Source organism: Camelus dromedarius, chromosome 9 (assembly GCF_036321535.1).
Source record: "Camelus dromedarius isolate mCamDro1 chromosome 9, mCamDro1.pat, whole genome shotgun sequence".
Taxonomy (NCBI): domain Eukaryota; kingdom Metazoa; phylum Chordata; class Mammalia; order Artiodactyla; family Camelidae; genus Camelus; species Camelus dromedarius.
In genome coordinates, this window is record NC_087444.1 from 15,491,042 (window position 1) to 15,563,130 (window position 72,089).

The following is a 72,089-nucleotide window of genomic DNA, read 5'->3' on the forward strand; positions in this document are numbered from 1 at the left end:
TCATGCTTTAGATGGAGCGTAAGTTACAAGAAATAGAAAAGAGATGCACTGGGAGGGGAGCAGGGGTCAGATCTCACAGTCTGGAAGTCTTCTCTAGGGCTATTTGCACTTTGCTTTGTTTTTTGTTTTTTGGGTTTTTTTGAGGGGGAGTAATTAGGTTTGTTTAGTTATATATGTATTTATGTATGTATTTTAATGGAGGCACTGGGAATTGAACCCAGGACCTTGTGCATGGTAAGCACCTGCTCTACCACTGAGCTATACCCTTACCTCCAGACTTTACTTTGAAAGCAGGGAGGCTCAAGGGACTTTATGCAGAGGGATGACATGATTGAATTTTCCTGTTGAGGGTGTGGGGGCTCCTCTGGCTGCGGGTGGTGATGGCCTGGAGGGAGCAGTGCAGGTGGTGGGAGGTCAGCGGGGAAGCTGCTGCAGTGTCCAGGCAGAGATGATATGCGTGTGAACTGGCAAGAGATATTGCATGGATGGAGTCATAGGCTCAGTGATCTGTGTGGGCCTCGTAGAGTCTGAGCGGCCCGTGGGATGCCCGAGTGAGAAGCGCACTGGGATCGGGAGGTTCCTGCCTGGAGCTCAGGATGTAGGATTTCTGGGCTGGATCCTGAGGGAGATCTGGACTCTGTACAGGTGAGGCCTCTGACATGGATGAGGTGCACTAGGGACAGGGAGCAGGCAGAAGAGGAGAGAAAGAAGAAGGAACATTTAAGGGCCTAGAAGAGAGGGAGGAGCCACACAGGGGATGGAGAAGGCGTGGCCAGAGATACAGAAGGAAAATCAGGGGAGAGGGGTGCCTCTTGGATGGAGGCGGGCTCGGTAGTGGCACAGGCAGCTAAGGTCAGGCAGGGTGAGACTGACCGCGCACTTGGAGTCAGCGACGCGGGGGCTGCAGTTTCAGTGGAGTAGTGTTGGGCAAAGGCCAAGTCCATGGATAGAGCAGTGAGTGGGAAATGAGGGAGGGGAAGGACTCAGAGTCACCTTCTGAAGAAATCTGAATACAAAGGAAATAATGAAAATACGTGGTAGTGGGAGGAAATGTCATATTGAAGAAGTGTCCTGTTGGAAGTTTTGGGGTGTTTTTAGATGGAAGAAATTTATGGAGGAAAATGGGTCCAGAATGAGTAGTCGAGGATGCAAAAAAAATAAGGAAGAGAATTCCTAGAGGGAGGACATAAGAGGGAGATTCAGAGCACAGGCGGGGGGAGCGCGATCAGCTAAGACCTGGGACACTTCTTTGATGAGAGAGAGAGAGGCCAGGCTGGGCTGGGATTGGCTTAGGCTGAGAGTGAGGGCTGGATGAAGTCAGGGGACTCTGGAGCCTGGGACAGAAAGACATTCACCAATGCAAACCGAGATCTATCCAGAGCCTGCGGGGAAGGAAGGATGGGGCAGAACTTCTGGTCTTGGGGCTGAAAATTTAGCAAGAAAATACTTAAAGCAATAATCAAGGGCTCTGGGCCACCTCTTGGCAGGAGTGAAGACTGGAGGTGGCTGATAGGTTTAGAGAGAAGAGAGTAATCACGAGTGGAAGGTGCCAATAATGATGCAGAGACAAGGTGTGGAGGGATTCGGGGCGAGAGAGCTTGAAGCCTGGGTGAGAGTGGGACGTTTGAGTTTAAAATTCCCAAGCAGTAGGTCTCATCGAAGTCCAGGATGTGGCCCTGGGTGGGTTGCCCAAGTGGAGTCAAGGTATAGGATCCTGCAGGGGAAGAGGTCAGAGGTGGTGGATGGACAGTGCCCAGGAGCCTGGACATCACAGTGATGCCTGGACTTGAGGGGACGCCCGGGGGCCAGGTGCCAAGGCTTTCAATGACTGGGGAAGGGCCAGCCTATTGACAGACGACTCAAACGGAAGGGAAGCTGGTGCTGCAGCCAGGTCCAGGAGCCTCATTACAGGGATTAGCGCAGGAAAGCTGAGGGGAGTGGCTCTGAGGAGAGGGGTCTGGGGAACAGTAGCCTTCACCGCCTCCAAGGGCAGCAACTGAGTGCTGGCGGAGGAGATAGGCTTCCTTAAGGTAAGGCGTGCAGGAGCATCATTGGCAGGTGAGGAGGGTTCAGGTGCAGGGCTGCACCTAGGAGAGAAGAGAGCCGAGGGAGGGAAATAGGACACCAGAGCAGTGTGGGGTGAGAGGAGGTTGAGCAGGACCTGGTTGCAGGGGGGAGGCCCCTGGTGCTGCCTTCCCTCCCAGGGCTCTGCCCCTCCTTCATCCTCGCCTCCTCTTTCTCTTTGTGCTCCACTCCCACAGCCGAAATAAAGCACCTCTCTGTGGCATTCGAGCCGTGGCCTGATGATGGCTCCGTGGCTAAAACCGCAGGAGAAATGCAGAGCCTGTGGGATGGTGGGGGTCGGGGGTGGGGAGAGTGGAAGGGCCCAGGTACAGCCTGACAGGCGCCTGCCTACCGGATGGGAACTTTCGTCTGGATCCCCGTTCTCTGAGGCTCTGTTCTGCTGAGACCTTGCAATATTCTGGATGAAGTTTGAGCAAGAGAGCCCTCAAGAGGCCACTGGACCAAGCCCCAGCCTTAGGACAGCTGAGATGAGGGGCTGGTCCGAGCACAGGCAGCTACCAAGTGGCTGAGACAGAATTAAAATGAACTTAGAGTGTATTCACTTACTCCTTCCACCTGCAGGAGCTGCCATTTGTACAGATGTTTTAGTTCACCGAGAGCTAGGTTTACACACCCTCTCTTCTGCGGCTGAATTTGTAGTACGGATTTAACATGTGACCTGGGGAGATGTACGGCATGTCCTCTGGGCCTCACTTTCCCCCTCTGTACAAAGAAGGACTGAACCAGAGCAGTGGGTTTTCAACCGTGTCAGGTGAGCCCTGGGAATTCAGTGGAAGAGGCTAAGAAACCCCTGGGGGGCGGAGGGGATCATGGGGAGTCTGAGTAAGGATGGTTCCCGGCTCCGCCCTGGTTCCCACCTGAGCAGCTGCCCTTGGACCTGCCTGAATACTGAGGTTCTTTCTGCATGAGAATGTTTGGAATGAAGATTCAGCTACTAAAACAATGGTAGAATTTGTGGTCTTGCCTAGTCATGACCCTGCGTGAAGACCTGTCACTTTGTGCTGTATGGTGTGTCGCTGGTGATGTGTCCAGTCTGCAGGCCCCCGTCAATGTGAATGCCTAAGCACTTGGGGGTTGCGGGGCACACAGACAACTCCAGGACCTCCCTGCACTGTGCTCGGTGGAAAGCTGATGCTCTTTGCTGGTGGCTGAGATGCCCTCTCAGAAATCTGCTTTTACTGGGGTGGTTTGATGGGCTGAAAGCTTGGGTGCTCTATAGTAAACCTGCTGATAAATTACATCCTGTGTCTAGCGAGCAGGACAGACCGGTCCCGTAGCCAAGGGACAAAGCCTGGACCTGTTCTTTGTCACCTGGCACCAGCTGGAATCCCTCGTCGCCGGGCTAGCAGCTGTGAAGGATCATTTGGCCACCGGGAAACCTTCCCAGCTAGGACCTTTTAGAGAATCTGTGCCAGAGAGATGACATCTGTGAGTCACTGCTCAGGGGAAAACCCAGCTGCTCAGTTCAGTCCCGGCCCCAGCGGAAGGCCGGGTGGCAGGGCGAGAGTAGAGGATGGGCTGCTTTGCTTTTCTCAGTTTCCACAGCAGCTCGCCAGATCTGCATTTCCCCATTTCATAAGGGAAGTTGGCAGGTGGGACTGGAACCAAAAGAGGCCCCCACCTTGCGGCAGATGGTGAAGCCCACGGCTGTCAAGTGTGGAGGGTTTGGGCTGAAGTTATTCCTCTGACCCTCTAGGTTCTCGCCTTTGACTCATCCCCTTTGCTTCTGACCCATGGCGCTCTAGCCAGGCTTTGAGTCCTCACGTGGTATGTCTAGGCAGTGAGTATTAAGCAATGGGCAAATCTTAGAGTGAGTGTGATGAGTCATAGAAAAATCTCCCCAACTATTGGGAGGGTGGGGTTTGTTTCACAACTCAGTGCGATGGATCCTTGGTGCCATGGGCTGCCTTCTCTGAAGGGAAGATTAACCAAGTGTGGGCCTGACAGCCATAGGAGTTAGAGGGCTAACCCGGGAGCAGTGCTTGTGAGGACCGGGGTGATTGTTCAGCACCCTGGTGGGGAGGGGCTGGTAGTTGGGGACGTCACTCCCCATAACAGTGACGACCAACACTGAGGAGGGGCGCCAGGATCCCTTCACTTAACCTGAGGCAAATCCTCAGCTGCCAAAGAGGCCAAGTGACTTTGGGTTCCATTCTTGGACGGGTCTTGTTGGGCAGGGAGCTAGACTTGCTCTGTAGGGCACAGACCAGATGTGAAGGGTAGGGCTCAGGTCCAAGCAGTGGATTTTGGGGAGTCTTGGGAGCAGGTGGGAGTGTGTCTGGGGACAGCATAAAAAAGATCTTGCAAACCAGCCAAGAGGGGATGCTTGAACGGGTTGGGGTATTTAGGGGAGAATTCAGGAGAACAGTGTTTTGGAATCCCGGGTGATTCTGATGGCAGAACTGAGGCCAGTAGATTGAAATAACAGGAAGAAAAATTCCAGTTGGGCAGAAATACATCTATCTGATCATTTTAAGACAGTAAATCCCAGCGGTTAAGACTCTGGGCTCTACAGTAGACTTACAATGGGCACGGTCAGGAACCTGCTCACAGATGTGGTTATGAGACCTACTCAGTGTTGGCCTGCACCATGATTTTAAAAAAGTTGTATCAATAATCAGTACAAATTGGGAAATTATGTTCACAAATCCCTATTTATAACCTCTTGGAAAATCTAAAGGTCTGATCACCCAGGTTTATATTCTCTCATGAAGTAAGAAATGGAGCCTGGGTGGCAGTTGCCTCCTCTGAATAAGGAAGTTACACACCAGATCATCACAGATGCCACCTCCCTCTGTCTTTCTTAGACCGGCACAGTTTCACTGATCCCCAAAGGGGCTGTAGTTCACAACCCTGATCTAATTAAGAGCTCAGAGTTTACATTTTGGCTTTGCCACTTTTAAGCTATTGTGATCTTAGACAAAGGAGCCAACTTCTCTAAGCAAGACTTTTCATCTGATCTGGAAACCATAACAGTACTTACCTGGTAGAGTTAGAGAAGCGGCCAGCACAGAGTGTGGCACAGGATGAGAGTTCACCAACTTTTAGCTGCTGGGGAGCTATCCAGTAGCGGAAGGGGCGGTCTCATAAAGCTTTGGGGGCTCCGTCACCAACACTGGGCTTGAAGAAGCCAGGGACTGCTAAGGATGGAGAGCCACCAAGAGTCTCTGAAATGAACGGGCCATACACCAGCTCTCCTTGAAACTATCCCAATGACCAAGTCAAAGGTGCTGATTTAGGGCTTCCCTTGATGCTCTTTAAAATCAGATTGGATCTGGAAAAAAAAATTTGAGGAATAGAAAAGAATGTGTCCCTTAGCGTAACTTACGCCCACTTGGGAGGCTGTTGTACGCTAAGTAGCAGGAGGGGGGAGGGGCTCCAGCCCTAGCTGGCGAGGAGGTGGGAGCACCCCCCGCCACTTCCTTTTCTGCTGCAGGGTTACTTGGTGCTCACTGGCAGCACTTCCTCCCTTGGTAGCTGGCACGGGTTCATCAGTCAGCTCTGCAGGCAGCTGAACCCACCCCCATCCCTTGGCTCTCTGATTGAGCATTCAGTACGTTAGGACCTGCCTGGGCCCTGACTCTTCCCTGGGGTGGGGCCTGGGTGGTGTGGGTGCTCTTCAGGAGGTCTGAACCTAGCCTGATGAGAGATGCTTTGGTGGCTGGTTCCCACTGGGCTCTGAGAGCATTATGGAGTGACTGAGAGATTTGGTTCTATATCTGAAGCCTCCATGTATTTCCTGACTCTGGGAACTGAGTCTGCTTCATGTCCTTGGGATGATGAGCAAGGAGCAGATACTTCCTTCTCAGGGAGGTATCAGAGGAGAGGAAACAGGAGGCTGTGAGCACAGTAGTACAAGGAAAGAAGGTCCCTGGGCAGAAGCTTGGGGAGAGAGAGAGAATCACCAGTTCTAGAGGCCACAAGGAGGCAGCCTGTGGGGATCAGAGGATGGTGGCTAAGATGATAATGTGTGCCAAGGACTAGCAGGTGAAGTGGGGTGACTTGAATGAGCTGGGGAATTCATGCTCTCAACCTGCTTCCCTCACTGTGTCTCCACTCCTCCATTCTCCATTCTCTTTTCTTGTTGGCATTCACTGTGGTCTTGACACCTAAATTTTGTTACAGCCAGAGAGCAACTGTGAGTGACCTGCCTGCTCACCTCAGCCCTAGGTGGGGTTTCGTGAGCTTGCATCTCCCTTCTGGCTGGCCTGGAGAGAACGGAGCAGCAGGAGGCTGGTGCTGATGCTGGTCCGAGCCCAGCATCATTTGACCAAGCCCTGACTTGGCAGGCTGACTTATCCAGATGTCAAGTCTCAGGCTCTCTGGTGCCTGTGCTTGAGCTAATTGGTCTCCTTGGAGAAGATTTTTGGCCTCTGCCCTCTGGACACCTCTCCTGGGGAAGTGGCCTTTTCTTCAGTCTTGGCCTTTGCACCAGGCCTTTATGGCTGCTGAGTATCATTCCAAGCCATGTCTAATGGCCTCTGGCTTGGATCTGAGAAGCTGGAAAGTCATTCTGACAGTAAGTCTAAATTAAGTATTAAGTCTGGGAGAGTTTCACGCGCTTCATAGCATGACCTCGTTGGGATATTTACTTGCTGTTCTCCTGGTTCCCCCAAATTAATAATTGATTAAATCCTGTTTTGACATTCCGAACTGATTTGCTTACATTTTACCGACCTGCACCTGCTCTGGGAGAGACTGGGTGTGTGTCGGGGCAAACGACAGAAGCTTTAAAGGAGACACATGGCTTGTGAACTGACTTCATACCATGAAAATACAATTCAGCCCTAAAACTGTGGATCGTCCACTCTGTGACAAGCCCTAGATTAGACTGAAGTGACAAAATAAAATCATGGGAGCTACTGTCTACTCTCAGGAAGTTTGTGTTGGGGAAAAAATAGCAAATATAGAAACACCAGCTAAATAGCAGAATGCAACTCCACCCCCTGCCCCATATACTCACACTCAAATACACATCTGTACAGGTCAGGTCATACATATCATGATCAACCCAGGCTGTGGGTCTTGAGATTTTGGCCATCAAAACCTACAAGTAAAATCTCCCCCTTTTAAATCTGCTTTTCGTGATTGCATTGTGGTCAGAGCATGGGTTCTGGAGCTGGAGGGTCTGAGTGAGAATTTGGTTCCCTCCATTCTAGTTATTTGAGCTGACACATGTCATTTAACTTCTCTGTGCTTCAGTTTCCTCATCTGTAAAATGGGGATTACAGTATCTACTTTGCAGTGTTGCCGAGAGATTCGGAGAAGTTGAGACCGGTGCGTGTGTAGAACAGCACCCTACGCGCGGACAGTGCTCCGTAGATGTGACCGCTGTTCCCAGGATCTCACTGCTTGCAGAAGCTAATGGCTGACATTCAGGCCATCGGGGAACACAGAGGCTCAATTTTAAGATGGGGAAATGGCACAAATAAGAGAATCTTTCCTGGTTTCAGGTGAGGCAAGGGCCCTGGAAACTTGGTGCTTCCCACACAGCTGCTGAGTCCCAGCTCAATTTCATTCGTCAGACACGTAATGAGGATCTGCCACGTACAAGTCAGGTAAGGGTTGTGGGAAAACAGAGATGCTTGAAGCATGGAATTCATTGGCTACTTCAGAAGGTGAAGCCAATAAGCAGATAAAACCAGAGTAGAACATGATAGTTACTACAAAAGCTCAAGAAGCCTCATTACGTTAGGCAGGGAGGTCAGGAAAGACCTCACGTGTGTTGGAGGAGGTGCGGCAGGCAGGTATCAGGACCTGCATGAGTCAGAGCACAGAGGTAGGAAGGCTTGGCATGTATCTGAGAACAGCACAGTGGCTGGTTTGGTGGGAGCAAACCACGGTGAGATGGGTTGATTTGGGCTACCAATGGAGAGATGAAATGCAAAGATGGAGTGAGAATTGACTTCACCAACAGACGGTGGAGGGCCACCAAAGGTTTTTGAACAGGGTAGCAATAAGAGATATGTAGGTAGAATCTCTTTATATTTTAAAACTAATAGAATATGATGGGCAAGGAAGATGGAGGAATCTAAGAGTATAAAACATTTTTCTACCTGGGTGATGGAAGGTGGTATTTATTAGAAATAGGGAAGGCAGAAGGGGTTGGTTCAGTGAGAGATGGTGAATAATTTGCTTGCACGGTTGGGATTGGAAGTGCCAATGAGTCATCCTAGCGGTAATGCCTGGCAGATTGTTGGAAGTGGAGGTGCTTAAGAGGGAGGCTAAGGTTAGAGATATGGATTGGGGAGGTGAGACCAGAGAGTCACACCACAGGAATGAATTTGATGATCCAGGAAGGGATTGTAGGAGAAGAAACAAAGACTGAGGGCTGAACCTTGGAAACTGAACATTGAAGGGAAAGGCAGATGAAGAGGATGACACAAGAAGAATAATTACTTTCAAGGGAAGCAAGGTGGTTCAGTGTCGAGGAAGCCAAAAGATGGAGACACCAAGAGGGTAAGACCTCCCCCTCCCAAAAAGGGGTAAGCTACCTGGAGGCTGCAGTGACCCCTGAGAGCCATCTGCATAGAATTCTGAGACAGTGCTCTATCGATGGGGTCTACATAGTGGTTGGCTATGTAAAAAAAAAAAAAAAAGACTGAAGAATAAGGGAAAGTAAGGAGATTGAGAGCATGTGGAAGCATGAAGAAGAGGCTGTTCAAAGGATTGTGGGGAAAACTTGAGAGGCTTTGTGGAACTAAAAGAAGTGAGCTACCTAGCTCATTCAGTCCTGTCTACCTTCTCAATGTGTGAAATTAAGATGGGAAAAGAGGACCAGAGAAAGAGGCCAGGTGGTGGCCGGATGCCAGAACATTATGAAATTCATGTAATTGGCAGAAATGAAGAGTGTGAGAGGGCATATGTAAATTCATCACTGAGAAAACAAAGAAGATTCTTTACATAACAGAACAGCTTGATCATGACCCAAATATTGAATCAGTTAAAATATCAGTTAAAATATCTCATTATGAAACATGTATTCTTGAGGAAAACAACTTAGACAATGTCAAATAGATTTTCAGTGTTGGGCAGGCAAAGAGAAGCAGTGCACGTTTCCCTAGCCCAGCCGTTTACCAGCGCTGTGACTTTCTGTGAGTTACCCACCCCTCCCTGTCTCAGGGTCCCATCTCTATAACAGGGACAGTAACACTTTCCAAGGTTGTTGCCTAGATAAGGACTGAAGGAAATAGTCAGGAATCTGAACACGTGAGTTATGATCCTGGTGTCCTGCACATGGTAAGTAGGTGCCCATTAAATAGTGATTATCATTACTGTAACTTTTTCTTGGCAGTCTGTTAGTCAGTGTGGTCTCTGAGGGAGCAGTTTGGCAACTGCAGCTCTGGGATTTAGCTGGACAGATGTTCAAACGCTTGCCCTGGATAGATAAATGCAGCTGATGTAGAAGTGAAAGGCTGTGTGTGACTAAATAAGAGAAAAGGGAAGAGAAAGGAGAGGTTTGGGAAATAACAGAAGTACATTGTGTGAGTTTATGTGTGTGTGTAGGGAGAGAAGATGATTAAGACTAGGGAGAATTGTCGGCAGCATTTTATGACTGGTAGAAATGGGCCGTTTCAATCATTTCATGGTTGACTTGCCTGCAGGAAACCCACAAGTTGTGGCTTCATAGCTCACAGTTGTAAATATCAGAGCCCCTTGTTGGCTGTCCCAGCCAAACCTGCAAACCTATAGCTCAAAGCCACAGATACCTCTCATTTCAACTTTGTGGCAATGTCTTCCTAATTCGCGAGTATCTATCTCCCCATGCCCAATCCTGCTGCAACTACCACCTCAAGAAATGTGAGGAATACTGAGAGTACCAGACGAAGACCTGGTGCACAGCTCGAATTCATGGTCTACCTTCTCTGAATCTCAGTTTTCTCCCCTGTGTTGATGACCTGATATGTACTGTTTGGAACATCTGTGGACTTACTAAACCTCCTTCCCCAAGTGCTTAGCTTCAGTGAGTGTTCTTCAGGAAGAGCATCCTGGGACATGATGATCAAGTGTGCCTTTGTCTCATCCGGAACCTTCCCTCTCGTCCATCATGTTTATCTGGTCTGAGGAGGCCCTTACTCTGCCTGGCAAGGCAGCTTCTCTCTGACAATTCTTCTCTCTTCAGCCACAATGTGAGCTTTCCTAAGCCCTGCCCAAGGTGTATGAGGCTTGAGTCTGAGATGTGACCGGTGGGCAGGCAGCTGGAGTGGACACTGCTCCAGATGTATGTGTGGAGGCTCACTGCTCTGCGAGGTGATCAGTGGATTATCTGGGGCCAGTTTTTAATCCCCACCTGCATTCCCCCAACCAGCTTCCCCTTGCTATCTCTTTCAGAGTATGTGGGGGAAAATGCAGTCTCATTTAAAAATTATCTCAAACATCTGCCTGCTAGTAGTCTCTACTACGATGTGTCATGCATTACAAAGTCCTAAAATGATTTTGGGGCAATCTTTTGTTTATCTCCAGCATTACTCCTCTCCATTAGCAGAAATGATGTAGAGCTTCTTGTGTGTATCTACATGGACATGTCTCTGTCTCTGTCTCTCTTCTCTCCCTCTCTCTCTCTCCACACACACACACACACACACACACACGAATCTCAAAAAACTGAAGTGTTAATTAATGGGGATAGTGCATTTTTCAAGCTGTCACAATGTGGGATGAAGACAGACTGAAAATGATGTAAACCATCAACATTAATTCAATTCTCCAGGAGAGATGGAAAATTCTTGCAGGCAGGTGAGTTTAATTACCTTATTTTAGTCTGGGTTGCACATCAGGTTTCGTGGCTACCACAGGGCTGAGTAATCCCAGTTTGCTGAGGCTGTGCCCATCCATCAAATGGGATAATGTGCATGTACTCAGTAACCTATAAGGTGCTGAAGAAAGGCTATCCTTTTACCCTAGTTTCCCTTAATAATATATTTTGAACTTGTTATATTGTTACATGTGAGTTCATCTAATGCATTATGAGTTCTGGATGATCCCAATCTTTCTGGATCTGCCTGGAGTCCATCAACAATCCTGCAGTGAGGGATGGGCATGAGGAGTGGTGATCCCAGGACCAATGCATTAAAATATGCACAGGAATCGTGGTGGACAGTTCCCAGAAGGGTGTCAGGAGAATTCACGCTTCCTTGTGAGAGATATTCGTTTATCCATAAACCATTTGTCGAGGGCCACGTTGTCTGGTGGCCTCTATGGCTGAGCCATTCTGTAAAGCTGATGACAAAGATTTGCCTCTACCAGGCTCCGTACACCTCGAGGAAGGGCATCCCCTTGTAAGGACTGCCTCTGCTTCCCAGCTCATCAGTCGATTTGAAGCTCTCTCTGAGCTGTCTCATTCCACTTGCGATCACGTGTCACGCAGACTTCCTCCACCTCCTTTTCTTTATTTACTAGTCCTTGGTCTTCCCCGCTCTTTGAAAACTGAGAGAATGGTTAAGTTGCTATGGCAACCCCCTGCCCCCACCACATTTCTGTTTTCTCAACAATTTTTCTACATTTTAATAAAATCACTACTTGTGTGTGCAAAGCTTCATCCCCCTCCACAGCAGCTCTGCAGGAGGATTTCCTGTCTGACCAGAATATTAATGACCAAAACATGGCTTTCTAGTGAGGCAGCAAGGAGGCCCTCCAGAGTGAGCACTTTGGTAGATGCATGTGTTCAGGATCAGGATTTGACCTGCATATACAAAGAATCACAGTTGACAGGGCTGCAAACCCAGCCTTGTAAAATCTGTAGTGCTGGATATGCATAAAATACACATGTTGGATATAGCTGGAGGGGAGGAGGTGTGAAGTGAGGCATTCTTACCTTTGTTACACTGATAAAGGGAATTGAACTCCTGGGTTCTAACTGTACCAAGTTGAGATGTCATAGCCAGCCTATTTGGAACAGCAGGGATTTGCAATATTGAACGGCTGGAAGGTAGCATGAAATCCTGGGGGGTGGTAGTTAACACAGAAGCATCATCATTTGCTACTGTCTGAGACCTTGGTTTTCTCAGTGTCACACTATCTACCTTGCAGAGCTGTTGTGACGGGCAGAGGTACTGTACCCTGGGCATTTGTTGGTAATATGGCCTCATGACCCTGTGTCTGGGCTCTGGAATAGGCTTCAGATCCCAGCTCTGCCATTGTCTCATTTTATGACTTGAGACAAGTTACTTAAGCTCACCACGCATCAGTTTCTTCATCTCTAAAATGGGGATGATAATGATAGAACCTATCTTTTAGGGTTGTTTGGGGATTCAGTAAGTTTATATAGGTAAAGGCTTAGCACTGTGCCTGATAAAACTTGTCATTGATTGTTGGCATGTGATAAATGAGCACTACTATTTCCCCAGTTTGCCAACATCCCTGAAGACTAGTCCAATCCAGGGTGGGTTTACAGCTGTTGAGGGATAAGCTTGGTGGAGAGGTTTGATAGGAGCCATTTTGTAGTGAAATGAAACATTTCGACTACACTGAGAAGTAGAATCTGATTCCAAACAGAAACCTGTAGTAGATTTTCAATGCCTAGGGTTCAATAAGGATAATATTCATCCTTTGCCTTGTTGTTTTCAAAATTTATAAAAAAAAAATTATAAAGGAGCAAGATGGGTTATTTTAGCTTAAATCTAATTTGAACTTAAGATATTCATCCATTCTGATGGTTCATGGGTGGAAAGTCTCAGAGTGGGGATGTATAGTAGCACTCTGCTAACAGGGCTTCTTAAACTTTGATGTGCATTTGAGTCACTTGGGGATTTTATGAAAATTCAGATTCTAATTTAGTAGGTTTGGGGCGGAGTCTGAGATTCTGCATTTCTAACAAGTTCTTAGGTGATGCTGCTGCTGCTGGTCCCTGGGACTGGTAAGTAGCAAAATAATGAGGGTTTTGAGGCCAGCTCTTCCCAAAGACACCTTTAAACAAAGGCGTGGGTTTAGAAGAAAGGGTTCTTCCATTTCCTATTCAGACACAAAGCTGGAATGACCCAATATTAATAGAGCCAGTTCCTCAGGAGGGAATGAGACTAAGAATGACCAGCAGAGGCTTGAAGCTTCTCTTTTCCCTGAGGTCTTTTGACAAAGGAAGTCAAGTAAAGCTATATACGCTTCTTTGGCTTTTTCCCTGACTGCATTTTGTAAGGATTTTTCTCTTGTTTTACAAGTGTGTGATTACTAACTTTATTTTGCTCTCGAAATGTTTTCAGAACTCAGTAAAGCATATAATTTTTAGGATTTCTTTTTTAGCGTTGTCTGATTTATTCAGAGTATCTTGAAGAGATGATTGTTGGGCCAAATCCCAAGTGAAATTGAGCCAAATAAAGACAAATTTATTAAAATATTAATTTGAAATTTCAACTCGTGCTTAAAAGCATTGCTTTCCTGCTATGAATTTCTGGCAATGTCTTATTTCAGTCTAAGCCTTTTTTTTTTTTTTTTGGAAAAAAAACCCACCTCAAAACAAAACTCTTGACATGTTTTTAACAACTAACAATAGTGGTGATATACAACAGCTGCAAGCTCACTTCTGAATTACCAGTGGAGGAATTAAAGGTCCGTGTTATAAGATGAGAGGTTTTTAGCTACATTATGAGATGATTCAGCCAGTGACTCACAATTACAAGTTGTGTGATTTAAAAGATTGCAATAGTTGTGATATTCTCTTTGGAGAATGAGCAACCTTCAAAGGAATATGTGATGTTAGAGAAAGAAACGGAAATATATTTCCTTAAATTCTAGACTGACCATGATTCAAAACAGCGTGGTAGGCCATCTGTATATGCTCATTTCGTTAGAAAGGTCATCTCAGTTGGATTTAGGCTTCTAGCTATGCAACCTACCTGCTTTATTGCACTGGTGTTGTATCCTAGTGCAGAATAATGGTCATTTCTCCTAGGTTATTAAATAAGGTCTGCATCATTTCTCAAAAAGGTCCATAGAGCAAGATATACTGATGCCAGTTAAGGGGGATTTGCCCTTTTAGTGGCATTTTTAACCACTGAAGACGCCTATTCAATCAACTGGTTAACAACTCAGATGGGAGATGGGAAAATGTGGCAGAGATGGACAAGAATATATATTTCACAAGGCAACATTTTTCTGCAGTTATTGGATGTTAAAAGTCACTTTCAAGTGAAAACCACACAATGGGATTCCAGATTCAAGTCTCCTCCGTTGGCAGATAACCGTTGGGAAAAAAATGAAATGAGATTTAGCTGAGAATGGCTACCATGACCCCTTCTTAAAACCGAAGAGCTTTGTTCCTTTTCAGCTAGTGGGGACTTTTTACAGTAGCAGACTTATTTACAGTAGCAGTTTGTAACTGAATAAACCAAGTTATATTAATTGTATCTTCCTCTTTGACTCCCTAAATTCCTCTCCAATAGACCTGAAGGAGTTGCAATGAATAATATGGACTGAGAGCCATTTTGCAACCTTTAGACTCAGTATTTTACTTTCTAGTAAATCTATATTCTTTCTCTGTTATTGCAGGTAGGAAAATCCATATTTTTAATTTTGTTGAGGAGTTTTCCTAAAATTATCAGTAACTAAAATCTTTCTCCAAGTTAGTCAATGGTTCTTGGTGATTATAATGATCTAAAGTTTAGTGCCTCCTGTAGGCTAATTTCTGGTAGATTCCACAAGAGTAAGACTATAAGTGTATATTTCTGAACTGGGAGTCATTTTGACTGAAGATTTATAGAGATACCATGGGCACATGCTGTGCAATGTAAACAGAAGAGCTTTTGTCCCAGTGGAATACTTCAAAGGATTGGAGATTGAAGTAGCCCTTTGATGAAATCTAGACTGGAAATGTTTAAATCCTGAGGTTAAAGTTACACTTGAGATAAAATCTGATTTCCTGTTTCTAAGTCTGAAAGCTGACAATAAGGACCCTGAATTTTCCTGGAATAATACACAGTTCTTCTAAAACAGCAACTGAATGAGGTAAGTGTGGTTGACTTGAGAGTACAGATTAATTTCTTCAACACTACTCATGTGTTTCAAAATTAAGAGGGAAAATTTCCAAGAGTGAGACATATTTGGCATTTTATTGAATCCAAAATATTTTCAAGTACTGCAATAGTTTGAAATGTTTTTTAAAGGGTTTCCTCTGCTTAGACAGCTCTCTAGCGTCCTCGGAGTTCATTTGTTTTATGAATCTAGTGTTGAGAGCCTCTAAACAGTGGTACATCCACACGCAGCTGCTTCTGCAACTTGTGAAAGATCAGTAGGCTGGCACTGTCTGCAAACATCTGAACACCCTTCCCTCTCCTCTTTTGCCTCACCCGGTCCTTTCCACTTTCTCATCAAACATGAACCCCTGTCTTATTTCCTAAAGGCCCTTGGATGGAACTAATTGTTCTTTCCTACTTTCTCATTGTTCCCTGAGTCTGCCTGGTACAGAACTTGCCATGATCGTGGGCTTTCTCATTTTCCACTACTTGTATGAGGACTTTGAGTGCAGCAGTTACATCTTCTTGGTGTCTTATTTATCCAATAAAAGTGTACTGAGCCTCCACTATAAACCAAGCACTGTGATTGTAACGATGACTTGGGCGGCTCTCAAGATGCTCACAGTTTTGAAAAGGAGACAAAAGAGTAGACAGTTACATCTTGTTAACTTCTTTGACAGAGGGCCGTTGAGGTGACATCAGAGGGATACTTAACTGAGGTTTTCTTGGAGGAGATGTCACCAAAAGAAACTCTTGAAAGATAGCTGTCACCCAGCTGAGGAGAAGAGTGCGGATGTGTGGAGTGGGGGGAGGGGGAAGCAGTAAATGTGAAGGTACGTAGATGAGAGAGCACATGACATACAAGGAATTCGTAATAATTCAAGGTGACTGACGCAGAGCATTGGAGAGTGATAAGGGATGAGGTTAGAAAGGTCAACAGGAGATGGTTTATAAAAGGCCTTGGATGTCATGCTAAAAAGTTTGGGCTTTATTCTAACAGGATAAAGTAGGAGTCGTTGAAGTATTTTAGCCAGGAGAGTCACTAGCATATTTGCAGTTTACATAGATCATTGTAGCTCTACAGAAGATTTGCTCTACAGAAAACTTAGCTCTACGAAAATTTATGAGGTTACTGCAGCAAGATAAGCAAGAAATCACAAGACACAGAAACAATTCAGAGGTGGGGAGGGAGTTGCCTCAAGGATTTATTGGCCATGAAGAGTGAGTGAGAAGCAGAAGCCTGAGGTTAGAAGACGTCCAGATTTCTAACTGGTAGCTTTAAGGAGAAGTGGTTCCATTCTCCAAGATAAGAAATACAGTTTGGGTTGGATATGGTGCTGAGTGCAGGAAATGAGTCATTCTGGGTTGGACATCCTGAGTTTGAAGTAACTTGGATAGTCTCAAGATTACTTAAAATGATATTTCTAGCAAGGAGTTTGGTATACAAAAGATAAATTGGCCATGTGGTCAGGAAACCCCATAAAGCTGTCAAACAGAATCCTGGCTTGTTGCGGGGTTAAGAAGAACCTCATAGAACCCAACATCTGGGGGTAGAATTGGGCCTTCCACATACTAGAGATTTGTCTGTAGCTCTTTCCATCCTTCATGTAGCAGTGTGATTGTTCTGCTTCATTTCTGCTTCATCCTCTAAGCTTTTCTAGCAGGCTGAGTTACTGCTTCCCCGGAACGTGGATTATATGGATTCAGAGTTGTCAAGAGGCTGACCTTGGCTCAGCTCCATACGACTTAGATCTCTGCCTACTTGTCTCTACCTCTGTCTCCAAGTCTGGGTCATAAATTCCAGGGAGAGGGACTCTCGTTGGCTCAGTTTGGGTTAGGTGACCACTTGTGGACAGAGAATGGGCTCACAGGGGCCCTAGGGCTGTCCCTTCCAGGCTGTGGGCTGGCAGGTTCTCTAAGAGTGGAATGTGAACAGTGAGGAAATGATGGGCTGAGAAAACAACAGGCACCTGGAGTACAGTACGAATAGGATTCAGGATATATATCTGAGCTGGAGATGAAGATTTGGGGAAGCAGTTAAAACTAAGATATTGGTGGAGATTATCTGGAGAGAGTTTAGACTCTGAGAAAAGGTCAAGGCTGAGATCAGAACCTTGGGGAACAGTAGGATTTAAGAAACGACAAGAGGAAGGCAAGTCAGTGAAAGAGACAAAGAGAAGCTGGAAAGGGTGTCACAAAAAACAACAAGGAGGGAGGGGTCAACAGGGTCACATTCTACAGAGACTGGGTAAGAGGCGAACCGAAGGATGACAAGGAAGCCAGCAGTGAGGAACTACTCAGTGAGAGGTGGAGACAGAGCCAGATTACAGTAAGATGACTTTATAGTAGAATGTCAAATAAATGAGAGGCAAAGGAGTAGAGACAACTTGTTTTGTAATGTTTGGCTTTGAATAGAAGGGGACAAATAAAGCTGAAGATGGATTTATGGTCAAGGAAACATTTATATACTAATCAAAGATTCTGGGGTGAGGAGATACTGAGTACAGAGCTCGGACAGATGATGTTTGATGAAGGCAAGTTTGGGAGGGGTTTGAACAAGATGGACCAGAGCTTTGGGGATTGGGATAATTTTTCCGCTGAAGTGAGAGGGAGAAATGGCCTATAAGAAATACGCAATAACTATTTTTGAATAATAAATGAATAGACTCACGGAGTAGTGGTTGAGCCAGTTTGCAGAGCTTAGGTTTCCATTTCCCTGGGGTCTCACTTTAAGGCAAGGGGACTGGGTGGGGAGGGCGTGCGGAGGCAGGAACAGACTTGCCAACTTGAATCAGAGCAAGACAAACACAGCGGAAGGGCTTTTCTTCTGTTCTTCTTCAAGACAGCCTGATGACAACCTCCTCAGTTACCTCACTTCTTAGGAAAGCCAGAATTTGAGATACGAGGGCAGATGAGGGGTGTGGAATGTGGTTTTGCAAAATCAACCTTGGATCAGGAGTCAGAAAACCTTGGATTTCTGTCACTTTCTGAAATGTCCTGACCACATGCTCTTAGTCAAATTGTGTAACTATGTCTCCAGTTTCTTTATTGGTCCCAAGGACTTGATGTTACCTTCTCTGCCTGTTTTGCAGATTACAGATTTTGCAGATTGCTTTTAAACAATATATACATATATAAAATATTGTAAAGCACTGAACAGCTGTAAGGCCTCGTTCATTTATACTCCAGGAATTCTGAGAATGTGGGTTGCCTGTGCAGTGTCCCCTGTGGAGCTAATTCTAACCATAAAATACACATGGCAGGGCTGGAGAGGACCGCTTGCCAGGCTACATGTGTTGAGAGCTTGGCCTGACTGACTGGTAGTGCAGAGCAGTCCCGCTGGCACGGAAAGTGCCTGGAGGGAGTGCATATTAAAATCACAAACTCATTACTTTCTCAAGACTAGGACATATAAAGTTCAAACGGCTTAATAAATTGCCTCCAGAAATTGTCAGGCAAAAATGCACTCTGCCTCAAAAATTTGCATCCACATTATGAATGCCACTTCCCTCTCTCTCCTAATTATTTCCATCTCCATCACCACAAATCAAAAGACAACATGAGCATTTTCCTCTGCAGAGTTCCCCTGTTTCTCTGTAGGAAGGAAATGAAAGATTTAGGTATGTTTATCGTCTTTTTAGCCCAGCTTCCGGATTCCCATTCGGCCCTCTAACTTCCATCATGCAGTATCTGATTGCTGGTAGACGCAGGGCATGTGAAAATCACTGTTTTCCTGGCTGGAATAATGGGTATGAATTAAACTGGTGATACCTGGCATCTCCTTCTCACTGATGTTGTAAAGGATAATGAGATAGTGCCTATGGATCCATTTGTGTCTCTCATCTTCATCTAAAAGCATTTATTACGCCCAACTGGACCAGACATGGGTGACACATATACATTTCCTTGTCAATTATGTGTTTCCAAATCTGATTTCTGGGTTATTTGTTTTGTTCCTTCTCTGAGGCTTCATTTCCAAAACCATTACTTCACTGACCTCACACTGTAAAAGGCGGTATTGTCACCAGAGGTTTGAGTTCTTCGTTGGCTGCTTCTCCTCTGCCACGACTCAAGTTATCAGGTATTATTTAGCATGAACAAAGAAGGGTTGTTCTAAACACAAAATAATGTAACCCATTTGGGCAGTGATTAATGGCACTTATAAATAAATGATAATTGGACCTATGGGAGAGAAAGGCTCGATATTGATAAAGGTTGTAACACAGAAGAGAGTACAGGAAAATGACCTGAGGATTGAGTGAGCCCTAACCCACAGGAGATGTGCAGCAATAATTATGTACAGATTTGTTTCTGTTGAATCCAACAGAAACAAGTTCTCTTGGATGGAGGCGTGGTTCAAAGAGGGTGTCTGTAATCTGTTGGAAACCACCTGCATCTCTTAATTCACCCTGTAAAATATTTGCAAAACACTTTAAGATTTGGCTCCTTAAAATGAAATACTTATAAATGATGGCTCATGGAGTCTACAACCAAAGCTGCATGGCCAGAAAGCTTAGAAACAGCTATTTTTTATATCAACTGGAGACTCAGAAAAATATGTTTTGTTCTTTTCTCTAATAGCTAATTACTACTTGTATAAGGCAGCCTAAATCTGCACTTTTTTTTTTTAAAGACAAAGTAAAATTCCAGATGGAAACAAGAGGGCCTTTGTTTTGGTGATGTAACATTTGTTGACATTCCAAAAGCACAAACACATTGGAGTAACTAGCTGCTATTAGGAAAAAGATTTAGGATCAAAACTGCTAAGTACAAAATAAGAACAATGGGTATGTAAAGACTGATTAGCAGAAATTATAGTCTGTCATGGTGCAAGAACTAGTGGACTTTTATAGCTAATACATATGGCAAACAAAATGTTCTTATTTAACACTTGACTTTTCTGGATCTAAATAATGGGAACCCTAATCTGCAGGCTCAGGGATGTATAGACGCCACATTCTCTGAGAGCTGGGTCACTTTCCTATTTACCTTCATACCCTCTCACAGTGCTTTGAACAGGGCAGTGCACACAACTGATGCTTAATACATATTTTTGGATGAAATGATGTGCACTTGCTTTCTCACCATTTTCCTGTATAACTGACAGAACATATGAAGGCACAGATTTATCATACGTAATTTTTTTTTCTTCCTTGAGACTTTTCTGGGCCCTAAACAGCTCCTACAACTGGGAGCAATAAAAGAAACCTAGGCAATGCTGGCATCCAAAAGACTTGCTAAGTGCAAAGCATGGTCACGTGAGAGGGCACAAAGCAGCCTGCAGAGCTGTCCAAAGGTACCTCTGGCACTTGAGCTGTTGACAACAGCTCAGCTTTGATGTCTCTTCATTTGCAAGAAAAAACAAAAACAAGAAAAGAGGTAAAAAAGAAAGGAAGGAAGGAAGAAAAAGAATTTGGAACTAATTATTAATATGGGTAACAGGATTTTGGGGGGTATTTTATTGAATTCTGCACATAACATTTGCAATGAAAACACTTTAAATTCAATGACAAATTTATAAAAGGGATCAGATGAAAATATCACATATTCAACTCACAGGTATATACTGATATTTACTTAACAGAAGGCCCAAAATTATTTTCAAGAACATCACAGAACATGGCATAAGAGCTTTAATTTAACTTTACATTGATATGTGATAAATCAACATAATTCAATGTCAAAGGAAGACAAATATAGAAAAATATAAAATATGATTTGATTTTATACTTTATTTGGAATTCCATTATTTATTATGTCATTGTTTAAGAATAATTATGATTTCATTCCATACAAAATAATATTTGTTTGATGAGGAGAATGAAATTTAAGGTAACAAAATTTTAAATTCTGATATACTATAGCTTATGTTCCACTTAATTATTCACAGTAACACTGCATTGCTAGTCAGTAAAAGTACAGAATGTATCACAAACTGTTGATTTACAAGGGAAAGCAGTTACAGTGTCTCTCTGTTGTTTGAAAAAATAATTAAAATATACGACTATGTCATGGATTAACACATGAATGTTCTCCAGATTCAAACTGAGCAGTCATCAGATTTTAATTTTATTTGGGAAATTACTTAAGTAGATTTTTAAATATATGCATAAAGTTTACCATATATTTGAACTATGGCTAAATGTTAATAACTCTGTTATCTAATATTTGATAACCAATTTTTTTCTGAACAGTTACAGGAAGTAATGACTTTTCTTAAAATAAAGATAGATTTTCTACCCACTCCCCCTTCCCTGTCCCCCCTAGTCCCAGAATACATGGGATGAAAAACCACAGGCTGAAAAGCAATTAACATGGTGGGTCTCAAACGATATTTTCTCTGAATTAGAATGTCTGCAGTTTCTTGGGTTGATTATTGCTTCTTTCAACTGTTCAGAAACCAGGCATTATGACGGATTTTTAAAAAAGGAAATTAGAAAGGAGATCAGGAAGAAGATAATTTTTCAGTCTAGCGTTTTGACATCATACAGATTTAGTGTCGGTGGTCAGACTGTGGGGACTTAATATGTTTTAGATGGAAGATGTCTGGCTATCACCCTGTGGGAGGACTGTATTTTGGAAATACCTGAAAAGGTCTGACAATAACAGCAACAATGCCTTGTAGCTAACACCTGAATTTCTCCGATGTATCAATTAGAACTAAATTTTAGTCAAAATTTTGAAGGTAATGGAAGTGATATAGGAAAATGAAAAGTGGAAAGAACGTGGGCTTTAAGGTCATCTGCTGGTCAGATGATCTTGGAAAAGTCACAATCTTTCTAAACCCTGGTTATTTAATCTCCAAACTTCAGATAGTATTATTATTTCATATAGGTATTTTAAAGATTAAATACGGTATGTGAATGATCTTTGCAAAGTATGAGACAATAAACAAATGTTACACAACTCTATGAAAACACTGAAGTGTTGTAGTTGTATTTGTTATTCTGATATCTGCATAATTACCATCTCTCTGTATAAGATTTCCAAAATGGATTCAAAAACATTTGGTATATTACATAGAAATACTACATACACTGTTTGCTTTCCCTTGTATGTGAAGCAACTTTTTAACAGAAATTACATCATTTTATGGGGTAGTTCCAAAAATGGTCTATACAGTGTCCTTAATAGGATATTCCTATTTGGCTTATAATCATACAATTTTATGGCATTTAGGAAAAACACTTTGAACAGTTAGTTTTAAGTAAACTAAATACTTAACCTCTGCACCCTAAACCCAGTATTATGAGATCACACCATGGAAACAATTTACCAGAAGAGATACTACTATGGTTTGGTTCTGTATGGTCTGTTCACAAATTGTTGTAAGATATGCTATTAACACAATATGCTAGAATCACCATTAGTAAATTTCATCAACTTTTAAAAAACGGATAAAATTACTTCTTACAAAGATCACTAACACTAATACGGAAGAGACTCGATTACATCTAAAGTGAAAATTCAGATTCACATAACCCAAATCGTCAGATTAAATATTTTAATGAATTGCTCCACTAGTCAAAACACACATTTTCTATTATGACAGAGGCCCTTAAAAACTGCCCCCTTTTCTGAATGGAAGGATATAAGACTATACTTCTGGACAAATAATCTTAGTATGACAAAATATTTCTGTATTATTCAAATGGGCTGCTATCATTTTAACAATTTCCCTAGTGTCCATATTTTAGCATCCTTCTATCCTAATAAAACCAGCAACCAGAATATACTCTTCTTTTACAACAGGTATAATCATTTCTTACCTATGTTGTGCAAAACCTATAACCTTTCTTTTTCCAGCTGTCCACTAAAGCCAAACAGAAGCGTTTGGGTTATCCCTGAATTTTGTTTCTCACTCCTGAGCAAAATTAATTACAATATGGCTCCATCCAGCCTCTTTTGTAGTCACAAAAGTTTACAAAATTTAGTGAATATTATTTTAAATTATAGTCGTTGTTTCTGGGACCAAATATTAACTTTTAAATGGGACAAAAATGCACCTTACAATCACCTACAGTTCCTTTGTAAGCAATAATATATTTAATTCTGATTCACCAAGTGTTTATTCAACTACAAAAAATTTAAATCGAAAGTTCACCTGAACAGACATTTCATTTAGATAACAACATCAAAAGATGAAATGATAAATCATAAGAATTAAGCTGTGGTCAACATCAAAATATTTACGTGTTTTACGTCTTGCCGAGGTCAATTAGCAATATTGGAGACATGAATGTTTGGATTTGCAGTCTGTTCAGTCACATGAGTAGAGATATATGCATCTTAGTGACTGTAGGGGAGCAGGACATGGACATGTTTATTATAACAATCTGAAAATGATGCAGAATTTTCAAAGATGTAAAGAACCAGACAGATTACTAAATTTAAAGTCTTCACTGCACATATAAAGAAATGAGGCTCAGAGAGGTTAAAGGGACTTCCCTAGGGCACGGGAGAGTTACTGGCAGAGCCAGCACGGAAGCACAGACACCTGCTTACGCTACCAAACTGCTGCTCATGCGGAAAGAATCAAGAGCTCATGAGGCAAACACTCCTATCTCTCCGACTTTTTCCCACCTTCTCTTACTCCCAGGGTTATAATGTTGAGTATGATAAAGCTCTGGTACAGTTTTAGCATTTCACACATGAGTTCAAATCACCTTACATCAAGTTAAATTAAAAAAATAACCTCTCTTCCTTTCCAGGTATTTCATTAGTCTGTTTCCATTCTGCAGAGTGATGTTTCTCCTTCTTCATGATCCCATCATAGACCAGTAACAATTCTTAGAGATGGAAAAAAATCCAATTTCTTCTCTCACAATCAATTTGAAGAATGGTACGTTTATGACACTTTCAAGACTTAAATCTTATTTCAATTTATTTTTTTTCCTTCAGAAATACATAAGGAAATCTGAGTACTTAAGTATTCTTCAAAACCCTTTCAAATGAATAAAATGGAAATTTGGGGGCTGGAAAGGGCTTTGGAGATTATTTAACCCAGAACACCCATTTGGCAATTAGGAAGCTGAAGCATCGCGGTGGGAAGTGACTTATCTAGGGTCCCACAGGCAGAAAATGGGTAAGAATTCCGGTCTCCTAGAACAATACTATTTTTACTACCCATATTTGACATGACAGTTTCCTCATCTGGTACCACTCTGTGCTTTTATTGCAAAGGTTCAGGTTTTGCCTTTATTTGAAACTGTAGCCTGTAATAATAATGTAGACATGATATTAAACATACCATAATGTTTAAGGTTGTCTCATTGGTGTTTGATGAAGGTAGCTCCCGTGTCTATTTTGGTAACACCTTCTGATCCTTACTAAAATGTCTGCATGTCTAAGACCTCCTATTAGGACAGGTGATTGGTGATCCCGATAGCTGATGTGACCAGGCTGTGATCATCGCTTAGGAGTATTGAGGTGGCTGGAAATGGACTGACTGTTCTCTGGGCCAGTGTCTCTACTACGTGGCCTAACACAGAACAAAAACACGGTGGTGGCTATATTTTCACTTTAATCACAAATTACCCAGCTTGGAGGTTCACATAGCTCAAATCTGAGACAGCTGTCATTCTCTTACTTCATTATTTTCTAGAGTGATCTGGTCTCAAAGTTTTGACCACAGAGAAATTACCAGCAAAGTGTGCAAAATCCATTGTAGATGTTGCCTTAAAGAAAGTTACCTGGATTCTATCTCCTATCACCTTTGCTACCAGTAGGTATAAAACTGTTTCAGTTACTGATTCTTACATATTAACAATGAAATTCATCACCTGAATTTCCTTCTACAGTGTATCAAAAAGTACTATAATCTTGGCTTTCCTACCACAGTATTTTGATAGTGACTGAAAGTTGTTATGTATTTGAATAATAGGAGATTAGTTTTATGCATTTGTTCAGGTGTATTTTGAAAATAAAATATGGAAATGAAAAAAAGTCTTCTTTATACTAAATGTTCACAGTTTGACTTTCCATAAGGCTTATTAAATAATATACAAATAGCTACCATTCTGCTGAAATGTCACAGTAAATACATTAATAATGGCACAGAAGTGAAATGTCCTCAAAAGGGAAATCATTTTCATGACCTCCTAAATCTCTTTTCCAAATAAAACTTTGCTTTTCTTTTTAACTGAAAAAAGTTCCATTTCTAAAAGAATATAAAAATAGAAAATGAGTCAAGAAACTTTTACAGGTACAGCTTTTTAAGGAAATTCTATAAACATTAGATGAAATACTGTATATATCTTTTAAGAATGTGCTTTGTCTCACCACACCAAACATCGCATGAAAACTAAATTAAATGAGTATATTATCTATGAACTGTTGAAAAGTATAACTAAATACTAAAACTTTAGTTAAGATAGACAACTTAAACATGTAAGTACTAATACACTCATTAAAGTTAAGCTCAGCTAAAACCTACCTACAAGACTAATTTGCAAATCTATCATTTTTGAATCAAAAAAATAAAAGAGTGTTTAACCAAGCAAGGCACATTTCTTTTAGACAAGTCTGTCTTTAATACCATTTATCTGGGCACAGTTTAGACTTCACTTATTTACATATAAAAGGGCTAATTTATGTAGGAGAGCCTTTGGTAAAAAACACACTTTCACAAATAAAGTTGCACACAACCCAGAGCATAGAAGGTAACATTAATATACATCATGATTAAACACAGTCCAGTAATTAACCAAAAGAAAAAAAACCAGTAATAAGCTGGCTTGTTGGAAACAAACATTTAGGCTTTCTTTATCAGCAGTACTGAGATTAGTTTTTGGATGATTAAATTCCATCAAAATGTCAAAAGGTTGAAATGATACCTTAATCTTTTTAATGTTCTTCTTTCTCTCTTGGTCAATATCTTGTATATTGCACACAATTTGAAGAGAATCTTCCAGCTTCAGAGCTGTTTCCTTTATATGTCAGAGGCATGTTATTTAATGTCGACTGAAACAAAAATATGTGCTGGCAGACAGATCACTGCCCATCAGCGATATAACCAACACTGTATTCTTGATTTAGGCAATTTAAAAAGAGCATCCTACCGGTCAGTGCTGCTCTACAGTTCCTTATGTGAGGCTCTTCAGGTATCTGTTGGACAGAGTAAACACAGTAATTTACTGTATATTGTTTTTTTTTTAATTGTAGACTTTATGTCAATACAAAATATTCTATTTATTACACTTTTCAAAACTTTATTTTTTTACTGTTATCTTGAAAAGCTTAAGCAATTTAACTTTCTAAATGTATTAACCACATATCGAGTACTTTTAATTTATAAGTGAGAAAAAGTTTCAGAGTATGTTGGAATTATTAACTTTTCCCTCCTTATTAATAATGACCTCCAAATGTAGTCCAAACCAATGTGATTGTTTTTTGAATAGGAAAATGTATCCTCATCTTTAGAACCATCTTAAAGGAACTGAGTACCTACTGATTTTTAGAAAAATACATGTATCAATTTTCTTGATGTATTTTCAAGGGTTTGTTTCTTTTCCAGCTGTATATCCCACTGAGGTAATCTAAGAGGAGAACTCCCTTGAACTGAATAGAAATCCCATGTTCAGGTAAGTGTTACGGAGAGGGGAATAAAGGAGGGAGAGACTCAGAATGAGTACTTTGACAACCATGTTCTAAGTACTGCAGATGGGCATGTCTGTAGATTATCCTGTCATTACAGATAACTTTCAAATCTGTTAATCCTTTAAAATATGAACTCTGAGCAGTTATATACCACTTAAAGAAATAAAAAAATTAAGACAATAACCACTTAACCAGTGTCTGTGGAGAACCAAGAAATTAAGTTTATTGCTTTCTTTCCCCCAACTACACACAAAAAATTATTTAGAAATTCTGACAGTGGAGTGTTTCTTTAAAAATAGCATAAGGCAGTACAGCTGTCTTGTTTGCTGCTACATTCAGAACCTAGACTGCTGTCTGGCACATAGTAGACACTTTATACGCTGAGTGAATGAATAAATCCCCATTACTTTGTACAGTGTCTACTCATAGGAGCCACTTAGTAAACATATATAAATGGATATATATATAGAGAGAGAGATTTATGTACTCTAAAGATTTAATAACTCTGATACTTATAAAGACAAAACTAGAAAATCCTAAACCCAGCCTCAGGTTTCAATATGTGAATATTATCCACCATGATACATAGAGAAGACTGTTCCCCTTATGTACTCCTGGTTTTAGCAGGTGTCTCAGAACCAGTGGTAACCACCTGATGATGGTGACCTGGAATTTGAGTGCGCTTTTTATGTAAGAATCATTCACTCGCTAAATGACATGTATGTCCACTGTGCTGGGAAATTATCTAGTGAAAACCTTCCCTTTTGGCCTGGATTATACTTGCTCATCCTTCACGAAAGATATAATTTCTTCTTAACACTGGTCTTTAGTCAAAAAGCAAGAGTACATTCTTGCATCACAATACATCTCATGTTCATTATGAAAGTTTGAAAATTAAAGTGGTCTGATAGTAACTGATGACTACTAGTTACGAGAAATTACAAGTAACAAGTAACAGGAATGATATGATAACCTTTTTATTTCCTCAGTGCCTCGCTTCTGCTCAGTGCTTCTGCAGCTTTGGTTATCTTGAGATGGTTCTATTATGCTATTCTTTTCTTGATACACCCTTTTTATATCAGGGGCTTGGGTTTTTTTAAACTCATGTGTCAATACCTGCCTCAAGGCTCTTGGGATTATTAAGTCTGGTACACCTTGGCATCCTAGCAGACTGTAGATATGGAGGGGGTTGCCATTCAACAGAAACAGAAATAAAAGTGATACTTAGATGGTAATCATCATGTTTATATTAGTAGCTAAGAAATGAGTTGAAGGGTTTAGAAAAATGGACATTGACTTAAGCATCAAAATTGATTGCACAAAAAGAGAGAAAGGAAGTATAATAGAAAATGGGGACTCATAATTGAAGATATTTGACCAAATAAATGTTCTGACATATAAAGCAAGAAAAAAGGGAAAGAATAGTCAAATTTCGATAATCATCAAGTTTGTGAAGCAGTAATTAATACATCCACCAGGGCCTGAATGAGAGAGGTACAGATATTCGGCTTACCTGTTAGCCTCACTAACTTGTATTTGATGAGGAAAAAGTTGAAATCATTCTGTTACATGTGGTTTTACGGGAACTTTGTTTTCATGTGCCTGTACTTTGACATCTATTAAATAACTTGGAGTTGGCTGCACACCAACAACTTCTACAAATTCTATCAATTAAATGGTCATGAATTAGCCCCAAGGACTAGAAAGATTTCTTGTTAAATTATGTATAATTCTCTGATTGGCCTCTTGGAAATTATGTACTATTGGCAAGCAAAAAACGTTTAAACTCACTCAGTAATTAAAATTGATAATGTGCTAAGAGGTGAGATTTGTCAAAAATCTGAAAAGTCATGAGAAAATGAGCTGTGAGACGTAAGCAATAATACTTTGAGCGGTATTTAGGTCTACTAAAAATAAATCTCCTCAATTCACATAGTTACATAGTAAAATAAATTGCTCTTTCAAAATGAGTTAAAATGTTTGCAGGTAAAAAGTTCACAGAATCTACGTATAAAGCGATTCAAACATAGTTCTTACTTGGAGAAATTATTTCTGTCTGTGGTTTTTAGTTGCTTACTACATTTTGAAATCTGACATATAATCACTCTTACTTAAAATGATTTTAATTATGATTTCTTATAAAAGTAATATATTAGTAAATTCATCAAATACACATTTCTATTCCTAAATACACCAGGTATTTTGTTTTGTCCTGTAGTCTTAAACGAGGTAAATATAAAATGAAATTTTATAAGAGGCATGTGAGGCTGCCTCTTAAATATCTAATACCTCAGTATACCAGGTTATAATAGAAAAGCCAGAAAAACCCACATTGAGTTAAATAATAAAAATAAAAAATGTTACAATTCCTCACACAAAACCAGAAAAAAAAATAGGTAAAAGAAAGAAATGACAAGTATTCATTTCAATTCTCTGTTCTGTGTCATTTTCTTAAAAAGTCCTAACAATGTATCCTCAGAAGAGAGAAATGACCTCTGTCCTATGTGGGCTTAACTATACAAAGGGATAGAAGGTGAAAAGAATTTCTAAGTTCTTCTGGTCTACATATGTAATATCAAGCACATATGTTAGCTTTCATCAATTTGGAGACAAATTTGGTAAGGAAATTGTGCCACTTGGGTGTGCAGAGGCAACGTCCAAGTGAATCTCTGGTCTAATTTGACTGAGAAATGCAGGAAAGGAAAAAATTCAGAAGAGGTGTGGAGAAAGTTCCTCTCTATTCATGTCAGGAGAATCCCCATCTCCTACAGCAGAGGAAAGTGTATTTGTTACAATACTGCCTAAAATCATGGCAATATCTGCCATATTCAATTGTATCAACGTTTTAATTAGTTTCAGTAATTCCATATTACATATGTTGGTTTTTCAAAGCTGCCAGGAATCTCTTGCTACCAATATACGCAACTGGATTTCCCCTCGCCTTCCATCTTGTTTTATTTAGAAGCAGCCTAAGGTTTGCCGTTGTAACAATCACTCTAAGAATTTGCTCCTATTTATCATGGATTCAACGTCCCCATCTTCTTTCATATACGAACAAATCACTAAAAAACAGCCAATTTTGCAGCCACTGTGGAAAACAGTATGGAGGTTCCTTAAAAAACTAAAAATAGAGTTACCATATGATCTAGCAATCCCACTCCTGGGCATATATCCTGAAAAGATGAGCTCTAATTTGAAAAGATACATGCACCCCAATATTCACAGCAGCACTATTTACAATAGTCAAGACATGGAAGCAACCTAAGGGTCCATCAACAAATGAATGGATAAGGAAGATGTGGTATAAACAATGGAATATTAGCCATGAAAAAGAATAAAATAATGCCATTTGCAGCAACATGGATGCACCTAGAGATTATCATACTAAGTGAAGTAAGCCAGATAGAGAAAGATAATATTATATGGTAACACTTCTATGTGGAATCTAAACAATCAGTACAAATGAACTTATTTACAAAACAGAAACAGATTCATAGACATAGAACACAAACATATGGTTACCAAGGGGAAGGGAGTGGAGGGATAAATTGGGAATACGAGATTAACAGATGCACACTACCATATATAAAATAGAAAAAAAAATAGCCAATTTTTATGATCCTGCCATATTACTTGACAACTACATGAAAAGTTAGGTTATTTTGTAAAAGAAGTAATTTTATCCAGTAAGGACTTATGTGCAACAATATAATTCTTTAATGTGATTCATTGATGAAATCTCTAATGCTTTATTCAATCAGTTTCCATAGTTAATGAAGACCCCACGAATGTTTAAGGACTCACCATTAACTGAAGCCAAGACTGAACTTACAGGGAAGTTTTTTTTTTTTTTTTTAATGTGTGCTAGATAGGTAAGTTCCTAGATATACCATTGACTTGTTCTGATTTTTACTGTCTGTACTACTCGGGTCAATTAGTCAGCAAGTATATACTGAGTGTCATTTATAAACAGCATTCTATTAGCTATTAGGTCTCTGTGAAGCATTTGACTTCCAGATACCCTTGGTGATTAGGAGTGATATCGCATATTAATGTTATATTTAAAATATTTATATTAAGGACATCCATCCCCATAATTGGGTGGGTAAACCTGCTGGAGCATGTTTTGTCAAATAGAAGTCTTTTCCAGTGAGCCAACTGCAAGAAATTTTATTCAGAAGAGCATGGTGAGGAGTATAACCCTTACAGTGACAAAATGAAGCACAGATACACAACTGGCACATTCTGTTTATAGTTTAAAAACACTCAAACTGGAACACTATTTCCTTTCTATCATCCCTCCCTTAAATAAATACTTACTAAGCACCAACTTTATTCCAGGTCATATTCTAAGTCTTGGGGGATACAGAACCGATGAACAGACAAAAATCCTGTTTTCATGGAAGGGAAGGGAAGACAACAATAAACAAAGTAAAATATCTAACATTTTAGAGGAGGAAATAAGGCAGAGAAAGGATATAGGGAGTGCTGGGGGGCTGCAGTTTTAAACAGAACAGCCAGGGAAGGTTTCACTGAGACAGTGGCACCTAAAAAGGTGAAGGCATGAGCCATGCAGGTGTCAGATGCCAGCACCGTCCAGGCAGGGGAACGAGAAGCACAAAGACCTGAAGAAGAGCACGCCTGGTGTATTTGAGGAAGAGCAAGGAGGCCAGTGCAGCTGCAGTGTTAAGAGGAGTCAGAAATGAGGTCAGAAGGGTAAGAGGGGCTAGATCAGGTAGGGCCTTGCCAGCCACTGAGAGGCCTTTAGTGTGTATTCTGTGTGAAATGGGGGAGCCAAAGAGGGTTTTGCCATGAAGAAGTAACATGATCTGACAAGTGTTTTAAAAGGACAATTCTGGCTGCTATGCTGAGAACAGACTCAAGCAGGGGAAAGGACAGAAGCTAGGGGACTGGTCTGGAGGGTACTGTAAAAATCCACGTGAGAGATAATGATGGCTTGGATGGTGGCAGAAGTGGTAAGACTCTGGAGACATCTTAAAAGGGGAGCCAACAGGATTTGCAAATAGATTGGATGGGGTAGGGGTGGGTGAGAGAAAGATAATCCAAAGGATTTTAGCTTGAGCAACTAGAAAATTGAAGTTGCAAGTCATGGAGATGAGGAAGAAGGCAGGAGGCATTAGCTTGAAGGTGGGGCGGGGGTGGGGGTGGAGAGGAGAAAGAAGCTCCGTTTTGAACATGTTAAGTTTGAGATATCCATTAGCTGTGCAAGTGGAGACAAGCAGACCCCTGGAAATTCAATCCAGAGTTCAGGAGAGAGGTCCAGGTGGGAGATATAAACACACATACAGATATAGTCTAAAGCTAAAACGATAAGACTGAATGCAGAGGGAGGAGCCGAGGTGGCAGAGTAGAGAGACTCACAGCTCACCCTCTCCCACAAATATACCAAGAATTACATCTACAAACCCACTGAAATACACAGAACACCTACTGAGCTCTGGCAGAGTGTCTCTTGCTTCAAAATACAGGATTCTCACAAAATCCAATAAACAAAAAGCTCATACTGCATAGCACGAGGAACTATATTTAATATCTTGTAGTAACTTATGGTGAAAAAGAATATGAAAACGAATATATGTATGTTCATGTATGACTGAAGCATTATGCTGTACACCAGAAATTGATACAACATTGTAAACTGATTATATTTCAATAAAATATATGTATATGTGTGTTTGTGTATATATATGTGTGTGTGTATATATATATGTATATGTGTATGTATGTGTAAATATATATGACTGAATGCAGACAGAAAAGAGGTCCAGGGATTAATCCATGGTGCAGGGGTCCTCCAACATGAAGACCCAGGGGAGATGAGGAAGAATCAGTAAAGAGATTCAGAAGGAGAGGCCTGAGAGGTAGGAAGAAAATCCAAAGTGCAGCATCCTGGAAGTTAAATAAAAAATTTCTTCTCAGGAGCGGGGGAGTATTCTATAGTGCCAAATGCTTCTGATGGGTCAAATGAAATGAGTACTGAGAATGGCCACTGGGTGTAGCTACAGGAGGTCACCAGTGACCCTGAAAAGTACATTTTTGGTGAGGTGGTGGGGTGAAAGCGTGTCTTGAGCAGATTCAGGAGAGAATGAGAAGGGATTCAATGGTGAACAAAGAGAGACACAGTCCCCAACCTCACAGAAGAAATAGACATTAATCATATAACACAAATTAATACAGATTGACAGCTACATCAAGATAACATTTAATTCATTCTACGACTTACTTTTTTAGATTTGAGCATCTAAGAAATTGGGGTGCACCTTAAAATCACTGATATTTTCCCTCATAACTGGCAGCAGTTTTCCTTTTTTAAATGGAATATAAAATAATGGTGGTTCTTAAATTTGATGAAATATACCATAATGGGGAATTGATAAAACCAGAGTCATGAGAGATGTCTTGGAGGAAGTACTGAAGTAAAGATAGAAGTATATGAGGTGAGGAGGGGAGGAAGGGGCTAACAGTGAACATTTGCAAAGATCCCTGTTGCTTAAGGCCAAAAGGGAACCTATTCCATAACAGGAAGAAGACCAGGGTTGCTGGAGTCCAACAGAATGAGGGGAGGAGCACAGGGAAAGGATAAGGCTAGATAGGAGGGCTGAGCCAGATCATGTGGGGCCATGAGGGCTATGTTAAGCCTTTGCGTCTCTATCTTAAGAACAAGAAAAAAGACCTTGAAAGAATTTTAAACAAAGGGAGGTGACAGAATCAGATTTGAGTCTCAAGAAGATCGTTCTGGCTACCAGGTGGAGAATGGGTCAGACTGGCCACAGGAAATGTGGGGAAGCCAGTTAAGAGAACTTCATCCCGACTCAGGATAGAGGTGACAGTAGTGTGGACTAAAGTGGTGGCAGCAGCGATGTAGAAAAGTCAATTCTTTTCAGAGATACTTAGGAAGCGAAATGACAAAACTCAGTGATAGACTGAATGTATTTACTACTTTTATGACTCTATTACTACATAAATAGGTACATTGAGAATACTAGGCAATAAACCTGCCTCTTAAGCAAGGTTTTAAAAAATAAAAATGATTTGTAAATGTTTCTGCTGCACATATGAATGAAAATCAATATTTTGGAAATTCACTGATTTTCAGAAAAACAATTAGACTGTTTAGATCTACAGACAAAAAGTAAATAAATCTTAGGATAAGGAATAACTTATAAACAGATGAAGTGTGTGTGTGTAATAAATAACCCCCAATGGCTTCTATTCCAAATTAAATTAAATGCTTTAATTTAAGGAACACATTAAATGTATAAAACTAAGAATCTTAGGATGCTTAAAGAACGAGTTTAATATAAACTTAATGAAAAACAAGTGAAATAGGAGTGCTGATTGACATATAACACATAGGTACAATGCTGACTTTCATTCAGAAGAGTTGGTGGGGATCTCCATAGAGATTCCCCAGAGACTTTGTGCTCGCAAGGGAAGGGTGAGGGTGAGGGTCGGGGCTCCTGGAGGAGAAAAAGCTTCACTCCATTCCCTATCACCACACTGGGGGGTAAGATCCCTGTATCTGCAAAGTCAGAGCCCTGAATGCACAGATTTATTCCTAACATCGTTTAGATAAGATAAAACATGACTTTTTTTTTTTGTTAACTTAACTGCTACCTTACTAACTATCAGAATCCTGGGATTTACTTTTCAGGCAAGAGTTCCTATTCTGCACTATTTAGGTTGCAACAATAATAAAGGGGCTCCCAAGAAAATGATGGAGCCTCTTTTCCAGGTCTCTTCTTTAATGCATTTGCTAGTTAATGGTGCAAAATCTGAAAGGTAGGGAAAAACTCATCCAGTTCAAAAAGGAGAAAACCATGAAACTGTTTCTTTGTAAAATGTTTTTTTCTTTACAATTTCGAAGACAAAATTAGTTCATAGCATTGCTGAAAACAAAGACAAATATTTGAAAACTTTCCAACCTGTCTAAATCACTTAAATTATATTTGCAAGGTGAGCATGAGTATCAAAAAATATTGTTATCACATATACTCTATGGCAATGGCTATTTCTTGGCAGGAGGTTAGGGGCTGGGACACAGTGGTAAGGTTTGGGTTCTGCATGGCTTTCCCTCCCTTCTTCCTACCTCCTCTGACTGGCCTTCTCTTAAAGATGATCAACCACTCCCAGCAGGTTATAAAAACACAAGTGATTTCATTAAAATACATAAAACTGCTAAACAAAATGTAGGAAATTAGTTGTACAAAAACAATAGCTTTATCCTCCTTAGTTTAAAAGGCCAAATACAAAACAGGAAGGGAAAAAAACCCACCTGAAAATGTAATCCCTAAATATCCTCTTCCCCATTCTTATGCTCCTCACCTCTATCTCACAGTGCTTCCCTAAGTCTTCAGACTAGGGGGGCACCTGTGTTGCTTTGCATTTCTTAGTGGGAGAGGCTATCACTTCTATTCACAGCTGAGAGGTGGGAAGAACTTGGAACTGCTGTAGAAAATGTTGACATTTTAAATGCATAGAAGCCAGTACATTATAGTTATGGCTCTCAAACGAATAGACTATTGGTGAGTATTTTATACATTGGATTTATACACTATCAGCAAAGCAATGACTTGAGCATGTTACCCTCCCAGGAAACAACAAGTTTCATGTAAATGAAGCACAACTTTAAATGTCTTCATACTGTACATTTAAAATTTCAATTCTGAAATTTTATTTCAAAATTTAGAAATAACTGATACAACACACCTCTTATATGTAGCCATTTGTGATTATGTCCCTTTAGTTGGTGGGTAGTTAAATTTGTTATAATATCAGTTTAAAACACCATACAAGAAATAAAACGGTAACAATGTTGTTGTCTTGATTTTTGCTTTCGCCAGCTGTAGGGTGTATACACTTTTCCCAAGGTGTTGAAGGATATGCCCTGATCCAGTTACACCTCCTCCCATGAATCCCTTGTATACACAGACATATGTATACCTTTCAACATCCAAGACACACAGTTGAGCCCAGTGAAGTCTGCGGTTTGGCAAAGCTAATTGGCATGTGTAAACCTGGACTCATTAACATTCTGCTCTAAGCCCAACTCACTATCCATTTTCATTTTTTAAATGCCTTAGGACCTTAGGGAAAAGGCTACAACTATTATGTGGGACACAATTATATTCTAATTTTTTTTAAGCACAGAGGCTCTTAAAGACTCATGGAGTGGTTAGGTAAGGCAATACCACCACAAATTTCAATGAAATGGCAGTCTTCATCTGCTTTCAATGCTTTTGTTCTAAGTAATTTCCTCTTTCTTAATAAGGGAGAGTCAAAATGTTTACACTACTTTCTGGCATGGCTCTTCAGTAACCTAAACAAATTATAAGAAGATGGAAAAACAACAATCTGCATAATACTATCATCTGTTGTAGATTAAAACACAGGAAAATAGGAAATTTAATCTTAAAACTGAAAAACATCCATTGTTTTAGCAGGTATCACTACTATCATTATACTTTCTGGGTACTATAATATTAAATCCAGATAAATCAATTATGTTAGAAAATAATCTTTTATTACTAGAAGAGTCCATCTCTTCATCTGATTTAAACAATATATTTGGTCCCTCTGGTTAAAAATATCTGATGGTTAGGAAAAGGGTTAATTTTCAGTACATTGAATGGATTAGGTTTCTGGAGATATGATCGTTACATGAATTCATTATTTAGTAACATGGGCTGAAGGCAAACCTGTAAGTATAAGAAATTTATTTTCTCAATCTCTTTCAAGTTACTCAATAAAAGGAACACGGTTTTGGGGGCCAAAATGACCTACTTTAAATCATGCTGGGTCTCTCCTAGCTGTGAAGTCTTAGGGAAATCACTTAGCATTAACCATCTACTTTTTACCCTCCTAAGACAGGGTTAATACCACTTACCTTGCAGAGTTGAGAAGTGTCCTGGACGTAGTTGATCCTTAATAAATCGTAATTATTATTGATATTATAGAAAGTCAATAGGAAGACACAGATTATTTATGTATTTCATATCATTCACAAAGCTTGATATTAATTATACAACACCTGTGTGTAATGATCACAATAATAATCTCTTGGCAAAATCTCTGATGCAATATACCTGCATTAACATTTCGTATTCACAACAACCCTATGAGGTATTATTTATTATCCTCATTTTACAAATAAGGAAACTGAGGCACAGAGTGATTAGGTAATTTGCTCAAGGTCATGCAGTCAAGTCAGGATTCAAACCCTGGCAATATGACTGTAGAACTTATGCTTTAAACCACTTCATTAAAAACCTCAAAATAACATGAATGTAAGATAACAGCCATTCACTCATCAATTATGAACTGAATACAAACAAGGTGCTACATTCAGTGCTGGACATGACAATCCAAAACTTTGCCAAGACCTGTGCAGATCCTGTAACCTTCAAGGAGCTTACAATATGGTGACTAGCAGCAACAATGCTACCTCAAAGTTATGACTCAAAAGCCATATTTTTCTGGATTAAAAAAAAAGTCTCCTTTGTATTACTGCTATTTAAAAACCACACGATTCCAAAAATTATGGCACAACCATAATTTACTTAGAACTAATCGGAGTTTCTACATCTTCTGAATAAATGTGAATAAAATTGTCACTGCACTGTTCATCTTTATGTTAAGATCTTTTAAGAAGAGATACAAAAATATTCTTACGTAATTACTATAGTGTGTCTACCATATTGCCACCAAATGTGTTATAAAAAGAATTTCTGGTCATGAAAAATACCAAAAGTTTGGTCACAAGGTGGATCAATGTTAAAGGTAACTCAAACAACTAGCAAAGGGAACAACTAGCAAAGGGAACTAGATAAAGCAGTTCTATTTCAAAGCACATATATAAGAAAAATGACTCTATGACCAGGCAGGTACACAGATTTCCTGACTCAATTTTTTTTTTGTCTTTTCCTTCTTCTTCCCCCTCTTTTGGTCTTAATCACTACTTTTCATTTCTCAAATGCACAAATAATAAAGTAAGTAGGCTTCTGACTACTTGAAAATATTTTATGAGCTTTAAAAATAGGATTACTCTCATTTACTCTAGGATACAGTAGTTATACCCATCAAACCAAAAAGGAATTATGGATAATGTGTAATGTATAACTTATATAATGTATATAAAATAAAATGATTGTGTTAAAATAAAATGGTACCCTTATTGCAATTTTAACGATCTTTGTTTCAAAGAACTGTACTACTGCATACCACTAAATAATTGTGTAAATAAAAACTGGACCAATAATCTCACAGCAGTTCTGCCTTTTATCATTTTTTTTTCCCCAAGACAAACAGGTTGTTCAGAAGCCAAGTAAAAGGAATGGAATCATCTTCAGCTCAGTTTGGGTGAAGGTTATTGTGAAGAGAAATGACTTTTTTCTTCATTCTTTTACCAAACAAACAAACAAACAAACAAAAACGGGAAAGGAACCAAAGAATAGTTAGCAACATGAACATCAAACAGAAAAGGTGTTATAAATGATCTTTAAAAGGCGCCTATGTAATGAATATGAAACTATTGATTTTGCAAGTTATCACAAATCTAGATGCGAATGGCATTCCCGGTTCCCTGTACAAAAAAAGGGAGGGCTCTCAGCTGCCCACACAGTGCTCACCTGATTCTGTCTGTCTTCTGGCAACCCCTGGCATATGGATGAAACTTGCAGGTATTTTCCCAAGGTTTGGTTACTTCCCGTCCCTCTTTTTTATTGCTTGTCTGCAATTCCTTCAGTTAAAAGTGTGCATCCTTTGTATTTTTCAAGTATATTTAGTTTTTCAAGCACTGTGATGCTGACAGTGTTGTTGTGGAATCTGAATTGTTTTTTTTTTTTAAAGAGGATATCTGAAGGTCCCTTGTGGTAAGATTTCAGGTATACTGATTGAATCTTTCATTTGTTTATGTGCAGAACACTTTTACATTTGTTTTTAAATTTCATTTGTTGGCTTGAAACTTCTTGGGGAAAGAAAACAGTAGAGAAGCATCTTTTAAAATGATTGCCCAATTACTGGCATTTAATTCAAATCACGGCTTATTGTGGTGTATATTTAACATTCCAATGACGATATTTTCCTTTTTGATTCAGTCATTATGGGATGACATCAGTGATTTTCTGGCAGTAAAAATATGCATTTTGTGATTCATTTCACCACCTTGGATTCTCAGACTTAACTTTATTTGTGCGGTTTATTTAAACAGTGGTTTTCCTTGTGAAATCCTGTAAGTAGGAACCATCTGGAAAGGTTACTGTGGAAACGGCAGGGGCTAGGGGGTGGGGCTAGAGAGCAAGAGATGCCATGACAACCTTTTTCGGGTTTCCTGGGAAACATGGGTTGCTATGGGAACTGCATCAGTCAGGTCCGAATTAGTAACTTCCGCTGGAAGGAGTGTCTGCCACTTTAATCTTCTTGTGATACTGCAGAAGATTATCTCTCAGACGCATTAGGAAATTTTTTTGTTTCTCTCAGCAGCACTGAAAACATCTGTTTCTAGACTTTGATAGATGTTAGCTGGAGTGCACACAGAATTTCACAGGAATCTGTTAGTCTAATACTTTCGAAATGCTTACCAAGTCCCAAAGAGTTAAATTATTGAGTCAGATCAGAGCATCTTGGGCACTTCCCTTTGTTCAAAATCGTAGAGATCCTTAAATTTTCAGGAGGGGGGTGTTGCAAATGGAAATTCCAGTTGAAAACCAAATAAACTTATGGTGGGTTTACAACTCATTGTTCTAATTAGACTTTTCATCCACATATCCACAGTGTAGGCAACTGAACTAAATATTCAATAATGTTGAAGGGTCCATCAAACTGAAGCATCATTTAAGTATGTGCCTGCTTTACTTAGTAAACAAACAACTGCTTTTCGATTCTGAGGTTAAACAGTTACTCTAACTGTTCTTTAGTTTCATTTCCTCCCGGGATGTACAGTTTTTTTTTTTTTACAGAGCTTGTACTAAAAATCAAGTTTAAAGTAAGTTTGTTGTCGGAAATATTGAGAGGGAGAGGGGAAAAAAATAAGAGAGCTGAGAGAATGCAGCCCACTTGCAAAACAGACACCTGTTTCAGTATGAAGCAGTAGGGAGAGGGAGAATGAAGTGTGCTTTCCACTTCTTCATGTCCTTTCATTGATGAATGGTCTGGAAATGTATAAAACAAGGGCATACACAGACCAAGGGGGCAAGTTCCACACAATACTGAGCACAGCATGTCACTTGTTTTATATATTAAACATCAGTAAATATCTTTTTGATGTTGACACAGGAGTTGGGATTATTGTTCGTGGTGCAGGTGGCCGTGGAATTGCCCGTTTTGAAAGGGGTCTGGGGGAAAGCGCTATGGTTCATACCTCCCTCTTCGATCACCATATACTCCGACTTACTCAGAGTCGAGTTACTCCTCGCCTTCCGGAGCTCCTCGGCTGAAGACGAGAGGTGCTGGCAACTTCCCACGTGCATGTACTGGGCTTGCTCTTCCCCTTCTGTCTCCCGGTGGTAGAAGTAATTGAAGTTGGAAACAATCACAGGGACTGGCAGAGCAATGGTCAAGACACCAGCGATGGCGCAGAGTGACCCCACAATCTTGCCCCCTATGGTCACTGGATGCATGTCACCGTAACCCACTGTTGTCATGGTTACCACGGCCCACCAGAAGGCATCTGGAATACTGCTAAAACCTGAAGTGGGGTCGTCTGCCTCGGCAAAGTAGACTGCACTGGAGAAGAGGATGACCCCAATAAAGAGGAAAAAGATGAGCAGTCCCAACTCCCGCATGGAAGCCTTCAGCGTCTGCCCCAGGATCTGCAGCCCCTTGGAGTGGCGGGAGAGCTTGAAGATGCGGAAGACCCTTACCAGGCGGATGACCCTCAGGATAGCCAGGGACATGGCTTGCTGTCCATTGCCCTGTCGTTCAGCCAGCTCAGTGCCCAGAGTGATGAAGTAAGGGATGATGGCCACGATGTCTATCAGGTTCATGATATTTCGCGAAAAGGTGGCTTTGCTGGGGCAAGCAAAGAACCGCACCAGCAGCTCAAAGGAGAACCAGATGATGCACAGGGTCTCCACCACGAAGAAGGGATCCGAGAAGCTGGAGGCTCCCGCGGGTGCCCCCGACGTGTTGTTGCTGGCCGCCTCGAACAGCTCCTGCGACGGCGAGGCAGGGTAGTACTTCTCATCGCGGAACTCAGGCAGCGTCTCCAGGCAGAAGATGACAATGGAGATGAGGATGACGAGCACGGACACGATCGCGATGCCCCGGGCCGGCCCGGAGCTCTCCGGGTACTCGAAGAGCAGCCACACCTGGCGCTGGAAATCCCGGAGGGGCAGGGGCCGCTCCTCCTCCCGCAGGAAGCCCTCGTCCTCGCGGAACTTCTCCATGGCCTCCTCGCCCAGCTGGTAGAAGCGGATCTCCTCGGAGAAGATGTCGATGGGCACATTGACCGGCCGGCGGATGCGACCCCCGGACTGATAGTAGTAGAGGATGGCGTCGAAGCTGGGCCGGTTGCGGTCGAAGAAGTACTCGTTGCGGAGCGGGTCGAAGTACCTCATGCGCCGCTTGGGGTCGCCCAGCAGCGTCTCTGGGAACTGGCAGAGGGTCTTGAGCTGCGTCTCAAAGCGCAGCCCCGAGATGTTGATGACCACGCGCTCCCCGCAGCAGTCCTGCTCGCCGGCGGCCGGCAGCGCAGGCGGCAGCGGCTCGTAGCGGTCGCAGCCGCCGCCGCCACCGCCACCGCCACCGCCACCGCAGCCGCCCTGAGGCGGGTCCCCGCCGCCGTCGGCCGCCTCCGGCTCCAGCAGGTGGTCCGCGGGCACCACCGTCATGTCGGGCCGCAGCTCGGGGCCCGCGGCGGGCTCGGCGTAGCCGGGGTTCACCAGCGTGCGGGCGCCGCCGCCGCCGCCGCCGCGGCTCGCGGGGTGCTGCGGAGGGTGGGCGCGGTGGCGGGCGGCCGGCGGCGGCGGCGGCGAGCGCAGGAGGCTGAGGTGCTCGTCCATGCGGCGGGGAAGAGGCGGCGGCGCGGGGCTGGCTCGCTCCTCCTCACGCTCCCCGCCCCTTCGCCGCCTCCGTCAACCCGCCAAGTCCGCCGCCTGTTGCTGCTGCTGCCGCCGCCGCCGCCGCGATGCTCCGTGTGGGTCTGGCGCGGTCCGCTGGGCTCCTCAAAAGAGTCGCCTCCTCAGCCCTCCTCCTTACCCCCGCCCGCCCCCGCCCTCTCCCCCGCGGGGCGCGCGCCCGCCTCTCCGCGTCCCCTTCGGATTCCCGCCCACCGCGCGGGCGCGCGCCCCGCTCCCCGGAGCACCCGGCCCCTCCCCTCCCCACCGCCCTCCTCGCTCCTCTGGGTCACCCGAGCGCCCACGATTTGCACTTCAGTGTCCCCCCGGGAGACCTCGTCCGGCCGAGCCGGCCCTCGAGGGTCAACGCCCTCCTCGCCCGGCCCCCCGAGGCCGCGTCCCAGGCGCCAGGCTTCGCAGTCGGCTCTGGGCAACACTGCAGCCTGCGGGCGCTGGCCTCCTGGCCCGGCAAGCTCCACCTGGGCCCGCGGTGGGGGCGGGCTCCGCGCGGCCGAGGGGGCCCAAGGGGGGGCGGGCCGGGTGGGGGGACTGGGACGTGCCCTGGGCCCGCAGCGCTGGCGAGGGAGGGAGTGGCAGGCCAGGTGGGCGCCCTGCGGAAGAGGCAAGCCGGGTGCCAGTATCCTGAGCCCACCTGAGGGTGAAAGATCGCCAGGCTGAGAGGGCTCTAAGTAATTTGGCTCCTTGTTGAATGAGAAGCCCAGCGGAGTAGTGGGTACTGACGAGTTGCACACCCGGAGTCTGAAGAAAATGGTCGTTTAAGGCATACAGGGCTTTGCTTCTGTAGTGAATAGTTCACACTACCTTTCGTCGCTGAGATTTCAGCCATTGGGAAGACTCAAAGAGCAAGTTTCTGGTTGGGTTTGGAGAGGACAGCCTGGTCTTTTCAGTACAGTGAGATTTCCTGTCGGTGGGAATATAGGAGTAAATTCTCATCCCATCCTAAGTCTGTGGTGGGAGGGACAGGAGCGAGACCGGTACCTAGACCCTCTGTTGATATTCAACCGCTGGCCTTGCCGCAGGGAATTTGCCACGCTCTAGTTGTTAAACTGCGAGAACATTCGTTCCACAACCTTTATCTCTGTTTGATTCTGGCCTGGAGATAATAACTTAAAGTTACCCCTTTGAACCTGCATTATTTCTCCAAATTGTTGAGGTCACTTTGATCACAATTTCTGTTCCAGACATTTTAGCAACTCCAATTTAGCGTCAATCCTAGGCTTAAAAAAACATATTTCAGATTCTATCATTCAGCTCATTTACAGAAGAGGAAGTGTTTTGCAGACAACTCCCTCCCTATCCTATCTTAGCTGACAGTTTGGCTTCAAGTAAGAGTGATTTGTGGTCATTGCTTCCACAATACTCCCACCTATGAGGTTCTCTAGGGCAGAGCCAGATCTTACCCAATTTATATTCCTGGCAACTACCAAAATGCCTGATAAACAGTAGGAACTCAGTATATGTTTGTTGAATTAATTCCCCAACAAGTAATTCTCTGTGTTTCTATCTGCTCTGGAGTGTCAGCATTTCTTTTTATTCTGAGCCCAAGACCACTGGAATTCCTGGGACGAGGGATGAGGAGAAACTGACCTCACAGTACTGTACATTACTTAGTTATTCCGCAGGGTTTCCTTCCCCCTCTGCCGCTTCTGAGTACAACAAGCACCCATGTTTGTTTTACTGGCCTCTTATCTTCCACTTTGCCTTCAGGTCAGGGCCAGGCACTGCGGATAGTACCATATGTTGTAAGATGGTAAAAGTGGACGACCATGTAGAATCCTCTCTCACAAAACTAGAACACTGTATTTGAGCTGGTAATTAGGGAAGCAGTATAATCAATCATTCATATATTTAAATCTAAGAATAAGACAGACGATTTGCTGCAAGGATGGCTTGTAGAGAGGCAAAGACCCTATTTTTAAAGACCAAATGTTTCATGCACTTCTATGTCTGATCTAGGAAGTGATTTATTTCTCCATTTGCAGGAATTAGTACTGAAATTAATATTAATCAATAGCAAGGAAGAGCAGAACAGAAGCTGGTCCTGTGATGGATGGTCACAGGCTTCTTCCTGCTGTGATCTCTCCCCTTCAGAAATGACTATTTCCATTCCTTTCATGTGCTGGCCTTGTTTGGAAGACTGTTTATGAGCTTCTTACTTTATGTTTAAAGCCCAGGGAAGTTTAGCTGTTTGTTCAAGTTGAGACAGCTGGTTAGTGGCAGAGCTGGGCCTAAAATCTTGGATCATTTCCAAATCCAGTGTTGACTCTACTGTATCACACTGTGAAACGCTTATGTCGATCACTGGGAGTGCTTACTAAATGCTGGATTTCTAACAGCAGCCTATTTTCTCCTGATTGCCAACTAGTTCACTTCAATTTGTATTTATTTTAACTGAAAACCACTGCTTTCTGATGGCTTGCCTGTTGTTTATAGGAAATGAGTTGGTGGGCGAACTCCAGCCCTGTTGGACAGCAGAGCCCATCACAACAAACCAGTGTCAAAAATGGCACTTCAGGAGGAACACATACCATTTATTTAGTACCCCCTGTGGAGCAGCTCAAAGTGATTTGAAAATGTCTCATTAATCCTCATGACACCCCTGTGGGATAATAATAATATTATTATAATGTTTATGCATAGAACTGTGGCAAAGCTGACAACTTCTCTGAGCATGTGTAGAGTTTCCTCATATTTTAGTCTTCAATACTAGAGCCTTAGCAAAACCATCAGGTTTTCAAACAGCAAAGGTAAATCTTGGTGTCCGGGCTTTCTATATTGCTCTGGACGTGGCATGAGTTTCTTACTGATCCCAACAGTATTAGAAATAGCTTACCAATGGTTTGCCAGACGGTTAGCAGCCTCTGGAACTAGCCCAAAAGTGTTTGAGAGTGGGACGAGGCAGGCCTAGAGATCACCACTGATTACAATTATAGATAAATGAATGGAGAAAGAATACCTACTATGTGTAAAGCATTGTTCTAGGTACTGTGGGAGTATGAAGTTTGATTATAGACTTTGCCTTCAATGAGCTGACGTGGAGTTGGGAAGATAGGATATAAATCAGCGGACATCTTCACAACAGTAGTTAGTAACAATACACTAGTACCAGAATTGTCACAAGCTACCCTGTGACTATTTGGTCTACTCTAGCCAGCCTGGCTGCCTTGTTGTTTCTCAATCATACCAAGCTAGTTGCTACCTCAGGGTCTTCGTACTTGCTCTTCCCTCTGCCTGAAATGCTCTTCCTCCAGATTTTCACATGGCTTTCTCCATTACTTTAGGTCTCCATTTAAAATGTCACTTCATCAGAAATGACTCCCCTGACTGCAACGGCTCAATTTCAGAGTTCCCCTTCCTCTTCCACTTTGGTAACTTTCTCACCGTTCACCTGCTTTATTTTTTTTCCTTATTGCATTTATTTACTTGAAATTATATTTTATCTTTATTTGGTTACTTGCTTATTGACTGTCTCCTGCGCTGAGATATATACTCCCTGATGGCAGGGTTTTGACTTTTTCACTTCTGCATCACCAAAATCTAGAACAGAACCTGGCACAAAAATTGGTGCTTAATCAGGATACGTTGAATGGAGGAAAGGAAAGGGGCCGAGTGAAGGCACAAGGCATATGAAAGTACAGTGAGTGAACTGGTTTTGCTGGTGTACATGGGTTATTTTGGAACAGTATCTGTCCAGTTCTGATTCTGTTTCATAGGACCTGTTGGGTTGTGCATAGATAGAAAGATTGTTTTTTAAAGTGCCACTTCCTCCCTTTTCCCCTTCTCTTTACCCCTTCTCTTTACTCTGGAATTATATTCTAAACTCCTCACTTGGGTATTCTTCCTGAAGATACCCCAAACTTAATATTTATAGCACTGAACTCATTATCTCTCTCTCTCTCCAAACTTGCTTCTCTTCCTGTTTTTCTTATTTCATGTAGGAATATGAAGTCATCCCTGAATTCTTTCTCTGCCTGCCCCACATCCAGTCCATCACTAAATGCTTTCTGTTCTCTCTCCGAGTCCCTCTCTGTTCTGTCCTCACCTCTCCATCCTCACTGTCATGATCATTTCATAAGAGGTTCCCTGCTTTCAGTCTCTCTCTTATGTATTTCATCCTCCAGGAAGTAGCCAAGTTATTTTTGTAAAACATAGATTTGATCACATTGCCCCCTGGTGCTGCTGTGATGATGGAACCCTGGCCCTGACCTGTCTTTCTGGCAGCATCTACTGTGTTCCTTCCATACCGCTTGCTGGTCCCTAGACATGCCACCCACTTACACATTACCAAGCCTTTGCTCATGCCAGCTGCTCATGCGCTAGCTCCTTGGACGTCGGTTACACCCTTTTCCCACTGGCGAATTCAATTTTCAAGGCTCAGCTTAGCAATCGCCTCTTCTGAGACCCCACCCTTCCTGTCAGCCATGATTACCACTTCAAAGAAAGCTCAATAAAACTGATTCTAAATGAACTCATGATTCTCTTTCTCATCAGAGCTCCCATGGCATTTTGTTCAGAGCTCCATTAGAGGGCTTTACTGTACTATATTTAGTGTGTATGATATGATCTGTCTCCTGATGGGAATGTGCACTCCCTTATACTAATAGCCAAGATAGGGAGCAGTGAATACACTGTGCTAAGTCAGGACTGTGCTAAGCACCTTTTATGCAGTAAACTTCAACAGCGCTGTAGGTGGGTAATATTACTCTTACACTATTTCACACATGGAGAAACTGAGTGCAGGGTGACAAGATCACACAGCCAGGAAATGACAGAACCAGGATTCAAACTAAGAAGTCCACATTTTCAAGCCCTACCTTAGACCACGTGTGTGAGGATTCATCTTCATATTTCCAGTAGCATTATGGTGCTGATACATGATACATGCTTTTTGAATAGTATAATAGCAGAAAAATGATTATGAAGCATGAATGCTTATTTATTAAAAAACTGATAGACCCATCTTGAGTGAAGTAAGTCAGACAGGGAAAGATAAATATCGTATGATATCACTTATATGTGGAACCTAAAAAAAATGATACAAATTCTATTTACAAACCAAAAACAGACTCATGGACATAGAAAACAAAATATGGTTACCAAAGGGGAAAGGGTGGGGAGGGATAAATTAGGGGTTGCAGATTAATACACATTACTATATATAAAAAAGGTCCTACTGTATAGTACATGGAACTATATTCAATTTCTTGTAATCACCTATAATGGAAAAGAATCTGAAAAAAATGTATAACTGAATCACTTTGATGTACACATGAAAGTAATATTGTAAATCAACTATACTTCAATAAAAAATTACAAAAAAACCCTGATAGGCCATAATGAACATATTAGTCCTGTTCCTCAATGCAAAGGTTAAAAATGAGCGCTCCTGAATTTGTACCATTTTTAAGAAGAAAGAAAGATGCCATATACAGGAATGAAGTTATCCCAGAAGTAGATGCAGAATACTGGGGTTTGGGGTCCTGACGGGGGTTAGGATGGCTCTCAGAATGACCCAGCAGTCTGTGTTCTCACATGGCAGGGTTATTTTCAGGAAAAAAAAATTTTTTTATATTAAGAGAAGACTGGAATTCTGTCAGCAAATAGGCCAACCAAAGAGTTAAAACTATTATGTTAGGGTATGCATTTACATAAATCCAAAGTTTCTTCTTGAACCTCTGTGTATAAGAGACTGCAATCAGACACTGAAACACCTGCATGGCTTTTTCTGGTTCTGGGTAATTTATTGAAAAATCGGGCACAGTCATACCTCTAATCATAGACGAAATGTGCAATTAATGATGAGACAAGCAGTAAAGCTCCCCAGTATGCACCAATTATTTGTTCGCAGTTGGGAATCTTAACATTTGTAGGAGAAATTGAGTGGCTTTAGAACACTACAAAATATATTAACTTCCCCTTACAAGATGTGCATTACAAATGATGCTTTCACAGTGTTTTTTTTTTTTTCAAAATGGATTTGACCGAGAATATTTTAAAATATCTAGAAAATTCCTTTTATTTGTGTCCTCATGTTCCTTCTGTGAGGTAATTTATTGTGAGGCTATAGGTGAGCCCCAGTAAGATTAATTTCAGGAGCTAAAAGGGATTATTTTAATGACCTGGTTGAGTTGATATTAATATGAACTGCTGAGCATAAATTGACATAAAATTTACAAAGCTTTAGCAGGTATTTATGGAAATCTATAGAAATACTGTAAAGTCAAGGGGGAATTTTGCTTGAGGTTTCTTTATATTGACATTCTGGTGAAAACCAAAACATATTTTATTAATCTACAGACATAATGTTACAGGTAATTACTTTGTCAATTAGGTTTTGCAATGATGCTGACAAAGCAATTCAAGAACCAGTCTATAGAACAACATTACAATTTTATTCAGTTCTCATTACAATGGTAATAATGTTAATGAAAGTGTATAAAGGCCTAGGATGATCCAGTTAATACTGAGGACTATAATGACAGAAGAATATGAATGCAACTCTTTGGGGATTTCATCATACCTAAGATAAAATGCAAAAGTTATGTCACTCGGTTAGAAAATGGATGTAAATAAAACTAAACTGTGTTGTGACATGTCAATCCCATCCCAACCCAGACTCAGCTGTAAATTTTGAAAATCTTCATTTATAGTCTTCACTCAGGGCAACTCAGTTCTTGAGCCAGTTCTAAACAAACTTGTCAGAATATATTGGATGTCTCTTTCCTACCCTCACCTATGGCGGTAGGTCTAGAATCTATATTGTTGCCCTAAGCCCAGTGTGCCTGGGATGGGCCCCCCATTGCCTATAGCTTCATCCTGTGCCAAACCCCTGCCATGTTTTACATGGCAATAGGACCAAACCTCTACCTTAGCTTGCTACTGTCTCTGCAGTTTGCCCATTGAGACCAAAACCCCATCCTTGAAACCTTGACTCGCTTGTTTGAGATCCCATTTCTCTTTTTAGCTCTTATTAGGCCCCCAAAAGGCTGAACCCTGCCATAGACTGGAGTTCTTATTTATGCCAGATGAGCCTCTGGGAGCTCCACAGCTTCTACCCCCTAGACTACGAGGCTTACCACAGCCTTGTGCGTCCTGTGGCCCTGCATCTTCCACTGGTTTGGACCCCGTGGCTATTGTGAATTTCCCAGCTTGCACCCAGATTTTATTCTTCCCCCTAGGATTTAAGACTTGGGAAGTTGGCCACTTTTCCTTGGAACCTGTCCTAAAGCTGAGTTTATTCTCCTAGCCTGCAACCTTACCATTCCCGACATCCCTCCATATCCTTACCAACCAACTGCAGTCCTAGAATGCCTCATGACTGAGTTACATGGGTTCATGTGCACAGCTGGAAATGCTAAACCAATTTAAACTGAAGCCCATTGTTTACATAGTCACTCAAATGAACTGATATATATATAATATATAAAATCAGATATACATTTAAATATTTATCAGTTTTATATATATATATACTATATATATCAATTCATGTGAATGTAAAATGGGGATATATATGTATAGTATATATGTTTTATATAGGATAAATTGCCTTGATTTCCCACCCCATCAAACTTCATTTGAATTTATAAATCCACCTGCAAGATGCCAACTTCAATGTGCATGTGAACAGAACTTCCTGCCAAATGCTTTTATGGCAAAGATTAGCTTTCAGAAAAAGCCTACTATTTCAGCATGTTTATCCATTATGTTATTCAGAACAAGCTAATGTTAAGATGTGCTATAATGTAGCAGAGAGTGTTCTAGCCTTGGATTCAAACTATCTGGAGTTAGGGGTTAAAGTGACCTTGACAAACCCATTTTTTCCTCTCTGTCTCAGTTTTTCACCTGTAAAATTAAAAAAAAAAGTTATATCTAAGCCACATGAGATGAGAGTTAAATGAAATTATGTATGTGAAAATACTCAGTTCCTCATCTTACATACATTAGGTGCTCAATTGTTGTTCATCCACTCACACTTTCCACACAACAAATGCATAGGTGGAGGGAGTGGGGGAGATGACTGCAAAATCATAATATTCTGATTAGTAAAGTCCACTTGTAATGCAAACCCTTTATCTGTTGTATGTGTCAGAGGAGGACAGGCCTTTCACTTCTGGCTTTAATCAAGCTGTGGCCCAGTAGCACTCATTCTTAGCAAGGCTTACAAAACTAGTCACAGAACAAAGGGAACCCTTTAGAACTGGAGCTCTGATATTTCCTAGTTTGGAGTATTATCATCTCAGTCTCTTCAAAACTCGATGCTTTGCAGTTAGTAGACATGCAAAAAATATTTGTTAAACTTAAAGAAAAAAAGATGATCTAACTTTGAATGGATAAAGATGTGGCACATATATACAATGGAATACTACTCAGCCATAAAAAAGAATGAAATAATGCTGTCTGCAGCAACATGGATGGACCTAGGGGTTATCCTACTAAATGAAGTAAGTCAAACAGAGAAAGACAAATATTATTTCATATCACTTATATGTGGAACTTAAACAATGATACAAATGAACTTACAAAACAGAAATAGACTCATAGACATAGAAAACAAACTTATGACTACCAAAGGGGATGGGGGGTGAAGGATAAATTTGGAATTTGGGATTAACAAATACATACTATCATATATAAAATAGATTAAAAAAAATGAGAACCTACTATACAGGGCAGGGAAGTATATTCAATATCTTGTAATAACCTGTAATGGAAAAGAATCTAAAAAAGAATATATACATATATATATATATGTATATATATATATCTGAATCAATTTGCTGTACACCTGAAACATTGTAAATCATCTATACTTCAATAAAAAAGAAAGATAAAAATATCTCATACATTTTACTGATGGAGTAATTATAGTCTCAAGATACAAGTAATTTCTATTCAAAGTCCAGCATTTAATTAGTGACAGAGTCAGAACAGAATCTAATGTTACTAATTTCCAGCCAGATTCCATTAACTTTTATCCCTACTTTTCTTCTTTATTAGTTTACACATTTATTTAGTGACCTTCTTTCCTCTGTTCCTCCTTTCTTCCTTTCCCACAATACCTCTACTTGTTATTCACCTGGAATCAAAGATGGACGAAACACGTGTCCTGCTCTCAGACTGCCTGAGACTCCTGCCCTACCTGACCTCCCTGGGCCCCTTCTCAGTCCGGCCTGTATCTGCAGCACCCCCGGGGCTCTTTTTGCATTAGCTGACTTCTCTGCCTACCTCTCTGGTTTCCTTCTTTTTCCTTTTAGCCTTTTTACTCCTACAGACTTTCTGTAGCTTCCTGACTTATCTGTCAATGCATAAGGCAAGATCTCTTCCCTAGAAAATCCTATCCTTTGGGCCCGTAAATCCCAGTGCAGAGAGAGAGGCTTAGCAGAACTGAGATTCCGCCTTTTTGATGACTCTGCTGGTGCCCCCTGCTGGGGAGAGCCTGACAATCTCTGCCTTCAACCACTATGTTGAAGAGTCTACACTTAACGCTCGGGTGCTCTGTGATCCTTGAACCCATTCCAGTTAGGGTAGCAGTCTCAACAACACCAGCTTACGGGGTCTGGAGCAGGTCATAAACCCTAATTCTGATATACTAATGTGAGCCCTAAAGTAGCTGCATGTCTATCCAGTTGTTGTCTGCCCACCTCCTGTCCTACTCCTCCAATTCTTAAGACTTGAGTTTTGCCTCATTTTCCTTTTGTTAAAAGTGCACCGCCTCCCTATCAGCTCCTACCAGGCTCCTCCTTGGGAGACTGGCCCTGCTACCTGTACCACCAACTGTCCCCCTAGTCAGTATCAAGCTGTCTGGTCTTCCACTGCTACATCAACCCCAGTGTGGACGAGACTGGACATAGTTCTTCACACTAGGAATATGGCTGATCCCCCTTCCTATGCCGCCGTGTTGAGGAGATGCCCTGACAGGTTAGACCCTTGCAAGATGATATCCTTCAGAGATGGGTACAGGGAACCACTTTCCTGAACTCAGGAGAATAAAACAGCAAAATCTGGAAGGAGAGATTCAACCCCCAAATGTCAACATTTAAGAGATTGTAGGAATTGACTGTGCTGTGGTGATATGTTTTGTTAATGAACATTAGTGCTCCTTTGTGCCCAGGAAACACTGGCTGCATAGTTTTGGGAGATAATGCATTGCTAAGTATTCCTGACACCTCCATTGTGAGGTTGATTTCTAAACAAATGGGCTGAAACTCAATTAACTCTTATTCTGAAGCACGAGGGCTCTGGGCCCACCTCACCATGAAGGATGGAATCAAAGGTGCCAACTAGAGGGACTATTCCAGAGGCTCATATTCAAATACGTAAACTGAGAGTGTTTTTAAGTGCATCTGAGTACTTTAGTTTTTCATGAATGGTCCAGCTACATTATCAAGCTGGAATATTGAGAAACTAATAAGTGAACAGCTCTTACTTGTTAAAATACTGTGCCCCGGAGTCAGAGGAAAAGCTGGGGATGGTCAGATTACTGGAATATTTTGGTTCAGTTGTTACTGAGTCCAGATTGCCTTTGGCAGTCAAAGATCTTAAATATATGCCACATAAAATGTATTGTAAATGGGGTCTTCTGAGTTTACTTTCCTAAAGTAATAAACATGGTAACAGAAAATCGATAGCAAGACCAAGAAATGTGTAACATTCAGTGTGCCAGGTTTTCTTAATTCATCTGGTGACTGATTTCCTGTTTCAGTAAAGGAACATGTTTAGGAAACTCCAAAAATAGGTCGATGGTATAATCTCTCCATTTAGATGATACGGGCAAGAACCGTGTCTTCTTCAACATTACCCTCCTCAGTGCCTGAGCGAGTGCTTTTCTCCGTAGTAGGCCTCCAAAGATATTAATAGAATGTTTAATGAATTATTCATTTCCTATATTGACCAAAGGAGCCAGCTCACTGATGAATTTTAACTTTTTTTTTTGCTGCCTGAATGCAGTCTTGGTCATAGTCTGCAACCACTTATGTAATTTCCTCCCATTTTAACATATTTAGAAATTTACATTATGTACCAGGCCTATAAAATCTCTCAGACAGAGTGTGAAGTGCAAGATCAATGCTTCTTTTGCACCCAAATATGACCCTCAGGAGAATAAGGTAATGGATTTCAAATTGTACATTTCAATATGACAATAATATAAAGACAGATTAATATTTCTAAAATCATTATTGCTACAGCTTTATTTCCACCCACCCTTCCCCAAGGCCTTATAGCAGCTTTAGTAAGATATTTACTTATTTAGATGGCCCTTACACACAGTATGGAGTTTGCACAAATGCAATAAAAATCCATAACACTCCTGTATAATATAGGGCAGGGAAAAGCAGGGCCTTTCTGCTCTGGGGCTAGAATATAAAGCAGTTTCAGTTGCTAAGACAGATGAATTCTTTAAAGTCAGAAAACAGTCTTCATTCCCAGTTGTTCCAATTTCTGCCAAATAACCAGGAAGATAAATGTATCATTCTTCAAGAACAGAAGACATGTTGGAAATCAGGTAACTTAATTTCAAATATGAAATATATCTAATTGATTTGCAATACTGTCCCTGGTGTACTGCCTATTGAGGATGCAATATTCCGAGGTTTCTGAACCTGTGACACCAACTAAAAACACCCACCAGCTGCCACTCCTGCTTAGGAGACAAGAAGACATAATAAAAGCATGCAGGACAGTGATGCATGACCACTAACTCCTGTGGGCTGCTGCACTTTATCAACCAGAAACTAGTAGCACAAAAACATATTATGGGGCCAATTTTGTTTTCAGCTACGCCATCAACTAGTGTATGTGAAATAGCCTGGCTCTTAATGGGAACCACAGTTAAGGCCAGAATTTCGATTAGGATGTGAGCAGGCCAAAGAAACTGCCTCTGGCAGGAGATAAACGTGTCTCTTAGCCTATCTTTATCTGGCTTATGGAATAATATTACCAAGTAGTGATTTCGTTTCTTTTTGTGGTTTGACTTTGGTCATTTTTTCCTCCTTAGAACTGCATTAAACTGAAGGAATGGAACTTCAATTAATATTATGATCCTTAGTGCTGATAGTCATTGTTAAACTCATCGCCATCAAATTTCTGTGTGATGTTTTAAAAGATGCTCAAGAGATTAAAAATCCTGATTAAACATTTCCAGTTCTTTCTAATATAAATCTGCACAGCTTAAAAGTATTAATATGATAAATGCTGAGAATAGCAGCATTCACAATAAATGTGTTGGACCATTGTAAATGGCTATATTTATCTGATTTATTTTCCTGAATGTTGCCTTGGGCTCCAAAAACAGACTATTGGAGAATTCTGCCTGGTATGAAAGGCTGTCAAAAATAATTTTGGCTAGCTATGCAAGGACCAATTTATATGTCGATTACACATCTGCCAAGCATTTAGCATAACAAATCAACACAGAATGTGAGAAGAGTAATTGTTACAAAAGTGAAAACCAAGACCATAGTTAAATTAATGTGTGTTTAAAATATAATGTTTATTACAGCTCCTGAAAATTGGGCAGCCAGCAAAAAGTACTAATACATTTTAGCATTTGCATTTTTTTTTTTTTCATTTAAAAGCTGTGATGATGGCTTGCTTGATGGCTTGCTGGATACTTGCTTTTTGAGACAGGTTGAGGTTCAATCTTACAAATGGGAAAAGTGACCTGAACATTAGAACTACCTTTGGAGGATGTTGGTTTAATCAAATTCTTAAACTAGCTGTTTAAAATATAAAAAATTAGGGATAATATTCTTAAAACATCAAAGCACCTCACACAGTACTGTCTTATATCTATCTATTTATCTATCATCTATCTATAGTATATATAATTATATATAGTATTTATGCATATTATACATGCAATAAATATGATATATTCAAGTATATGTATATATACTATTTTAAAAAGATAATTATTAATAATAGTACTAATAATTATTGTTTTCTGGCACTCTTACATCATTATTATATTGGCATATGTTAGCCAAGTATATATATATATATGTATATTTTTAACACCTTTATTGTGGTATGGTTCCTGTACAGTAAACTACACATATTCCAAATGTACAATTTGATGAATTTTGATAGATGTATGCACCAATGAAACCACTACCACAATCAAGATAGCTAACATTTCCATCACTTCCCAAGAGGTGCAATTTTTGAATTCCCAATTTATCCCTTCCCACCCCTTTTACCCCCTGGTAACCGTAAGTTTGTTCTCTATGTCTATGAGGTTGTTTCTGTTTTGTGGATAAGTTCATTTGTGTCCTGTTTTGTTTTTTTTTTTTAGACTCCACATATAAGCAATATCATATGGCATTTTTCCTTCTCTTTCTGGCTCACTTCACTTAATATGATGATCTCCAGGTCCATCCATGTTGCTGCAAATGGCATTATTTTTTTATGACTGAGTAGTATTCCATATATTTTATTTATACACACACACACACACACCCCCCACATCTTTTTTATCCAGTCATCTGTCAATGGACATTTGGGTGGTTTCCATATCTTTAGCCAAGTATATTTATAGAATTCTATTTTTGGTACAAACTTTTCCTAATGATTTGATGAGTGTCTGATTTTCTGAACTGATCCCAAACCAGTGCCGAGCCTCAGTCCCCAGACACTTAATAGGGCATGTCAGGCCACCGCAGTTTTAGACACAATTGGCTTGCTTCGATATTTCTCAGTTTTCATATTTGCTTTAGCTCCTCTGCCAGAGATCCATACTTACTTTTTCTGTGTATATGTTTGTGACTTTTATACTCTGAGGACTTCCAGCATAATCAACTCCGTTTCGTTATTTTTTATGAACAGATATAGAGTCTGGACTGATGGGCACATTTGCATGTGTTCTGGTTCATTTCCTTATGGCTAAGTTCAAAACCCTTCTTCTCAGACCTATCTTTATAGAGAGCACTGTTTATTTATCCTCAATATGCACTGGGGATTATGTGCTAGGGTGTCATTTTAACATCATCACCCTCAATTATATATATTGGGTTTTTTTTTAACAATTCCAAATTCACTAGGCAATTTTAAAATCATATTCTTCTCTCATAAAGTCTTAAAAATTATGGAAAACTGTAAATAAAAGTATCTAAAATCTTCACTGATAATTCCCATAATATACTCTAATTTTACTAAATAACATAAATTGCTTAAAACAAAAAGTAGAATTTTATATTTACAACTTTGCCTACTATGTTGGGATGAGATATTATATTCTTCTTTTGGTTAATGCTTATATTCTTGCTGTTGGCTTGTTTACAGGTTATTTCATTAGATGGGCCTCTAACTCCAGGCTTTTATAGTCTAAATCCTGCCCAGTGTATGTGTAGGTAGCAGTCTGGAGGAGCTTTGGGGGAAAGGGAAGTAGCTCAGTGGTAGGGCACATGCTTAGCATGCATGAGGTCCTGTTTTCAACACTCAGTACTGCCATAAAAAAACAAAGCCTGGAGGAACTTCAGGGTAACAGGGAGAACTCAGGACTCTAAGTCCAAAGACAGGATTTAAATCCTAACTCCCTGGTTTCCTAAATCTCTCTGAGCCTTCAATTTCCTCATCTGTTATTAGGGGATGATAACAACCAGTTTACAAGCTGATTATGAGGATTAAATGAGATAAGATACATAGAGTACCTAGCACAATGCCTGTTATATATTCAATCTGATATTCTCTAAAAGTGTTTATCCATTTTTACTGGAAGTAAAATATTGGCACTCAGCATCTCAGTTGAGTGGATGAACTGGCCATTGGACAGAGACAGCTGTGTATCAACAGTTGGTCCTGGATCAGTTTAATTCAATTTGAATCAGTGAATAGTAAGTGTCCACACAGCACTTTGTCCATTACTCAGACCTTTATACTGGCCTGGATTAATTTCTGTAGCACATCTCTGACTGCCGAGACTCCTGGGTTTGCTGAGCTAGACAATTTTATCCATACCAGTCCTACCTGGGTTGAAGAGTCACCTAAAGGGCTGGAACTAATTGGGAAAAATTTTCATCCCATCTGAATTTCCCCTTTACACAAAGGACGCTGGCTGCAGAGAAGTATCCCATCAGGGGAAGAACAAGGAAAATGACTGGACACATAGAGCCTGCCTTGAGAGATAAGATTCACAAATTCATCAGCAAACCAGATGAAGAAAATCTGTGGGTACAGAAATAAGATCTGAGCACCCTGGAGCTCAATGAACTCATCCCTGCCAGGCCATGCTGTTCCCTACAAATTGCCCACTTCAGCTGGTTAGCCCTATCTTTCCCAAGGATGGTGTGTTTCACATAATTCACAGCTGGGATATAAAAATAAAGTTTTCCTTGCCTTCTTTTCCCTCTGCAATCAAGGTTTATGGCCTGCTAAAAATGTGACAAGCAGGAGAGGAGAGAGGAAAATGAGAAATCAAGGGGTATAGGGAGGGCAGCTAATGGCGGTTGAGAAATGCAACAAATAGCAGTTTCAAATCAGGTTGAGATTGCCAAGGAAACCAAATTGACAAGCGTAAGATACTGTTGAGGTTCTTAGTAGCAAATGTTGCCAGTTTAGCAAAAGAGCAGTGCTTTGGAAGCCAGATTCGAAGAGCAGATTTTGTGAAAAATCTGGGATTCTGCTGCCTCCCAGGGCTTGGTTCTAATTTTGGTTTTGGGCTGTCCTCAATGCTCCCACCTCTCACACATTCGTTCTATTTGGGGGCTTATTGTGGAGGAAGCCAGCTAATGCTACGTCCAGAAAGAGAAAAAAATAAGTCCAAATATATATATTTTTCTTTTCAAAAGAGAAAAACAAATTCAAAATTATCCGGGTTTTAGAAATATGTTTACAGCTGTCCTTAGTCACCAACAGAGCTCACCAATCTGCTCATCTCAGCCTACTGTGAGCAGATATTTCACTGAATTTTTTTTTTTTTTTTTTTTTTTTTTTGCTCACTTGTCAAAGTAAATCTCTCTGCAGCTTAGCACTGGTTCCCCACCTTTCTCCCTCCTGGCTCAGCTCTAATCCCTATGCTTTCCCAGGCTTCCTGGGGTTGATGTTAGGAGAGAGGAGGGATCCAAGAGTCTAACAAGAGGCAGCCTTCTGATATCCACTGATGTGGAGCAGCGCAGGGGATGGCAGTGGGAAGCTGGCATTAGAGCAGCATGACTCTGCTCCCTGCAGACATGGCTTCTCCCTTGAGGGTGGTGAGCATTCCACTTGATCTTGTGCTGGACGTTCCAAGAGCCCATCTCTTATGCTCAGAACCTCCTTTGCTGCCAAGACTCCTAAGATCCTTAGGAATGAGGTCTGAGGTGAGGGTGAGGCTGAAGGATTCCACGTGGCAGGTCTGATTAGTCCTGATTTGGTCCTGGGGATGAGCAGGATGTTGTGCAGGATGGTAAGTTGATTCCCCGACCCCAAGTGCTCTGGGTGCTCTGGTTCCTGCAGCATATGGGTATGTGCTGGGGAGACTCCCAGGATCCCCCATCTACCCACTGGAATGAGTGAAGTGGTCTTAGTTTCACCTTAAAGCTAAGGAAGACCTTTCCTTCAGATGCCATATGATAGCCAAAAGAATTGTCTGAGATGGCACTTTCAGACCATTTGATTGCTCTTTGAGCTATAGTAACAAAGCAGATTAAAGGGGTCCAGTCTCTACCGCAGGCTGCTGGAGGGCGAGGAGAGCCAGCTGGAGTCTGGGATGCAGAACATGAATATCCATACCAAGACCACCAGTGACTACTCAGGTGGGCTGACCTCGCTCTACAGGACCTCCTACAGCCTGAGCTCCTTCCAGTCCAGCTTGGGCTCCAGTGGGGATGGCTCTCTCAGCCACACCAGTTTTGCCAAGGCTGTGGTTGTGAAGAAGATTGAGACCTGCAATGGGAAGCTGGTGTCTGAATCATCTGACGTCCAGTCCAAGTAAAAGGCTCCTGCAGAAGGAGCCATGCAGAGGAACATTGGCACGGGAGACCTGAGGCTCAGTCCCAATCCTCAGCCCACCCTTGGTAGGGGTTGACTGCCTGGACTTCCCTCTCTTGCCCATACCCCTAGCAAAAAGCCAATTTGAGTGTCTTTTTCAGAATAAAGTCTCAGCTGGCTCTGCAAACCCTCCCCCCTCCAAAAAAAAAGTTAGGTCTGCTCTGTGGATCCAAAGTGATACACGTTGCTTCTCTCTCATCACCAAAGTGCTGCCCAACACCGTTTTTTTTAAATTTTATTTTTGAACTCTAAGGGTCTAAGGGCTGCTTTCCTGATCAAGACATAATCTAGGGATTTATTCTGAGTTTTCTGTCTTTATCGCTGGTGATCTGAACAGCTTGGCTTGGAGTTGGAGTTGTGCCTGGGCATTGGACTTTGACTGGTCCTTTCCCATTCTCAGCAGAGTACATCTGGCTTTGGTTGAGTTTGGAGATTCTCCAGCCAAGTCCCACCCTCAGAGAGGATGCCATGGCTCCACCCTTTAGAGAAGCAGCCAGGAGTTACAGTAATAGCAGCTTTCTTAGGGCACCAAGGAGATGGAGGAGTCAAAACAGAGAAAATGAAAAGGTTATAGAGAGCTAGGATTTTCTTCTCCTCCAACAAGAGGTTTCATCACCACATTTTCCCCAGTGTTGCTGCACTGCTGCTTTATAAGCTCCACATCTAATTCTGGCCTGTTTGGAAAAAGTTCTGCTAGAATCGTTTCCCATTGCATTCCCTTTATGTTGCTTCTCATACCAAGAGTTATGATAACAATTAAAGCTCTGCTTAAAATAATATTACTACTCATATTAGTTATGTCACCCAAAGGACAGGAACTTTTTGTAAGTGTTTTGTAAAGAACTTTGTAAGGAAATAGTTTGTAAATGCTTGACATGGAGGTTGCTAGCTCCATTTTAGAGATGGGGAAACTGAGCCTTAGGATTCACAAAGAAGGTGTGAGAATAGAATGGGCTAATGTTGGAAAAGTGCACAGGACACAGTAAGAACTTGATATAATTATTGCTATTCTTGATTTTATCTATTGCCACTTGAGGATGACGGAGAGGGAAACAAAGGCCTTCATTCAGAATCCTTTGGAGAAGGTCAGCTGCTCTCTCAGCCAGCCCTATCCCTGTTGGATGGCCACCACGGACTCTGGTTGGGCTATCGCAGTCTAGGCCCATGGCTCTCAGCCTTTGGCTTATATTTAATTAGCTGTGGAGACTCAGGAACTAGTGATTCCCAAGGCCCATCCTAGACCTCCTAAATCAAAGTTTCCAAAGATAGATCTTAGAAACTCACATTCAAACAAACACTAGGTCAGACAATACTGCTGGCCGGCAAATTTGGAAGCCACAGTCTGGGGGCTGACCTTTCTTTTGGTCTTGGAAAATTTTTGCCAGAGATGAGAAGTTTCTGGAGACGGACTCACGTTAACATGATTATCACAAGTGCCTGATGTATGTATGGATCCGAGTGGCAACTGACAGTGAGAACTGCAGGTGAGCATCAGGTTCTTGCCATGCCTTCCCTGCAGGCTGAATATGGCCAGGGGAGCAGGGACCCCGAGGCAAATGTGGTGATGAGATGACCCTGAGAGTCAGGGCCATCAAACACCATGCACCCGAGGCATCCACCTCCATCAGAAGAAGATACCTGTTGTATAAACAGAATATTCCTCTTCATGAGCTCAGATGTACCATCAGGTTTGATCCCTGACCACCCCCTTTACTGGTGCCTTTACCCCGGCTACCATCCTGAAAATAGATTCTTTTTTTAGATAAAAAATACAATATAATTGGTTAGCTTTTTCTTTTTCTAGTTAAAATCCAATCCAAATGCTCATAGTTAGCAAACATTTTAGAGATACATACATTCTTATACTTGGCTCGTTGCTGGGAAATTAGCATAATCTTTCTGGAGACCTTCTAGCATAAAGTGTCAGTAGCTACAAGGATATTTCTTGGCACCACTACTACTATGAAAAATAAGAAGCAAGCCTCATGTTCAGTATGTTCATTATTATATATGTACACACACAGTGGGATGATATATAGTCATGGTTTAGAATACAATTTAATTACATTAAAGTCACAATATATTGTTAAGTGAAAAAGCATGCTTCAAAACAATACATACAAATTATTGTGTTTATGAAAAAAGAAACATCTAAATGTTAAGATAATTTTCTCTGGATAATTGGATTATGAATGATTTTATTTCCTTTTTTAGTTATCTATCTGCTTTTAAAGATTTTATCATATGAATATATATTAATTTTATCATAAGAAAAATCAAACATTATTATAGAAGCCACAATCCAGGTCTCTCTGATCTTATATCTGGGTCATCATAACTATATTTTGAGGTCTTCAAATACAGATTTTGGCATTGTGTTATTTTTATAAATGGTGGCTACCATCCATTACTGCTTGTTCTCTACTGGCTCTACTCACAGGAGATAATCCTAATTTCACTTTTGGTGTTCATAGCTGTTGACTCCTGGGGTTGTGTACACAATTTAACTGCTGTGATGGGGGCATTCATTCAATGTTTATTGACTTCACTGAGGACTTTCTCTGTGCCAGACTTTGAAGATACATACTTAAATGATATATAACTACTGCCCTAAAGAGTCAGGTAAGAGAGAATGAAATGTAAAACAAATCATAAGTGATTTAATGGAGATGAGACTAAGAGAACCCAGAGCCTCAAGGGAGCATTTTGAATGGGAAAGTCTGGAAAGGCTTAATAGAGGAGGCAAGTATTAAGCTTGGTCTTAAGGATGAGTAGAAGTTTTCCAGGTGTAGAGGGATGGGAGAAGGGCATTTCTAGGCAGAGTGATCAGCTCATACAGAGACACAGAGTAGTGAAAAACCACAGTGGGAATGCTGGAATTTCAGTGTGGCTAGGGCACGGGGGTAAGGAAGAAAGGAAGGGAAATGGGACTGGAGCAACCCATTGCAACTTAATACCAGGTAGTACAGAATCTTGTATGCCATGGTAGATTTTTAATTTGATCTTTTGGGTGATGGAAATTGACAGATATTTACAAACCAGAAAGTGACATAATAGATCTATTTTTAAAGACAAAATTCTGGTCACTATATAGAGGATGAGCAGCTTGTGGGGAGAGGCTGGCAGCAGGAGATAGTTGAGAAGCTATTGCAGTGTTAAAAATGAGGAGTAGTAAGGGTTTGGTTTACGTCAGCGGCCCTGAGAATGGAGAGAATGGAAAGAAAAGGCTTGATTTGAGAGTCCTCTAGTCAATAGGGAGAAAATTTCCCATTCCCCTGCTGCACATTTTCCATGCCTTTTCAAGATGTAAACCTCCATATTCAACATTACTCTGCCAACCCAAACTTGAATCAGCGCATAAGCACCTGTGTTTGACAAAGCCCAATGGATCCAAATTCAGTTTGCATTGACTGTTTCCCCCCAAAATGAGTAACTGCTGAAGTGTACAAAACAAAACCACCCCCAACTCACATGTGTTTCTGTGATTCCTTAAGATGCAGGAAGAAGATGAAAACAGCTACTACTGTTGGTTTTTAAGAAAATGTCAGATCCAAAACATTCAACCATATTCTCCCTCTGACTCAACACGTCTGTAGTATTTAGTGAGGCACCTTTAGAAATGATTTAATCCTTTCAGTTGAGAACTTGTTGACTCATGAAAAGGATGTAAGCTTTGGATCCAGATGGACGTGGATTTGAAATAATTGTGACCTTAGGTAAGTTACTTAATTTCATAGTTTACTCATTTGTAAAATGGCAGTACTTATGCCTACTTTTCAGAGCTGTTGTGAGAATTTCAATACTTACAAAGCATTTTGTACATTCTTAGTCCACAAAAAATATTCAAGAAATAGCTTTTTATTTAAGGCCAACTTACTCTTTCATAAGCCTATTCTAGACAAACTACATCTGAAGGATTATGTTAGTTTTTGCTTATGGCAGTTTAACGGAGATAATGGTAAGCTAGAATGCTTTTAGAGAAAGATAACGAAAATGGTGATGAGTCTAGAAACAAACGCTTTCTAAGCATTCTGTTTCTAATATTGAGAATATGTAATTGAATATTGAGCTATGTAAACTCATCCTATTTCCCTTTTTGTCTTGGCTGCCAGGAAACTCAGAGTCATATTTAATTTTCAAATCCAGCACCCATTTGGATTGGTATGTTTGCTTCATTCTTTTGTGCACCTCCTTAAATTTTCTTGGGAAAGAGCAGTGCAAGACAAATTCAGGAAATAAAAAAAAATTTTACATGAAGACTTGTAGAAAAAAATCAAGTGGGTTTAACATGCAAAACACTAGTCTAAAAGGGGAGTTAATAATTGTCTTCAAGTATTGAAAAACTACCATGTGGAAAAGAAATAGGCTAACTGCATTGTCCCAAGCATTAAGCACCTAAACAATAAATGGAAGATACAGGAGAATTATTTAAATCAAGTAAAAGAAGGGAATTTTTTTAATAGCTACACTAAGGGGTGGAATTTCTATTGGGAAAATAGGTCCTCCATCTCTGAAAGAATTAAAATTACCATATGTATCATTGAATTAGATGGCCTCTAAAAATTTGTCTAACTTCAAATCCCACAGTTACATTTCCAAGCAGTTGCTTTAAGACAGTTTGAAAAGATCACTATTCACTCTCCATCAGGACTATTCTGAATCTGTCTGTTGGGGTTCTCGAAAGAAAGAAGACGCCCTTGCAGCCTCATCACAGTCGCATTGGAGACACTTCAACAGTGACAAGCCCACCTCATATTTAATTAATGCCATTTGTATTGAGTGGCTCCTACACCCAAGAGATGACAAGTTTACTTATGTAATAATAACTTATTATTTTGAAGCAATTTCAACTCAGGGATTTCATTTTATACTCTTTTAATGTAGTTCAATATATCGGGGCTGGAGAAGAAAGCTGGGTCACAGAAAGGCTGTCTGTGTTAGTGACCAATGCTAGCTGCAACAGACAAACTACGATATATCAGTGACTTAACACAATAAAAGTTTATTTTTCATGTCACAGTTAGATGTGACTCAGTGGTCTTTCTTTCTCCATCTTGTGCTATGCCAAGAGCATAGCACAAGATGGAGCATGAGGTCTCCAAGGTCATAGCAGAGAGAGACTGAGGATGCACACTGGTTCTTAACTACCTCAGCCTGGAGGTGACATAGGCCACTTCTGTTCACATTTCATTGGCGAATGCTTAGTCATGTGGTCCTAACCAAACTCAAGCAGGGCTGGGGAAGGTGGAAGAGCCCACAGTGTTAGGCTAGCACTACTCTGACATGGTCACTAAAACCACTTAGCTAATTCATGACTTAATTAGAACTAGAAATCTGGTTTCCTGATTTCCATTCTTTCATCTTCTGCTGTGAACCCTGCTGTCTGATTTTCCTGCTCAAATGGAATATGGTGTTTAGAGATCAACTCAGAGCATTTTGGGGGCCAAAGATTTGAGCACAGAGCCTGGGGGCCATGTTGTAGCATCTTATGGAGTTTTCAGATGTGTCTTACCATGGACTGACTGGATCAAGATTGCCAAACTGAAAAGAGGGGACATGTGTGAGCCGTCATGAACACCTAGAACCACAGAGATCCACTACAGGGGAAGGTGTTGAATAGGAGATCAGGAGGGAGACTAGATCTAAAAAACTCCCTGCCTTGAGGCATTCCCGGGGCCAACAAGACTGCCGGCTAGTAATTTGGCTATTTTTCAAACACATATTTGTTAAATATTTGCTTACTAATTATTTAGAGGAAAAGATGAATGCTCCATGGAGAAAGGTAGAAAAAGAAGACAGCTGGTGGCAGACAGCACGCATTCTCAATTGTCCCGAACAATTTAGCTTTGGCCTAAAAGGGCTCATCCTTCTTGCAGAACAAAAATCCTACAGTTAAATGGACTCCCCCCTTTGAAGGAAGTTAGTAAACTTGAGTACAACTCTTAAGAGTCAGTCCCTCAATCTCAAAGGACTTCATAGGATGTTAAAATTCTGCAAATATAATTTTCCTCCATCTTACTACCTTCCTAAGGATGTTTTGGTGTCCATTATTGTTCGGTGCTTGAAGTATGCTTTCTCTGTAGACCATCTTAGGATCCCCAGACGCATTACTGGAATGGTCTGGGCATGGACTTCCATTGCTTTCTTCTGGGACACCTACATTGAATCTCTCTGACTTGGTGTGTATAATCTACAGAAGGAGTTGGCTTTGACTTCTGCCTACTTCCTCCTGATGGTCTAAATTCTATACCTTCAAGAGGGCACAACTACCACTTCTGCTTCAAGACACTCTGTTCTCAGAGTCATCCCTAGACGTTCAGGAAATGAAACAAAGGAACATGTGAGTATGAGGCTCAGAGTGGGAAACGTTTATGCAAGAAGAGAAGTTAACGTAGTTAGGAGAACTTTGGTTTTTGCATTTCGTGGCTTATTAAAGAACGCTACTCAGCAATACATTGCCATACTTTTATATGGGAATCATTTATATACGCACTGATAGATTCCCGTCTTCGTTACTGGGAGAGAAAGCAAGACAAAATGATGGAATATTGTCTTTCATTTGTGCATGTCAAAGAATACTAAATAAGAATATGTGCATTTAAGTGGATTCTTTTCTGGTCTAGGCTCTGCAATTGGAATTTGGTTTACTCAGGAAAAAATCAGCTACTTGTTTTTATCTCACACAGCTGTGAGAAAATGAGCCTACTAAACTATACAAAATGATTGAGAACATTTGTTTCTCAGCATTTCAGACTGGCTGGTAGCAACACAGAATGAAACAGCCTTTAGGCAGTACTTTTCCAAGCTGTCCTCTTCCTTATGAAGGAAGGTGTAAACATTTGAGACGCACTTATTTGATTTATTCACAGAAAACTGAATTTACAGAGATGTCCTAGAAAAAAATATTAAAATACGCAGTTAGAGAAAGAACTGGGCACCTGCCCCACAACAGGACAGAACCCACCCTCATAAATAGATGAGATTTAATTCCCTTATTAACTTAATTAATTAGCTCACGAATTCCCTCCTCCATTATTCAAATAGATATTGAATTTCTACAATATGTTCTACCATTGCTTTGCTTTTTATTCTTATTACCCAATAGTAAAATGTGGGGAGATTTCACCGTTAAACACTATACAGCTCCTAGTTTTTTTCTTCTCTGTGAGCACACCTTTCCCACACTATCCAGTGTAAAACTGCATGCAGTGGGTTCAAGGACACACCTAATCACTGCTGTGTGAGTGTGTGCTTGTGAGGAGGAGAGGGAGAGGGAAAGATTCAAAAGCCTTTGCAGTCAGCTGCGGGAAATGGCAAAGGAGTCTTCACATGCCCCACGGACCTGGTCACAGCTCTGTAGCATTGAAGGGTTCCTTTCAGGGGCCATTCCCTTTCTTTAGTCCATTGGCCCACCTTCAGTGCGCTGGGGAAATTTTGGCATCCCATTCTATTTTCATACTCCTATTGAAGGCTGGGTTATTGTTTTTCTTTCTTATCGTTTTGCCCATTCTGCCGAATCCAGATGTCTCTACTTCTGCCTGACGCCCCCCAGAACACCCATCTCTCTTCCTGTCCACCAAGTTGCATATCTCTTTCCCTATCACTAATCTTCATCAGAGCCCTGGCTCTCAGATCTCTCAGACTCAAGAAATCCCAAGAAGCGGCCCTGGTAATGAACTCAAAGAAACATTTTCCTAGTGCGAATGCCTTACATGACAGGACGCAGGGACAGGCTGGAGAAAGAGAAAGGTGCAAACACCTGCAACTGTCTAAGTGCTGGCCACCAATGCTCACACTCTGAGAGAATCGAGACCACCGGGATCTTTGAGATGCTCTGGCATAGCCATTTTGTTTCACAGAAAAAGATACTGAAGACCAGAGAACTGGCCCAGGTTCTTACAGTTAGCAAGCACCTAAACTGCCCCCATCCCTTGGCTCTTGGCTCAGTGCTCCTCTGTCCCTCATAGCTGCCATTCTAACCCATTGCCATTTTGCTGCCCCAAACTGAGGCTTAATGAGGGTTCCCTTATTTCTACCAGGAGCAAAGCAAAGCTACTCTGATTGGCTGGCTCTAAGGCCAGCTTATCATCCACGTAACTCTTTAAAGCTGAATGCAGCCCCTCCCAGAGTCAGGGAATTGGGAAAAGTCAGTATCAGAATCACTACGCAGCACTTAGAGAACTCCCCTGACCCTCCTGAGTTATTGCCCTGCTGTTCCCCTCAAAACACCACCAGCAAGTCCTCAACATTTTCAGAAGCATGTTTTTTGGATTTGTACCTGCTGATTAAATAATTGAAAAAAACTACTGGAGCACAAACATAATCTCATCCCATGTTAGTCATCCCTGGATAGGGAAGAGAGAATTATGTTAATGTCGGCAATTTCTATTCTGCTTATGTCTCCGGAGCCCATCGCTCTGGCCCACAGAGCATGAGCTCATGAGCTCATGGTTTAATTGGGTTAGAAATTAAATGAATACTTTTTTTCCTCTAAAGGAGAAGGAGAGCCGCCCCATAACAAGACTAGCAATTAAAACTGCAAGAAGATACTTGGCAGGAGTGTCAACAGTGAGGCACATGCTAAGTGGAGAGAAACAAAAGCTCTCACCTCCAGAAAGAGCCACGAAGTTTGAGAGAGGGCAGCACTCACTGTTGATAGGTGTACATGGGGGGAGGGGTGACATAAGATGGATTTACAACAATCTAGGTAAACTCAGAGACACACATATGAGAGAAAAGGGGAGACTAAATTATGCTGTACTTATGTGTTTTTGTTCTTTGTGAAGATGAAAGAAAATTCCAGATGAAATGACTAGTTAGTTGAGATGATTCTAAAACTCCTTCCCTATTGAAATTCTGTCGTGTCACAGGAAACTCAAACCTAGCGTCGCGAGCCCACTGAGCCCATTGATGGAGTTACACACTCACTCAAAGTGTCCCCATTATTACTGGGAGTTCCCAAATAAGTGTCACCTGTGTACCCCTCAACCCAGTCTGTTAGCTACAGCCACTGTGAGGTGCCTGGTATTTGCCCAAAAACCCCTTGAAGAAGCATCGCTGCTGCTGCTGCTCCTTCTTAGAGGTCAGTGTCATCCCAGGGTGTTGCCTCTAACAGCTTCCAAAGCTGCCAGGCAAAGGTGGAGAGACTTTGCTGCCCAGAATCTCAAAAGGCTCTCAATAAAAAAATTCTGACTTCAGGTGTTCATCTTTCTAACCCTAAATATTCAGATCAAGGGGACATGTGAATAACACAATGAACTAGTCTTTACTGATTGCCCATTATGTGCCTGGCACTTCTGTAAACTGGAATTATCATAAAGAACACAGAGACTTGGTCCCTGTCTTTATCACTATCCTCTTCTTACTCCTTCTTTGCTCCTAGTTCCCATCCCTCCAAATACTATTATCTCACCTTTCTGAGTTGTAAAGTTCCCGTGGATGCTGATGAATGAAAAAGATCTTGGAAGAAGGTGGTACTGGGGAGAGAGGAGCTCTCCATAGTGGCAATGTTGGGACTTCAGCTCGGCCAGGAAAGATGCCCTGGATATCTGAAAAATTCACATACCTAAATTGCAGAGACAATCACATTCTATCTAACTGGTCAATGATAACTCAGTTTACCTGATTGTGTTAGTATGTGGACGGAAGGAAGGAGTTTGGAAAAACAGTTTAATGATTACAGTGAGTATTTTAGTCTTGTACATTTTGTGTATTTGCAAAATATGGTATACTTGTAGCAATATATGCCTCCTCCTCTAACTTTGATTCATTAATTCAGAAAATATTTATTGGGCACGTATTATACGCCAAACATCAGTCTGATCAATTGGAAAGTAGCAAAGGGCAAGATGGACAAAAATACCTTCTTTTAGAGAGCCTGCACTGTAAGATAGTCAATATAAACTATAAATAAGTAAAAATAAACAGTATATTAGTTAAATGTGCTCAGGAGAAAAGTAGAACAAGAGGAGGCACAGGAATTTTTTTGGGGGGGATGGCAGGTGATCAGGGAAGGCCTCCCTCAGAAGGTGACATTTGACCCCTGAAGGTGACAAGGGAGCAAGCCATGCAGATATCCCCAAAAGAACAGTCCAAGCTTCAAGAACAGGCAAATGCGAAGACCTAAGGTGAAATGCTGCCTGGAATATCCATGGAAGGGCAGTATGGTCTCAGCTCAGAGTGAGGGAAGGGAGAGCACTGGAGGCCAGAGAAACACAGGGCCGGATCTTGTAGGGCTTTGCGGGTCCTTGAAAGGACCTTGACATTTACTCTGAGATGGGAAGTCACTGAGGGTTTTGAGCAGAGGGTACCATGACCTGACTCTCGTTTTCACAGGATTAATTCCAGCCACTAATTGAAGAGTAGACTGAAGGGGCAACGGTGGAAGCAGGGATTCTAATAAGCAGAATATTGAAATAATGGAAGTGGGAGGTGATGGAGGCTGGCACCGGGGGAGTCGGCAGAGGAAGCCAGGAGAAGGCATGACATACTTTTTCATAATTCAGAATGTTAACTTCATTTTACCTTATTGTAACATGTGGTTTCTCTGGCAATATAAAAGTTCAGTTTTTGGATGATGAAAGGAGTTAATACATATAAAGTGCCAAAATGGCCCCTGGCCTATGGCAAGCATTTGATTGGTGCTAGTTATTGCTTATTTTCTATATTTTCTGTCAGAGCCGTTTCTAAAAAGGATTTGCTATAGCTAATAAGCAACATTGTGCATCCATATACATAATTGGTTAAAATGAAAATAAAGATCAGAAATCATGTATAGGAGGAGAGGATCATAATTGGATCAGAAATTAGACTATTACTATAATTAAGCACTAATTCAATTCTAGGCTTTCTGACAGCCAAGACAAGAAACGAAATCCCAGAATTTATAAGATTCTGTCTAATAAAGGGAACAGCAGTTTTTAGGAGACCCAGAATTGTCCTTGGCACTAAATTCCCATGGAGTCTGAATATAAAGGACTCTGATTATTAGTATATAATGTCCTCAGCAGCAATTCAGAAGGTAATACAGAGACATTCTTTGTTTGGCTCTCTCTTTTATTGACTTACAATCGAATTATTAAATAATAACTCAGTGAAGCCATTAGGGAGACAGCCTGCTGTAGTGAGTAAGCACCAGATAAGTTCTCAGAAGAACTAAGCTTGAGACCTGATGTACCTGTGTGAGCTTCAGTACACTTAACCTTTTCGAACCTTAGTTTCAACATCTATAAAATGGGCCCTATGCTAAGTCCACTTCTAACTACCTGGCTAAATTGTGAGGAGTGAATGAGATGATTGATTTAAATACCTTTCTCATTCAGTCGATTACTGAGGGTCGTTCCTCTATGTTCCAGTCACTGTTAAAAGTGCTGAGTGAAGAAAAAAAGAAAAAAACAAAGTCCAATAGAAAACAAACTATGGTTACCAAAGGAGAAAGGGCGGGGAGGGATAAATTAGAGGTTGGGGATTAACAGACACACATTACTATATATAAAATAGATTTAAAAAAAATCAAGGATCTACTGTATAGCGCAGGGAACTATATTCAATTTCTTGTAATCACCTATAATGGAAAAGAATCTGAAAAGAAAATATATATGTATGTATATATATAACTGAATCGCTTTGCTGTACACCTGAAACTAACATTGTAAATCAACCACACTTCAATAAAAATTTTTAAAAAATACACAAAAAACCAAAAAGCAAAGTCCAGGCCCACTTCCATGAAGCTTTTGTTCTAGTAGGGTAAGACAAACACATTTAAAAAATACATGTACAAAATGTGGTGATAGCAAGGGTATGAAAAAAAATTAAAGGGGGTAAGGAGATGAGAGAGCAAATCTAGGAAAACAGGGAGTTAACGGGTGCCCTGGCTGCCCTGCCAAATGTCACCTGCCATCTGCACTTTTGACTGGAGTCTACTTCATGAAATTATTCATTAGTTCGATAAACATTTACAGAGCTACTCCCATGCGCCAGAGTCTGGGTGGTCAGTTGAATACTGCCAGTTTATTTTCAAATTGATCCACTCCCATCTCCTGACTTGCCATCTTGTGAGCAGCAGTCCAAGTGGCCTAGGCCTGATACCCAGCTTCAAAGCCCCAACGTGCAGCTGGCCCCCAGCACTGTCCCCTCTCCTTCCTGAAACTGGTTGAGGGCATGAGCTGTGGTTGCCCAACCATGTGGAATCCAGCACTGGAAGGGGGACCGTCTGTACTTTTCTTTTTTAATGCCCTCACCATTCTTGTTAGAAAATAATGGAAGGCCCTCACTGCCGTTGCTGTGTGCAATTGCTCCTCTGCCATCTGGCAGCTCCCTAGGCTGCTGGTTGGATTAGCAGACATCTTTCGAAAGCAGGTCAGTGTAGTGGTTAGCAGCCATGGTGTCTGAGTCAGCCTGCCTGGGTTGAAGGCTCAGCTCTGCCACTTACCAGCTTTGTGGGCTTGCGTAGGTTTGACTTAATCTATCTGTAAAATGGGATGAATGACGACACCTTCCTCATAGGATTATTATGAGGATTTTCTGAGTTAGTCTTCGGAACTTAGAATGGAGCCTGGAACACATTAGCTACTCACTAAGTGATAAGTATTAATATTTTCTGCACCTGTGTGGCTAATTCCTGCATTGATTCCAGCTCATGACTTATGAAGGGCCAGCCTCTATCTTTTTTATGCCTCTGGTCTTCCCTTGCCCAACAAGGAGTTTTTGCCAATATACTTTTCTCTAAGGCAGTGAGCAAACTTTAAAAAGGATAGCTTTGAATTGGCCAAAGTTTTCCATTTCTCTCCATTTCCTGGGCCACAATCCTCATGCAAGCCACCTTCATCTTTAGTCTGGACACTTACCAGGTCCGTGAGTCCTGCATGATTTGCCTCCCTAAATTCTGTTCTCTATTCAACAGGCAAAAGGATCTTTTTAAATTGCAAATTTGATCAAGTTACTTCTCTGATGAAAATGTCCAATTTCTTTCTATTCATTTCAGATAAAATCCAAAGGACTTCCTCTGGCCTCCAAGACCCTGTGTAATCTAGCTTGACATGCTTTCTGATACTCAAACATGCCAAGCACAATTCCCACTGCAGTGTTTTGGCCCTGCTGTCCCTTCTGTTTGAATACTCTCTTCAGATCTTTGCATGGATGATGCCTTATTCAGATCTCAGCTCAAACAGAGGCAGCAGAGGGTAGTGGTCACAAGCATGACTTTAGAGACAAACTGCTGGGGTCTACATCTTGGGCTTCACCACTTCCTAGCTGTGTGACCTTGGAAAAGTTACTCAGCCTCTCTGTGCCCCAGGTTCCTCATCTGTGATAGGTGTGATAATAACACCTACATCACAGGATTTTTGGAGGTTTAAGTACATTAGCACTTGTTTAAAAAAAAAACTGTGATTGGCAC

General features: G+C 41.3%; 1 protein-coding gene and 1 non-coding gene across 2 annotated transcripts; both read right to left on the minus strand.

Moving 5' to 3' along the window:
• Window positions 1-196: 196 nt before the first annotated feature.
• On the minus strand, window positions 197-274 carry TRNAG-ACC (transfer RNA glycine (anticodon ACC)). The gene has a single exon. It is a non-coding gene; the product is annotated as a tRNA-Gly (tRNA).
• Window positions 275-20,649: 20,375 nt separating this feature from the next.
• Window positions 20,650-41,808, minus strand: KCNA3 (potassium voltage-gated channel subfamily A member 3). The gene is made up of 2 exons (XM_031457784.2): window positions 38,276-41,808; window positions 20,650-26,135 (listed from the first exon to the last, which is right to left on the minus strand). Exon 1 carries the CDS (start codon window positions 41,645-41,647, stop codon window positions 39,884-39,886), a length of 1,764 nt encoding a protein of 587 aa, XP_031313644.2. The 5' UTR covers window positions 41,648-41,808; the 3' UTR covers window positions 20,650-26,135; window positions 38,276-39,883.
• Window positions 41,809-72,089: the final 30,281 nt, after the last annotated feature.

Coding starts and splice junctions, on each gene's coding strand:
- KCNA3 (XM_031457784.2), bottom strand. CDS start 41,647: ATGGACGAGCACCTCAGCCTCCTGCGCTCGCCGCCGCCGCCGCCGGCC.